Here is a 68,751-nt window from a genome sequence, read left to right on the forward strand (position 1 = left end):
CCAATCTAAATTCTTCAGTTCCTGCCTAATATTGTTATAATTAGCTTTCCCCCAATTTAGCACCTTCACCCGAGGGCTACTCTTATACTTATCCACAAGTACCTTAAAACTTATGGAATTATGGTCACTTTTCCCGAAATACTCCCCCACTGAAACTTCGACCACCTGGCCAGTCTCATTCCCCAATACCATGTCCAGAATGGCCCAATCCCTAGTTGGACTATCTGCATACTGTTTCAAGATGCCCTCCTGGATGCTCCTCACAAATTCCGCCCCATCCAAGCCCCTAGCACTAAGTGAGTCCCAGTCAATATTGGGGAAGTTAAAATCACCCATCACCACAACCCTGTTACCTTTACATCTTTCCAAAATCTGCCTACATATCTGCTCCTCTACCTCCCGCTGGCTGTTGGAGGCCTGTGGTAAACCCCCAACATCGTGACTGCACCCTTCCTATTCCTGAGCTCCACCCATATTGCCTCGCTGCATGACCCCTCTGAGGTGTCCTCCCGCTGTACAGCTGTGATATTCTCCTTAACCGGTAATGCAACTCCCCCACCCCTTTTACATTCCCCTCTATCCCGCCTGAAGCTTCTAAAGCCTGGAACATTTAGCTGCCAATCCTGCCCTTCCCTCAACCAAGTCTCTGTAATAGCAACAACATCATATTTCCAAGTACTAATCCAAGCTCTAAGTTCATCTGCCTTACCTGTTATACTTCTCGCATTGAAACAAATACACTCCAGACCACCAGTCCTGCTGTGCTCAGCAACATCTCCCTGCCTGCTCTTCCTGTTAGTCCTACTGGCCTTATTTACTATGTCCTCCTCATTTACTTCACTCGCTTCACAGGGCGAGAGAGAGAGGAGCGTGGCGAGAATGGAGAGAGAGAGAGGAACACGGCGGGAGCGGAGGTTTGAAAAGCACGCCAAAAACCCAGAGTCGGAGACTGGCGGCAGAGCGAGAGAAGCATAACTGGAGCAGAGCAGGGAAAAGTAGAAAAGTGGCATCAGAGTGACGTCACAATCAATAGTGTGAGCAGGGAAACAGAGCTGCCGGGGTGAGGATGCAGGTAAGCTTTTAATTTAATTTAATTTAAATCGAACATAGCATCAAACATCACAGGCAAGCAGGTAGGTGATTGGTTTGGGAAGAAGCTACCTGTTTGAGTATCTGGTAAGTGATTAAGGTCCATTCTAATCCTAACGTTTAAAATAGTAAAGCTACTAATGGTAAGCTTAATAAAATAAATATATTTTTAAAAAAGGAAAATAAAATAAATAATTGAATAAAATAATGAAGTAGTTAATTCAAACACATTAAGGATGGCTGGACACAGGATGTGTCATAGCTGCAGCGTGTGAGAGCTCCGGGTTGCCAGTGTGATCGAGGGCAAATACGCCTGCAGTAAGTGTCTGCGGCTCGAAAAGCTTTGGCTCAGAGTCATTGAACTGGAGTCCGAGCTGCAGACATTGCAACACATCAGGGAGGGGGAAAGTTACCTGGACAGTTTGTACCACGAGGAGGTCACACCCCTTAGAATAGGGTCTTCTGATTTGGTCAGTGGTCAGCAACAGGAGAGTGTGGCTGCAGCTGAGGCAGGTAAGGGGACCCAGAGGGCAGGAGTGCAGGAGCCTCAGCCTTTGTGATTGTCCAACAGGTTTGAGGTTCTTTCAGCTTGTTTTGATGAGAGTGGGGACTGCAGGGTGGATGAGCAACCTGACCATGGTACAGGAAGCCATTTAAGTGGAGGGAGAAAAAAGAAATGTAGTGGTAGTAGGGGACAGTATAGTTAGGGGGATTGACACTGTTCTCGACAGCAAAGAGCGAGAGTCCAGATGTCTGTGTTGCCTGTTCGGGACATCTGCTCAGGGCTGGAGAGGAACTTCCAGTGGGAGGGGAAGGATCCAGTCGTCGTAGTCCATGTAGGTACCAACGACATAGGCAGGACAAGGAAAGAGGTTCTGCAGAGTCAGTATGAGGAACTTGGCACCAACTTAAGAAGCAGAACCTCAAAGATAATAATCTGCAGATTATTACCTGAGCCACGTGCAAATTGGCATCGGGCAAATAAGATTAAAGAAATTAATGCATGGCTCAAAGACTGGTGTGGTAGAAGTGGGTTCCGGTTCGTGGGGCGCTGGCACCTGTATTCGGAAAGTGGTGGCTGTACCGTTGGGATGGTCTACACCTGAACCGTGCTCGGGCCAGTGTTCCAGCGAGCTGTATAACTTAGGAAGTAGAGAGGGTTTTAAACTGAATAGTGGGGGCAAGGGATCAAATTTGGGAAGGTACAGTAAATCAAGGAGTAGAGACAAGGCAAGAGCGAAAGGTATTAATATGGGAAATGATAAACTGTGACAGGAAGGGACAGAGCAGACAAATCTAAGAGTAAATCAACAGATAAGGCTAGAGGTTACAAAAATAATAAAAGGACAAAACTAAAGGCTCTGTCTCCGAATGCAAGTAGCATTCGAAACTGAGAGCACAAATAGAAATAAGTGCGATCTGATAGCCATTACAGAGACATGGCTGTAGGAAGACATGGATTGGGACCTAAATATTGAAGGGTGTATGGCATTTAGGAAGGACAGGAAACTAGGAAAAGGTGGAGGGCTAGCTCTGTTAATTAATGATGGTATTAGCGCAATAGAGAGGGATGACGTAAGTTCCGGAGACCAGGATGTAGAAGCAGTTTGGGTAGAGATGAAAATTCTTAAAGGCAGGAAGTCACTTGTGGGAGTCGTGTACAGGCCACCTAACATTAACCACACTATAGGACAGGGTATAAAGGAAGAAATAATGGCAGCTTGTCAGAAAGGTACAGCGATAATTATGGGGGATTTTAACCTACATGTAGACTGGAAAAATCAGATGGGCAGAGGTAGCCTAAATGAGGAGTACATAGAATGTTTTTGAGATAATTTCTTGGAACAATCCATTCTGGAGCCAACCAGAGAGCAGGCTCTGCTGGACCTGGTATTGTGCAACGAGATAGGATTAATTAATGACCTCATAGTTAAGGCACCCCTAGGTAGCAGCGATCATAATATGATTGAATTTTACATTCCGTTTAAAGGAGAGAAGAGTGGGTCCAAGACCAGTATTTTAAACTTAAATAAGGGCAATTATGATGGCCTGAAAGCGGAGCCAGCTAAAGTCAACTGGCAAATCAGGTTAAGAGATGCAGTGGCAGACATTCAAGGGGATATTTCAGAATACTTTAGGTCAAGTCGGCATAAGGAGGGCGGAAGTGTTGGGTATTCTAAAAGGCATTAAGGTGGACAAGTCCCCAGGTCCGGATGGGATCTATCCCAGGTTACTGAGGGAAGCGAGAGAGGAAATAGCTGGGGCCTTAACAGATATCTTTGCAGCATCCTTAAGCACGGGTGAGGTCCCGGAGGACTGGAGAATTGCTAATGTTGTCCCCTTGTTTAAGAAGGGTAGCAGGGAAAATCCAGGTAATTATAGACCGGTGAGCCTGACATCAGTGGTAGGGAAGCTGCTGGAGAAGATACTGAGGGATAGGATCTATTCCCATTTGGAAGAAAATGGGCTTATCAGTGATAGGCAACATGGTTTTGTGCAGGGAAGGTCATGTCTTACCAACTTAATAGAATTCTTTGAGGAAGTGACAAAGTTGATTGATGAGGGAAGGGCTGTAGATGTCATATGCATGGACTTCAGTAAGGCGTTCGATAAGGTTCCCCATGGTAGGCTGATGGAGAAAGTGAAGTCACATGGGGTCCGGGGTGTACTAGCTAGATGGATAAAGAACTGGCTGGGCAACAGGAGACAGAGAGTAGCAGTGGAAGGGAGTTTCTCAAAATGGAGACGTGTGACCAGTGGTGTTCCACAGGGATCCGTGCTGGGACCACTGTTGTTTGTGATATACATAAATGATTTGGAGGAAAGTATAGGTGGTCTGATTAGCAAGTTTGCAGGCGACACTAAGATTGGTGGAGTAGCAGATAGTGAAGGGGACTGTCAGAGAATACAGCAGAATATAAATAGATTGGAGAGTTGGGCAGAGAAATGGCAGATGGAGTTCAATCAGGGCAAATGCGAGGTGATGCATTTTGGAAGATCCAATTCAAGAGTGAATTATACAGTAAATAGAAAAGTCCTGGGGAAAATTGATGTACAGAGAGATTTGGGTGTTCAGGTCCATTGTTCCCTGAAGGTGGCAACGCAGGTCAATAGAGTGGTCAAGAAGGCATACGGCATGCTTTCCTTCATCGGACGGGGTATTGAGTACAAGAGTTGGCAGGTCATGTTACAGTTGTATAAGACTTTGGTTCGGCCACATTTGGAATACTGCGTGCAGTTCTGGTCGCCACATTACCAAAAGGATGTAGATGCTTTGGAGAGGGTGCAGAGGAGGTTCACCAGGATGTTGCCTGGTATGGAGGGCGCTAGCTATGAAGAGAGGTTGAGCAGATTAGGATTATTTTCATTAGCAAGACGGAGGTTGAAGGGGGACCTGATTGAGGTGTACAAAATCATGAGAGGTATAGACAGGGTGGATAGCAAGAAGCTTTTTCCCAGAGTGGGGGATTCAATTACTAGGGGTCACGAGTTCAAAGTGAGAGGGGAAAAGTATAGGGGGGATATGCGTGGAAAGTTCTTTACGCAGAGGGTGGTGGGTGCCTGGAACGCGTTGCCAGCGGAGGTGGTAGACGCAGGCACAATAGCATCTTTTAAGATGTATCTAGACAGATACATGAATGGGCAGGAAGCAAAGAGATACAGACCCTTAGAAAATAGGCGACATGTTTAGATAGAGGATCTGGATCGGCGCAGGCTTGGAGGGCCGAAGGGCCTGTTCCTGTGCTGTAATTTTCTTTGTTCTTTGTAATACACAGAATAGATACATTTCAACGAGAAAGAAAAATTCCAAGGGTGGAACCTGCCATTCATGGTTAACTAAGACAGTTAAAGATAGTATCAAACTTAAAGAAGGAGCCTATAATCGCACAAAGATGGGAGGTAGGTCAGAAGATTGGACAGAATTTAAAAAACAGCAAAGAATGACTAAAAGATTGATGAGGAAGGTAAAATTAGAGTAGGAGAGAAAGCCAGCTAGAAATATAAAGACAGTAAGAGTTTCTATAGATTTTTGAAAAGAAGAGTTAACAAAGTGAGCGTTGGTCCAATAGAAAGTGAGTCTGGGGAATTAATAATGGATAATAAGGAGATGGCAGATGAACTGAACAGATAGTTTGCATTGGTCTTCACCATTGAGGATACAAGTAACATTCCAGTATTAGCTGTAAGTCAAGAAATGGAAGGGAGGGAGGAACTCAAGAAAATTACAATCACCAGGGAAGTAGGACTGAACAAATTGTTGGAGCTGCGGGCTGACAAGTCCCCGGGTCCTGATGGACTTCATCCTAGGATGTTAAAAGAAGTGGCTAGTGAGATAGTTGATGCGTTTGTTTTAATTTTCCAAGATTTCCTTGATACAGGGAAGGTTCAGTTAGATTGGAAAATAGAGAATGTAACTCCTTTATTCAAAAAGGGAGGGAAACAGGAAACTACAGGCCAGTTAGCTTAACATCTGTCTTAGGGAAAATGTTAGAAGCTATTATGAAAGACGGTATAGCAGGGCATTTAGAAAAATTCAAGTTAATCGGGCGGAGTCAACATGGTCTTGTGAAAGGGAAATCATGTTTAACCTTTATTGGAGTTCTTTGAGGGAGTTACTGTGCTGTGGATAAAGGGGAACCGGTGGATGTATTGTACTTAGATTTCCAAAAGGCATTTGATAAGGTGCCACATCAAAGGTTATTGCAGAAAATAAAAGCTTGTGGTGTAGGGGATAACATATTGGCATGAATAGAAGATTGGCTAGCTAACAGGAAACAGTCGGCATAAATGGGTCATTTTCTGATTGGGAAGATGTAACGAGTGGTGTGCCACAGGGATCTGTGCTGGAGCCTCAACTTTTTACAATTTATATAAATGACTTCGATGAAGGGACCGAAGGTATGGTTGCTAAATTAGCTGAAAACACAAAGAAAGGTCAGAAAGTTACTTGTGAAGAGGACATAAGGGGGCTACAAAGGGATATAGATAGGTTAGGTGAGTGGGCAAAGACTTGGCAAATGGAGTATAGTGTGGGAAAGTGGGAAATTGTCCACTTTGGCAGGAAGAATAATCAAGAAGCATATTATCTAAATGGTGAGAGATTGCAGAGCTCTGAGATGTAGAGGCATCTGGGTGTCCTAGTGCATGAATCGCAAAAGGTTAGTATACAGGTACAGCAAGTAATTAGGAAAGCTGATGGAATGTTATCGTTTATTGCGAGGGGAATTGAATACAAAAGTAGGGAGGTTATGCTTCAGCTATACAGGGCATTGGTGAGACCATATCTAGAGTACTATGTACAGTACTGGTCTCTTTATTTAAGGAAGATGTAAATGCTTTGGAGCCAGTACAGAAAAGGTTTAATAGACTAAGAGTAATGGGCAGGCTGTCTTATGAGGAAAGGTTGGACAGGCTAGGCTTGTATCTGCTGAAATTTGGAAGAGTAAGAGGCGACCTGATTGAAACATATAAGATTATGAGGGGGTCTTGACAGGGTGGATGTGGAAATGAAGTTTCCCCTTGTGGGGGAATATAGAACTGGGGGTCACTGTTTAAAAAAATAAGTGCTTGCCCATTTAAGACCGAGATGAGGACAAACTTTTTCTCTGAGGGTTGTGGGTCTTTGGAACTCTCTTCCTCAAAAGGCGGTGGGAGCAGAGTCTTTGAATATTTTTAAGGCAGCGATCGATAGATTCTTGATAAGCAAGTGGGTGGAAGGTTGTCGAGAATAGGTGAAAATGTGGAGTAATCAGTTCAGCCATGAACTTATTGAATGGTGGAGCAGGCTCGAAGGGCTGAGTGGCCTACTCCTGCTCTTAATTCGTATGTGCGAGTACTGGAGACGCTTTTGCAACGGGTGAGAGTTGGCGGAGCGCAGGGGAGGAATGGAGCCTGCAGGTGGGCGGGGAGGGTTCAGAAAACCCTGAATAAGAACCTCCAGGTCCCGCGTTTGCAACTTCAGGCTTTTTCCCAGGAACAGGCTCTGGTAAAGGGCCGCCTTTTGGTTGAGTGGGGAGCAGAAAGGATACCGCTCACGCAGGTGCAATTTTCCCAGAGCCCATTCACTGTTGCCGGGACTGTTTTGCGGAGGCGCAGATGGTCTGCGTGTGCGTGGTGGCATCTTCACGCTGCGGCAATTGCTTGGTGACGTCCTCCCACTCACCGGGTATTTCCTCAGTGGCAGTATTTTTGAAAGTCTGTGTTTGCTGACAATGCAATCACGACGTGGTGCTGTACTAGCATATGCGCCATTGCTGCCTGTTCCACTGGAACATCACTGTCTGCGACTTTGAGGCAGCTGCCAGGATCAAAGATGGCGCTGCTCAATTTATCACAGAAAAACAACTTCAACCCATGGCAGCACACAGCGGACATGTTTGATACTTGGAGAAAGTTATGAGGTTAAAGTCTCATCACCTCTGACAGTGCTGCACACCCTCCGTAATTCAGTCAGGTTTCAGTGTCATCCCTAAAATAAAAGCAAAATACTGCAGATGCTGGAAATACTCAGTAGGTCTGGCAGCATCTGTGACAAAAGAAGCAAAGTTAACGTTTCAGGTCAGTGACCTTTCATCAGAACTGCGAGTACCGGACAGCGGGAGGGGGGAGTGAGAGTGTTTTCCTGTGCATGTGCCAGTTAGTCCTGGCAAGGCAAGACGTGGGCTGTGCATGCGCAGCATCTCAGAGCAGGAGACTGTTTGCGCATGTGAGCAGCTTGGAGCACTCTGATGATGTCAGCGGGCTGCTGTGTTGTCAGGAGTCACTTTGTTTTTGAAACACCTGACCTCAGGGCTTCTGATATCTTTCCAGCTGCAGGAGGTTTTAAATTTGAAAACCGTGAAGTAGTTTAGAGGTGAGGAATTTTGAACATTTATCTCCAATTTAGAACTTTTAGTGCTATGCTGTGTTATCTGTGAGGGGTTCCACCGTTCTGGGGCTGATGTGTTCCTTTGCTGTGGATCTAAGTCCATGTCCATCCATCGCTGTGTTTCACCTCTGCCCTCCCTAATTGCCTCTCTGCCATTGTCTAACTTCCTCTTCCACTAATAATGGCTTTATTTTAGAGGTGTTTGATATTTTACTGTTACTTCCCCCGAGCATGCGCTGCAGGATTACCAGCTTTATCTTCCCACATCTTTCATGGTCAGGAATTGTTTTTCCTGCTCTATAGTCAATTTCTCTTCCACTTCTGAGCTTGTATTGACCATCAAATTCTGCACCATTTTTATTCCCTGTAATTAATTCTGCACACCCTGAAATACTAACTCTGTTTCTTTCTCCACAGATGCTGCCTGACTTGCTGAGTATTTCCATCACTTTCTCTCTTTACTTCATATTTCCAGCATCTGCAGTATTTTGCTTTTGTTTTATTGCAGGCGTTGCTCACTGAACCGAGTCCAGTGATGCAGACGGACCAGTTGAGAGCTGATTTATATCAGGGTGGGTGTTGGATGTAGGTTTTTTTTGCTGCATCACTTTGAGCTGGAGAGGAGATGGAGGAGAAGCTGCTGGATTTAATCGCAAGTACTTGTGAGCCCAGTCGGGCCCAACAATTTCCATTGTTGGACTTTCTTAGATTAGAGATACAGCGCTGAAACAGGCCCTTCGGCCCACCGAGTCTGTGCCGAACATCAGCCACCCATTTATACTAATCCTACACTAATCCCATATTCCTACCAAACATCCCCACCTGTTCCTATATTTCCCTACCACCTACCTATACTAGTGACAATTTATAATGGCCAATTTACCTACCAACCTGCAAGTCTTTTGGCTTGTGGGAGGAAACCGGAGCACCCGGAGAAAACCCACGCAGACACAGGGAGAACTTGCAAACTCCACACAGGCAGTACCAGGAAGGGTGGTCGATTCTGGGGGAGATTAGGTTGCTAAAGAAACATTGTCTGTACAATGATTTCGGAACAAATATTTCTGTAGAGGCTTTTAATCCATTTTACAGATACAGATTTTTTCACTTCATTCTCAGGAAATGGGTGTCACTAACCAGACCAGTATATATTGTGAATTACCGGTTGCCCGTCAAGAAGCTGATGATGGGCCGCTTTCTTGACCCGTTCTAGTTCATGTGGTGAAGATGCTCCCACAATGCTGTTAGGTAAGGAGTTTCAGGATTTTTACTCAGTGATGATGAAGGGATGACGATAAAGGTCCAAATCAACAACAACAACTTGTATTTATGTAGTACCTTTAACATCATAAAACGTTCCAAGACATTTCACAGAAGCGTTATAAAACAAAATTTGACACAAAGCCACAGAACGAACAAGTAGAGCAGATGACCAAAAGCTTTGTTGAAGAGGTAGGTTTAAAGTAGCATCTTTAAGGAGTAAAAAGAGATAGAGAGGCGGTGAGGTTTAGAGATGGAAGCAGCAGAGGCAGTTTTACATTGGTTTAGTGGAACTTCCTGGCCTTTGTACACAACGTCACTAATTATAAAGTCCAGATTCCATTTATACTTTATTAACTGATTTGGTAACCTGTCCTGCCACCCTCAAAGATTTGTGCACAAATAACCAGGCCAGATACAATATGTTACGAGGGGAGGTGAAGAGGAAAATAAGACTGGCAAAGAGAGACTGGCAGTCGACATAAAAAGGAATCCAAAGATCTTCTGCCGGCACGTAAACAGTAAGCAAGTAGTAAATGGAGGAGTAGGGACCATTAGGGACAGAGAGAGTAATCTCGGAACATAGGGACAGGAGTAGGCTATTCAGCCCATCAAGCCTGCCCAGCTATTCCGTATGATCGTGGCTGATCATCCACTTCAATGCTTTTTCCCCGGACTATCCTCGTATCCCTTTATGTTATTGGTATTTAGAAATCTGTCAATCTTTACAGTCAATGACTGAGCTTCCACAGCCCTCTGGGGTAGAGAATTTCAAAGATTCACAACCCTCTGAGTAAAGAAATTTCTCCTTATCTCTGTCCAAAGTGGTTTCCCCCTTATTTTGAAATTGTGTCCCCTAGTTCTAGACTCCCCAACCAGGGGAAATGTCTTGGCTCCATCTACCGTGTCTATCTAAGTATTTTGTAGGTTTCAATGAGATCACCTCTCATTCTTCAAAACTCTAGAGAATACAGACCCAGTTTCCCCAATCTCTCTTCATAGGACAGTCCCGCCATCCCGGGAACAAGTCTGGTGAACCTTCATTGCGCTCCCTCTATGGCAATAATATCCTTCCGCAGGTAAGGGGACTAAAAGTGCACACAGTTCTCCAAGTGTGGTGTAACCAAGGTTCTATACAATTGAAGTAAGACTTCACTACTCCTGTACTCAAATCCTGTTGTGATAAAGGCTGACATGCCATTAATTGCTTGCTGCATCTACTGTGTTACGACCAGGTGAGAAAGGTGTTTAGGGGTCTGTTGTCTTCACCTCATCTTATTGTCACAGCGTATTATTTTTAAACACACTATGTTTTGAGCTCCCCCTTTGTGAATCTTTGTTCACAGCTTTCGAATTATAAGGCAAAGAAATGACCATAAACAGGCTTTCTTCAGTTTAAAGGAGAAAAGTGACATTTATTAAACCTTTAAACTTAAACTCTAATATGGTTAATGCCTACGGATATACGACACGCCCACGCTAGCCTGCACACGTGATACACATGTGCAAATAGGGACAGAAAGGAGCAGAAGAAAAATAAAATGAAGAGGTTTGAGGCAGTCTCAAAAAGGGGTGGGGGGGGTTTCTTGTTACTGTTTTTGTGTTTCCAGCTCGCCATACAGTCCTTGATTGTAGACAGCTCTTACTTTCTGTTGGGGCCCAGTATTATTCTTAAACCTTATTCACTGGAGGACACTTTTCTTTCTTGGGGTTCATATGTTTTCAATGGTTTCCGAAGCTGGTGAGAGTGAGATGAGAGCAGACAGGAGAGAGGTCTTCTCAGTCCAGGAGAAAAGTGCTTTCTGAGTTCAAAATTCTGTTGGAAGCTCAAATTCAAAGAACTCCAACAGTCAGTCAGTCATGTGACTTAAACTGGTCTGACCACTTCTGTGTATTGGGGAAGCAAGAGACTGGGTCCCTTTGTTCCAACACTGTCTGTTACTATGCAAATGTCTTTCCAGTCAGGGGCTTGCAGTTTTACGTTTTAATGTTCATGTGGCGAAATCATGTGTGCCTCAGTCCTGGCAGGTGGGGGGTTTGCCTGGCAAGTGACTTATTGACAAGGACACCCAGGTCCCTTTTGTACATCTACACTTTCTAATTTCTTACTATTTAATAAATACTCTGTCCATCTGTTCCTCCTACCAAAGTGGATAACCTCACATTTTTCCACATTATATTCCATCTGCCATGTTCTTGCCCACTCACTAAGTCTGTCCATATGCTTAGAGGCACAGGGCCATGCTAATATACTTAATGAGTACTTTCTATCGGCACTTACTGAAGAAGAGGCTGTGAGATAAAATATCAGTAGAAGCAGAGATGTAGAGGTAATGAATGGGGTGAAAATTGATAGGCAGGATGTACTGGAAAGGCTGGCTACACTTAGTGGATAAGTCGCCTGGTCCAAATGGTTTGCATCCCAGGTTGCTCAAGGAAGTGTGAGTGGAGATTGTGGAAGAATGACATAATCTTCCAATCTTCTTCAGATATAAGGGAGGTGCCAGAGGAGTGGAAAATGGCAAATGTGACATCCTTGTAGAAGAAAGGGTGGAAGGACATTCCTCGTAACTACAGGCCAGTCAGTTTAACATCAGTAGTGGGTAATGTTTTAGAGACAAGAAGCAGGGAAAAAATAAACTTGCAGAGTTTTAGGTTAATTAAGGATAGCCAGCATGAATTTGTAAAAGGCGGATCACATTTGACTAATCTAATTGAATCTCTTGATGAAGTAACAGAGAAAGTTGATGAAGGGAATGCAGTGAATGTTGCTTATATGGATTTTCAGAAAGGATCTGACAAAGTACGAAATAAAAAGCTGGTTAACAAAATTGAGGCTCATGGAATAAGAGGCTCCGTGTCAGTTTGGATTTTAAAAAATGGTTTAAGGACAAACGGCAAGTTGTGGTAAATAGCTGTTTTTTGGACTGGAGAATGGTAGCCAGTTGTGTTGCCCAAGGGTCAATGCTAGACCACTGTTTTTTTTTCACACATAAATAAATGACTTGGACATTGGAATACAGAGTAAAATTTCAAAATTTACAGGTGATAAACTTGGAGGTTTGGCAAACTGAGGATGATACCAGTTGACTACAACAGGACACAAATAGGCTAGCAGAATGAGCAGACAAGTGGCAGATGGCATTTCATACAGAGAAGTGTGAGGTGATGCACTTTGGCAGAAGGAATTGGGAAAGGTCATATATACTCAATAGAAGGGTTCTAATGAGTGTACAGGGACAGAGGGACCTGTGGGTTCATATGCATAGATCTTTGAGGCTACATATTAAGAGAGTATTTAGCAAAGCATATGGGATCTTGGGCTTCAGTTCTGCTCAAACTTTATAAAGCTCTGGTTTGACCCCAACTGGAGTATTGCATCCAGTCCTGGTCACATTTTAGGAAGAATGTGAAGGTCTTTAGGGGGTGTAGAGGAGCTTTTTTTTTAATTATTCGTTTTTATGGGATGTGGGGCATCGCTGGCAATGCCATCATTTGCCCATCCCTAACTGCCCTTGAGAAGGTGGTCTTGAACTGTTGCAGTCCATCTGGTGCACCCACAGTGCTGTTATAGAGTTAGTTCCAGAATTTTGTTCCAGTGACAGTAAAAGAACAGCAATTTCCAAGTCAGGATGGTGTGTGGCTTGGAAGGGATCTTGCAGATGGTGGTGTTCCATGCATCTGCTGCCCTTGTCCTTCGAGGTGGAAGAGGTCACTGGTTTAGGAGGTGTGGTGAGTTGCTGCAGTGTATCTTGTAGATGGTACACGCTGTAGCCACTGTGCGTCAGTGCCGGAGGGAGTGAATGTTTAAGTTGGTGGATGGGGTGTCAATCAAGCAGGCTGCTTTGTCCTGGATGGTGTCAAGCTCCCTGAGTGTTGTTGGAGCTGCACTCTTCCAGGCAAGTGGAGAGTATTCCATCACACTTCTGAAGGAGGGAGACCGTGTTGTTGTGGTAATGTTTCTGGACTAGTAATCTAGAGGCCCAGGATAATGCCCTGAGGACACGGGTTAAAAGGGATAAATGGGATTTTTTTTTCAGGTTGGCAAGCTGTAACCAGCAGAGTGCCACAGTGATCAGTGCTGGGGCCTCAACTATTTGCAATCTATATCAATGACTTGAATGAAAGGACCGAGTGTATGGTAGCATAATTTGCCAATGACACCAAGATAGGAAAGAAAGTAAGTTGTCAAGAGGAGGTAAAGAGTCTACAAAGGGATATAGGTAGGTTAAGTGAGTGGGCAGAAATTTTGGCAGCTGGATTATAATGTGGGGAAATGTGAACTTTGGCAGGAAGAATAGAATGGACAGAGATTACTGAACTCTGTGTACAGAGGGATCCGGGTGGCCTGGTACATGAATCACAAAATGTTAGTACGCAGGTACAGCAAGTGGTTAGGAAGGTAAATGGAATGTTGGGGTTTATTGCAAGGGGAACGGGATCTAAAAGTAGGGAAGTTGTACTGTAGCTTGGTGAGAACACATCTGGAGTACTGTGTTCAGTTTTGGTCTCCTTATTTGATAAAGGATATAATTGTTTTAGAAACAGTTCAGAGAAGATTCAGTCGACTCATTCCTGGGATGAAGTGCTTACCTTAAGAAAAGTTGTACAGGTTGGGCAAATACCCATTGAAGTTTAGAAGAATGAGAAGTGATCTTATTGAAGCAAGTACGATCTAGAGGTGCTTGATAGAGTGGATCCTGAGAGGATGTTTGCCCCTTGTGGGGGAGACAAGAACTAGGGGACACAGTTTAAGAATAAGAGGTCTCCTTTTTAAGACACAGCTGAAGATAAATTTTTTCTCTGAGGGTCGTTAGTCTGTGGAATTCTTTTCCCCAAAAAGCAGTGGAGGCTGAGTCACAGAATTTATTCAACATAAGAACTCTGAGCAGGAGTAGGCAATTCAGCCCCTCGAGCCTGCTCCGCCATTCAACACCATCATGACAGATCTTATCTCGGCCTCAACCTCACTTTCCTGCCCGTTCTCCATAACCCTTCAACCCATTACTAATTAAAAATCTGTCTATTTCCACCTTAAATTTACTCAATGTCCCGGCATCCAGGTATCCACCACACTCTGGGGTAGTGAATTCCACAGACTCAGGACCCTTTGAGAGAAGTAATTTCTCCTCATCTCTGTTTTAAATCTGCTACCCTTTATCCTAAAACTATGACCCCTCATTCTAGATTGCCCAACAAGAGGAAACATCCTCTCTACGTCTACTTTGTCAATCCCCTTAATCATCTTATATACCTCAATTAGATCTCCTCTAATTCTTCTAAACTTTAGAAAGTAAAGGCCTAAACTGCTCAATTTCTGTCAAGACAAACCCCTTATCTCTGGAATCAATCTAGTGAACCTCCTCTGAACTGCCTCCAATGCAACTACATCCCTCCTCAAGTAAGGGGACCAAAACTGTACGCAGTACTCCAGTGCGGTCTCACTAATGCCTTGTATAGTTGCAGCAACACTTACCTACTTTTATACTCTATGCCTTTAGCAATAAATGCCAGAATTCCATTTGCATTCCTTATTACCTGCTATACCTGCCAACTAGTTTCCTGCGATTCATGCACGAGGACACCCAGATCCCTCTGCATCGAAGCACTCTGAAGTTGCTCTCCATTTAAATAATTTGCCTTTCTATTCTTCCGACCAAAATGGATAACTTCACACTTATCCACATTAAAATCCAACTGCCAAATTTTGGCCCATTCACCTAACCTATCCATATCCATTTGTAAATTTCTTTATTGCAACTTACTATCCCACCTATTTTAGTGTCATCTGCAAATTTGGCTATCGTACCTTCTATCCTTGCATCCAAGTCATTTATATAGATTGTAAATACTTGAGGCCCGAGGACCGAACCCTGTGGCACCCCACTAGTTACATCTTGTCAACCAGAACAAGACCCATTGTTGGTTAGCCAATCCTCTATCCAAGCTAATAAATTGCTCCAACCCCATGTGATCTTACCTTGTGTATTAACCTTTTGTGCGGCACTTATCAAATGCCTTCTGGAAGTCCAGATATACTAAATCTACAGGATCCCCATTATCCACTTTGCTTGTTACATCTTCGAAGAACTCCAGCAAATTAGTCAAACACGATTTACCCTTCATAAAACCATGCTGACTCTGATGGATTGAGTTTTGACTTTCGAAATGTCCTGTTATTACTTCCTTAATAATGGATTCTAACAATTTCCCAACGACAGATGTTAAACTAACTGGTCTATAGTTTCCTACTTTCTGCCTCCCCTTTGCAGCCTTGTGGTTGATTGTGGGCAAGAAAACTGTAGACTGCAGGAAGATGTCAATGGACAAAGTGACTTCTGACAACGCAGACCATGCACAGTGTGATTGTGGAGGTCATCAGTGCGTGCAAACATTTGCCAGCCTGCCAGTATGAATGTGCGCATGATGTCACTGTACAATGATGTTCTCACCCCTCAATAGCCATCTCCATTCACCCAAACAGTACCCTGCTCCTCCCACTGTCCCTGCTTCAATTGTCGCTTCACCCCACTCGATCTCCGCTAAGTCACTGCCTTCCCTCAGGCGCTCGTTCCGACCTCGATGCTTTCTCCACACCCGCCCTCATCGGCCACTCCCCCAGCTGCTCACTCCAGTCCTCACCACTGCGATGATTGGATTTCCTTTGCTATGCATTGGAGAAGAAACATAGATCTGGCTAATATTTTCTCTGCCAACTTGAGGAATGGAATGGACATCAACCCTTGGCATCAAAAAGGAGAATTTATTCTCCATTGAAGCCCACTGTACAATTGCTTCTCCATTATAGTTAATGTCTCCACTGCCCCACATTGTGTGGTGGATATTAAAGTCTCCGAGATGGATTGATGGATGTCGACGAGGAGGGAACAGTGGGTCACGTCACTGTACGAGTGGTGGTTTGTAAACATTGGAGATTGTTCACTCTCCTACGTGTATTGTTGTGGTGAAAACCCCAGCAATACTGGGTCTGCTTCAGTTCAGTGCAGCCTTTGATGCTTGGTTTGATTTAACAGATCTGGTCTATTGGGAGGGTCATTGCAACCAATTAGATGAAAACCTGTAATATGTCCTCTTGTGTCGAACTAGTGGATGTGTTCGATGTGTGTTTCTTGAAGAACCAGGACATCAACCCTGAGCTTCTGGAGTAAACAACAACAACTGATATTTATATAGCGCCTTTAACAGAACAAAACATCCCAAGGTGCTTCACAGGAGCATTATAAATAAACTCTGACACAGATCCACATAAGGAGATATTAGGTCAGATGACCAAAAGCTTTTAATGAGTGTCATAAAGGAGGAAAGTGAGGTAGCGAGGTGGAGAGGTGTTGGCAGGGTAACCTTTGGAGATATTGACATTTTGTGTGAGAGATGCCTTCGATGCTAAGTTGACAGATTCAGGTGGTTGGCCCTACATTTAGTTTTTTATGGTCCTGAAGAGGACTCTTTCATTTGCTTGATTTGCTGCTCTCACCAGGAGGTTGATTTAACAAGTTCAGTGTCCTTTCAGATGATGTTAGTTGTGATCTAAGATGACGGAACAGGGTGAGCCGCGAGAACGCTGTCACCATCCACCGGAGAACAGCCTCAGACCCAGTCATGGTGACTGCTGCCACCTTCTCCATCGCTGGAAGATTAAAGCATCTCCATCATGGGACTGCGGAGCTCCTGAACAGACCCTGGAGAACATGGTCAAACATAGTCCTCAGAGGAGATTCACAGGCAGCCTACACCATATCCACACTGTTACACCGGAAGCTTTGGCCTGGATTTCTGACTCAGATATTGATATTTAATGTGGTTTTTTTCCTTCTACTGTATTTTTTTTTAATTTCCAAAATATACTTTATTCAGATTCCCTCCCCAAACCCCATTTTGGAAAGCACGTCCATCATGTAGGTGTGCGATATCCCGTCAAAAGCCTTCTCCTGGTCCAGCCTGATGAGGCAGGTGTCCACCCTCCTGTCCCTTACATAGTCCCGTATCCCTGAGTAGCGCGAGACTATCGGAGATCTTCCTGCTGGGTGCAGTACAGGTCTGATCAGGGTGGATCACCAACTCCAGAGCAGACTTGATTCGACTGGCTATGACTTTGGACAGAATCTTGTAGTCAACATTAAGCAGTGAGATGGGCCGCCAATTTCTGATTTCTGCCCTCTCCCCCTTCTGCTTGTAAATGAGGGTGATGGTGCCTTTCCTCATGGATTCTGACATGCTACCGGCCAGGAGCATACTCTCGTATACTTCCAGCAGGTCCGGGCCGACCCAGTCCCACAGGGCCGAGTACAACTCGACCAGTAAGCCGTTGCTTCCGGGAGTTTTACTTGTCTCGAAGGACTCTACGGCCTTTGTCAGCTCGTCCAGAGTTAGCGGCTTGTCCAGTCTCTCCCTCGTGCTATCATCTAAGACCTCTGATAGATGATGGGAAGGACTGGGAGGCTCTGCTGTCTGTGGGCTTCGCGTCATACAGCCCAGCATAAAAGGATTTGCTGATCCTTAGTATGTTGGACTGCGAAGACGTTACCGAGCCATCCTCGTCCTTCAGGCTTCTGATCACAGAGCTCTCTCTGTACCTTTTGGAAGAAGTAACGCGAGCACGTCTCATCCCGCTCAATGGAGCGGACTCCGGACCGGAAGATGATCTTGGAGGCCTCCTTGGCAAAGAGCGAGGCCTGCTGGCTCTTCACCTCTTGGAGGTCCTCCTTGACCTCGACCCCCATCGACTGCAGCCGGAGCAGATTTTGCATACTTTTTTGGAGTCGGGACATTTCCCTCCCTCTCTCTCTCTCGCCATCTGAACACCTTTGTGGGTAAAGAACCTCTTGATGTTCTCCTTAATCGCTTCCCACCTGTGAACTGGAGACTCAAAGAGGGGTTTCACGGCCCTCCAACCTTTGTAATCCCTTTTGAGTTCCTCAACGTTCTCTGGGGTCAGCAGTGTAACATTGAGCTTCCACGTCCCTCTGCCAACCCGCTGGTCGTCCTGTAAGTGACAGTCGGCCAGTAAGCGGCAGTGGTCGGAGAAGAACACCGGCTTGACGTCGGTGGATCCGACCGTGACAGCACGGGACACAAACAGGAAGTCAATCCTGGAACGGACAGACCCGTCCAATCTTGACCATGTGTATCTGCGCTGCGCTCCGTCTGCAGGTTTGCTGAAGCCGTCGTGCAGTTTGGCATCTTTAACTGTTTCTATTAGGAATCTGGACGTAGCGTCCAGTTTGCTGTCGTCTCTGCCAGATCATCCAGCCGCATCGATGATGCAGTTGAAGTCACCGCCTAGGATGACCGGCCTGGACATCGCCAGCAGCAGTGGGAGCTGCTGGAAGACGGTCAGCGACTCGCTGCATTGTACCGGGGCGTACACATTGATCAACCGGAGAGGAGCGTTGTTGTACATTACGTCTGCTACGAGGAGGCGACCGCCCACCACCTCCTTAACTTCGGAGATGTTGAAGTTACCTCCCCACGGCAGAATACCCAGGCCGGAGGAACGGCAATCATTACCCCCTGACCAGATCGATGGCCCGTGGGACCACCCTCGCGACCACTGCCTGTAGGTGCTGAGGTGTGGTATTCCACACTCCTGCAGAAACAGTAGGTCGGCTTTGACCTTGGCAAGGTAATCCAAGGTTGAAACACATCGTGTAGTGGATTTAATGCTACGCACATTAATGGAAGCAATCCTTACACCCATTTTTTTAAAGTTAGTTGTTGCTTCCCATACCATTTGTCCTTGCTAGTCCCAGTCCTTCGGGATGTTCCTGCATACCCATAGTGTGCGCAAGCTGTTTCACATTCGTTGGGCTCAGAAACCCCTCCTGATTTTTCATGCAGGGTTTGTTCCGCTGGGGTGACATCGGGGGAGTCTTGTAGGCAGCAAGGATTGGGTTGTCCTCTGCTGCTTCCCTCTGTTCCTCCTCGAAAACATCACTGCTCCCGGCTTCCCGGAACTGAGGTGCGCCAGACGTGTCTTTGCTCTCGGTGTCCCGGAGCTGAGACTCGTTGGCCACGTCGTTACGTGTGGCGCTTTGGGGTTGGGGCACGCCGGGCCCATCACAGCTTCCAGTACCCAGGGGCTGGGATGCTTTATCTTCCATCTCCTTCGAGTTTTGCCACCTCTTTTGAAGGGGCTGTCGTTCCAGTGTTCCCCCGTCCAGTGAAGAGGAGCTGTTGCAGTCTGATTCAGAAGGTAGCCTCCTCTTGCCACTGGTTTGGGTGGTGGCCTGTTCCGCTTTGGGATGTTTTTTCTTTGTGGTTTTCCTCTGGACCACTTGCCACTGACCTGTTTGTCCATCTGCTGCTTCCTCCTCCATTGATTCTTTCTGTGGAGGAGGGGTTTCCGGGTGCAGGGTAGGTGCTGGGTCGTTGGTTTCCGCTGCCTCCCCTTTCTTCTCAGGTAGAAGTTCCTCACTGCGGAGAGGGTTGCTTGTCTCCTTTGCAGCACCAGACGCCTTCGTCGAACCTTCTCCCGGCCTTTCCTTGGACCTTGCCGCCTGAGCATAACTGAGGCAGCGTTTGGGGCAGGTTTTGTAGAGGTGGCCTGCCGCACCGCACAAGTTGCAACACTTAGTCTGCCTTCCTCCTTGCAGTTCTTGCAAACAACTGTGCTGTAGTTGGCTGCCGCGTGACCAGATTTGCCACAGGTGCGGCAAACTCTGGGCTGCCCAGCGTAGACCAAGAAGCCTCGACTTCCCCCGATAGCGAAGCTGGAGGGAGGGTGGATGATGGCTCCACTGGGATCAACCTTCAAGGTCACCTTGACCTGCCGCTTGCTGGTCCAAATCCCAAAGGGGTCCTTGACATCAGTGCTGCTGCTGGCCACCTCGACGTACCTGGCGAGAAAGGTGAGTACATCCACCACCGGAACATGGGGGTTGCAGAGGTGAATCGTCACCACCCGGTCCCGTTGTGACGGAAGCGTGAAGAGCGGCTCCGCTGTGAGGATCGACAGTGGCTCCCGGTCCCCTTTCTCCTTGAACGCCTTCAGGAACTTGATGCATCCCGCCACGTTCCGGAACGTCACGTCAAAGTATCCACTGCTGGGGAAATCCTGCAGGCAGAAGATGTCTGTAGCTTGAAATCCACAGCAATCAATGAGGATTTTCTTGATGAAGAAGGTGCATCTCCTTCCTTGTCCTTCATGACCACCCGAACGGTGTTCCGCACTCCTTGGCCTGAAGCTCGAAGATTGGTTATAGCCATTTTACTCAAAGCCTACCCAGGATCAAAAATCAATGATCATGGTCTCTCCTCTGCCAAGTAAGTACTGATAAGAACAGATACTACACTTGATCTTAGCCAAAAGGCTGAAAGAATAAGAAGAAACCTCAAGCTTGTTTCGTTTGAGTTCACGGCTTGTGGGTGTCATAGACTGAACTGCAGGGTCTCACTTTACACTCATCTGGAGTTCCTTTGAACCACCCCTGTGTAGAACTCTCATGTATAAGATTTGAAATCTGTTATTTTCTGTATCATTTCACTCTTTTCAGGTCTGATTTAGTAAAACACCTCCACACGTACTGTGTATGAGAGCCTTTGAAATGTTCTGATCTTAGTAATTGTTATTGCTAATTTTGATCTTGTTGATTTAATCTCTTGTTACTAACATACCATCCAGTATTTCTTTAATCAAGAGAATTGTTTCAAACTCTTCCTTTATCAGCTCTTTAGCTCCTCCATTGACCCCTATCAATAATCCTTGGTTCGGGTTAGGGTGTTAGGCTTAGTGTTTGGGACTAGTGGTTATTGGTTAGGGTTGGGGTTAGTGGCTGAGATTGGGGTTAGTGGTTATTGGTTAGGAATTCGGGTTAGAGATTATTGGTTGGGTTTGGGTTTAGTGGTTGTAGGTAGTTAATAGGATGTTAGGTTTAGGAATTAGTGATGAGGGTTTGAAACAACTGTAAACACCACCAGTGTCAGTTGACACGGTTTTTTCATTTCACGTTTTTTATGGTCATGCTGATGAGTCACAAAACAACCTCATTAATTTTTCAGTCAAGGAACTTTCTTTCTGGCCCGAGCCCAATTTCTTTCCTTCCTTTCACATCTCTACATTTCCCACAGAAAAAGACATCAGGGACATTATACTTGATGATGCACTGGTTACATCCAATCATAGGCTTTCTGATTCCAGATTTGATACAGTGTGAGTCCTGTCTGGATTTTGTGCCTCTGCGTGAGTCCTGCCTGGATTTTGTGCCTCTGCGTGAGTCCTGCCTGGATTTTGTGCCTCTGCGTGAGTCCTGCCTGGATTTTGTGCCTCTGCGTGAGTCCTGCCTGGATTTGGTGCCTCTGTGTTTGTGCTTGGGATGTGAGCGTTGCTGCCAAGGCCAAAATTTGTTGGACAACCCTAATGATGTCAAAGGCAATCACTGTCACCTCAACTCTGGAATTCAGTTCTTTTGTCATGTTTAGACCAAGGCTGTAAATGAGGTCTGGAGCCAAGTATCCCTTGCGGAAATCAAACTTAGCATCATGAGGAGGCTGTTGTTGAGTAAGTACAGCTTAATAGCACTGTCAACAATGTCTTCCATCACTTTACTGATCGAGAGTAGACTGAAATGGCAATAATTAGCAGGATTGGATTTGTTCTGCTTTTTGTGAACATATACCTGGGTAATTTTCTCGACTGTTGGGTAGATGCCAGTGATATGGTTATACTGGAACTGCTTAGCTAGGGTTGCGGCTAGTTCTGGAGCTCAAGTCCTCAGTACTGTAGCCAGGATGTTGTCAAGTATGTAGCCTTTGCTACATTCAGTGAGTTCAGCTAATTTTTGATATCATGTAGTGTGTATTTCCTCCTGTCTGATATAAACCAACCCCACAGTCACTGACACCAAATACCTCCTGTCTGATATAAACCCAACCCCAGTCACTGACACCAATCTCCTGTCTCGTTTAAATGGGTGAGACAGATATAGGATTGAAGTAAAAGTTTATAATTTTATTCAATACTAATTCCTCATGCGAGTCCTGAATTCAGTAAAGATCACAGACAGCGGTTCTTAAAGTGACACAACAGGCCCGAGAATGCAATCATCTGAATTCCAGAATATTAAACTCCAGCCCAGTTTTCGGAGTTATTAACATCAGCAAAAAATAAAACCAACTGTCAGAATGAACATGTTCATTCTGAACCTAATTAACATCAGCTAAAACAGCAGAATCCAACTGCTGCAGTCACTTGTGAACTCGCTTGTTTTTCTGCAGGTGCGATGACACAATTAATCCCTTCCCACAGACAGAGCACATGAACTTCTCCGCAGAGTGAACTCACAGGTGTGTCAGCAAGCTGGATGATCGAGTGAATCCCTTCCCACACTCGGAGCATGTGACTGTCTTCTCCCCAGTGTGACTACGCTGATGGGCTAGAAGCTGCTTTGTGCTTTTAAAGCATTTCTAACAGAGCATTCAAAAGGCCTCTCCCTAGTATGAACTCACTGGTGTGCCAGAAGCTCAGAAGACTGAATGAATCTCTTCCCACACACTGAGCAGGTGAACGCTCTCTCTCCGGTGTGAACTTGCTGGTGTCTCAGAAAGTTGGCTAATTGAGCGAATCCTTTCCCACAGGCAGAGCAGAAGAACGGCCTTTCCCCAGTGTGAACTCTGCGTTGCATCAAAAGGCTGGATTTCTGAATGAATTCGTCCCCACAAATGGAACAGCTGAATGGTTTCTCCCCAGTGTGGATGTATTTCTAGCTCAGACGGGTAATTGAATCCCTTTCCACAGTGCCCACATTTCCACAGTTTCTCCATGATGCAGGTGCCATTGTGTCTCTCCAGCTTGGATGATCAGTTGAAGCCTCGTCCACACACACAACACGTGTACAGTTTTTCCCCCCTGTAAGTGGTGCAATGTTTTTCAGGCTTTATAACTAGTTAAAACATTCACCTTCCACATTCAAAAACCAATCATATCCAGGTCCTGATTCAGTGCTGTATACAGCACTGAAACAGGCCCCTTCGGCCCACCGAGTCTGTGCCAACCATCAACCACCCATTTATACTAATCCTACATTAATCCCCTATTCCCTACCACATCCCCACAATTCTCCTACCTACACTAGGGGCTATTTACAATGGCCAATTTACCCATCAACCTGCAAGGCTTTGGCTGTGGGAGGAAACCGGATGATGAATCAAGTGGCTCTGTCAGATCTTCTTGTGATGTTTGGTTTGAGTTTCCTGTTTGGAAATCTTCCCTTCTAAGGCCCTTTTAAAGGAGTTTACAAAAGCCATCACTGTCAGTCCAGGATAGAAATTCACAACATTTTCTCCTGCTTCCTAGCCCAGGATGGCCGCGCATGCGCCCTGCTGCACATTGCTCCCTATAAAGATGGCAGCCGTTAACCCAGGCCTGTCACCGGGCAAAGCCCTGCAACTGCCACCCTGCTCAGTGCAAATTCGATAGTTACTTATTCGGAGTTTCAGGCTGACTCTGTAAATCGGATAATGTTCCCAGTTTTATATTGGGGCCTGGGGCGGCACTCGGTGTGTGTGAACCCCGCGTTGCCCAGGTTTTATTAACCTACTCCTTCCAGCCTGCTCCTCCCTGTTCCATTCCATTTCCCATCTCCCAGAAGCACTACAGGGTTCGCCTTGTCCTCACCTTCCACCCCACCAGCCTCCACATTCAACGCATCATTCTCCAACATTTCCCCCACCTCCAGTGTGATGCCACCACCAAACACATCTTCCCCTCCCCTTTCAGCATGCTGGTGGGAACATTCCCTCTGCGACAGCCTGGTCCAAACCTCTATCACATTCCACACCCACTTCCCTTTCAATGCAAGCACAGGAGATGTAACACCTGTCCTTTCACTCCTCCTTTCTCACTGTCCAAGACCCCAAACACGCACTCATTGTGATTCAGCTTGTGTTTGTACTTATACTTGTATTTCTTTCAATTTACTACACTGTATTTACTGCTCACAATGCGATTTCTTCTGCACAGGAGGGACTAAATGCAGATTGGGTGACCGCTTTGTGGGACAGCTCCATTCAGTCCGCAAGCATGACCCTGAGCTTCCAGTCGCCTGTCATCTGAATTCTCTGTTCCACTCCCATTCTGCCCTCGGCCTCCTACACTTCCTAATAAAGCAACAGAAGCTCATCTTTCAATCTGGCACTTCAGTCTTCCAGACTCAACACTGAGTTCAACAGTTTCAGACCATTTCTGTTACACTTCAATGGGGTGTAAACAATAACTGCAGAACTCACCAGCACCTTCAGGAGAGACAGTGAGAAACCCCTGTGGCCAGAGTCTGCAAATCCTCCCCTTCTAAGACCCTGTAAAAGTTTATAAAAGCTATCACTGTAATTACAGGATAGAAATTCTGAACAGACAATTCTAGTTTCTATTAAATGTTTTTTCCTCTCTTCGCCGAAAGTTGTAAATCCCTGTCCCACATACTCTCCTTGCTCCCTGTGCTGAAATCCAAACCTATGGCACCATTTCTTTCCTCCAGTCAGTTTTCTTCCTCCCTCTACTCTGGCTGGGTTCAGTTCTCCAGCCCGTGTGCAGAGTGAGAATCAAATCAACGAGTCAATGATTTTCTCCCCTGGTCACGGGGAGCCTGACGCCCCGCCCACTGTGTCGTCACCAAGATGGTCGCGCCTGCGCTCTGCTCCCTGCTCAAACAAGATGGGGGACAATTCTGGGAAAAGGTCCTGGTGCTGAAAACGCGGAAACCAGAGGTTCTCATTCGGGGCTTGCGGCCTACTCCAGCTGTTTCTGAAGCCTTGCCGTCCATCCACTAGCTCTATTTCTCCCCTGCGCCCCGCCGACACTCTCCCGTTGCAAAACCGTCTCTGCAGAAGTGACACTGCGCATGCTCCAAATACAGGCCAGCACCGCGCCTACGTAATGGTCTGCGTATGGCGCTTGGTTGGTGACGTCATCCCACTCACCATGTAGTTCCTCAGTGGCGGGATTTTTGAAACCTCTGGCTCCAGGGTTTCTGAGATCTTTCCGGCTGCAGCTCCAGCAGGAGGTTTTAAATTTGAAAATAATGAATTCGTTTCAGTGGTGATTATTTTTGAACATTTATCTACAATTTGAACTTTTAGTTGTGTGCTGTGCTATCTTTGGTTCCATGGCTCTGGGGCTGATGTGCTCCTTTGCTGTGGATCTGAATCCATGTCCATCCATTGCTGTTTAACCTCTGCCCTCCCCGATCACCTCCCTGCTATTGTCTAACTTCCTCTCCCTCTAATAATGGCTGTACTTTAGCCGTGTTTGTTATTTTACTGTTACTTCCGCCAACCATGACTAAGTGAGGTTTCTACTGCTGCCCATCGTCCTGACCATGCACTGCTGAATTACCAGCTTTATCTTCCCACAGTAGGGAATTGTTCCTGCCCTATCGTCCATTTCTCTTCCACTTCTGAACTTATATTGACCATCAAATTCTGTACCATTTTTATTCCCCATAATTCATTCTGCACACCCTGAAACATTAACTCTGTCTCTCTCCACATTTGCTGCTTATTTATTTTGTAGCATTTTTCTCTTTATTTCAGATATACAGCATCTACCGTATTTTGTTTTTGTTTTATTTGCAGCTGTTGCTCCCAGAGCCGAGTTTAGAAACACAAACGGACCAATTAGGAACCAGTTTGTATCGAGTGTGTGCCAATCCCTAGCCTCCTGTGCAAGTCTTTTTGTAACATCAGTTTGAGCTGGAATAAGGATGGAGGAGAAGCTGCTGGGTTTAACCCAGAGTACAGTTGGGCTCAAAGATTTGTCAATGTGGGACTGTCAACGGTGGTAGTTCTGATGAAGGGTCACTGACCTGAAACGTTAACTCTACTTCTCTCTCCACAGATGCTGCCAGACCTGCTGAGTATTTCCAGCATTTCTTGTTGTATTTTGCTTTTATTATATTAGATTCTAGGGAGATTAGGTTGCGAAACAGATATTGTCCATACACTGTAAAGATAATTATTTTAGGGACAAATATTTCTGTAGAGGCTTCTAATCCATTTTACATATGCAGATTTTTTTTACTTCATTCTTGGGATATCGACGTCACGATCATTAGATCAAAGGAAGTGGCTTATAAGATTGCCAGAAAAAGTGGTAAGCCCGAGGACTGGGAGTAATTTAGAATCCTGCAAAGGATGACCAAGAAACTGAGGGAAAAGAGAGCAAGAGAGAAACATAAAGGCAAACTGCAAAAGCTTCTTAAGATATGTGAAAAGGAAAGTTTAGCAAGAACAAATGTGGTTCCATTACAGGCAGAGAGAGAAGAATTTATAATGGAGAATAGGGAAATGGTGGAGAAACTAAACCATTACTCACAGAAATACTAGGGAAACAAGGGACTTGTGAAAATGAGGAACTGAAAGAAATTAGTATTAATAAAGAGGTAGAACTCAAAAATTAACTGAATTGCAGGTTGATAAATCCCCTGGACCAGATGAGCTACATCCCAGAGTGTTGAAGGAGGTGGCTATAGAGATAGTGGTTGTATTGGTTATCTTTCAAAACTCTATAGATTCTGGAAAAGTTCCTGCAGACTAGAAAGTAGCAAATGTAACCCCACTATTTAAAAAAGGAGGGAGAGAGAAAACAGGAAACTGCAGACCACTTAGTTTGATTTCAGTAGTAGGGAAAATGTTAGAAGCTATTATAAAGGATGTGATAACTAGAAACTTAGAAAATAATGATATGATTGGGCAGAGTCAACATGGATTTATGAGAGGGAAATCATGTTTGACAAACCTGTTGGAGTTCTTTAAGGATGTTATTTGTAGCATAGATAAAGGAGAACCAGTGGATGTGGTGTATTTGGATTTTCAGAAGGCTTTTGATAAGGTCCCACACAGGAGGTTAGTAAACAAAATTAGAGCACATGGGATTGGGGTAAAATACTACTATGGTTAACAGACAGAAAGCAGAGAGTAGAAATAAACGGGTTATTCTCAGGATGACAAGCTGTTACCAGTTGGGTACCGCAAGGATCAGCTGTTCTCAATCTATATAAGTGATTTGGTTGTGGGGACCAAATGTCATATTTCCAAATTTGCTGAGGACACAAAACTATTAGTTGTGAGGCGGTTGCAAGGAGGCTTCAAGTGGATTTGGACAGGCTAAGTGAATGGGCAAGAACATGGCAAATGGAGTATAACGTGAATAAGTCTGAGGTGATCCACTTTGGTAGAAAAAAACAGAACAACAGAGTATTTCTTAAATGGTGGTAGGTTGTGAAGTGTTGCTGTCCAAAGGGATCTGGGCATCCTTGTTCACTAAAAGTTAGTATGCAGATGCAGCAAACAATTAGGAAGGTCAATGGTATGTTGGCCTTCATTGCAAGAGGTTTTGAGTACAGGAGTACGGATAGAAACATAGAAAATAGGAGCAGGAGTAGGCCCTTCGAGCCTGCTCCGCCATTCATTATGATCATGGCTGATCATCCAACTCAGTAACCTGTTCCCGCTTTCCCCCAATATCCTTTGATCCCTATAGAATTGCTCCAATTGTATAGAGCCTTGGTAAGATCGCACCTGGAGTATTGTGTACAGTTTTGGTCTCCTTATCTTAGGAAGGATATACTTGACATAGAGGGAGTGCAGCGGAGGTTCACCAGACTAATCCCTGGGACGGCGGGATTGTCTTATGAGGAGAGATTGCAGAGACTGGGCCTGTATTCTCTAGAGTTTCGAAGAATGAGAGGTGATCTCATTGAAACTTACAAAATTCTTTCAGGACCGTGTGGATGTAAATAAGATGCTTTCCCTGGCTGGTTAGTCTAGAACCAGGAGACATAGTCGCAAAATAAGGGGTAAGCCATTTAGGGATTTCTTCACTCAGAGGGTGGTGAATCTTTGGAATTCTCTACCCCAGAAGGCTGTGGAAGCTCAATCATTGAGCATGTTTAAGACAGAAATTGATAGGTATCTGGATACTAATGATATCAAGAGATACGGGGATAGCGTGGGAAAGTGGTTTTGAGGTAGATGATCAGCCATGATGTTTGAACGGGGGGGGGGGGGGGGGGGAGCAGGCTCGATGGGCTGAATGGCCTACTCCTGCTCCTATTTCCTATGTTCCCACAAGAAATGTCCTTGAGTTTCCAAATGGAACAGGATGTACACTCCACGGGACTGAGATGCCCCATGAGACTATTATTGACTTAATCAAAATAAACTGAAGATTTAAATAAAGACTTGTCAGCTGCTTCCTTTGTACTGATGCCACTTTATTTTATAGGGAGTTAACATCAATGTTTTACTGAATGCTTATTACCTATATATCCAATTTTAATTTACTGAAAAATTCAGAACCCTTTATTGTCACTATCCCTTGTTATTTCACTTTATCCCTAGATCTGATTAATTCAACACTGACTGTAATTATATAAGTTATCAAATTGGCTTTAGTTTTATGCCAATTAATAGATCGAGTCTTACTCTATAGTTGATTAATGTGGAGACCAGATCTGCACACAGTTCACTTGCTGTGGGGGGGGGGGTCTAACTAGTGTTTTGTACAGTTCCAGCATAATCCCTCTGCTTTTATCCTATGAACGAATTTTTAAAAAGCATATGAATGTCACTGGTTACGCCTGCATTTATTGCACATCCCTAATTGCCCTTGAGAAACAGAGTGGCTTGCTAGGCCATTTCAGAGGGCAGATAAAAGTGAACCACACTGCTGTGGATCTGGAGTCACACGTAGGCCACATATCATTATTATATTCTATGTTTCTATTAATCACCTGATAGATTTCCTTCCCTAAAAAGTTATAACATTAGTGAAAATCAGTTTTTACAACATTCGACAATGGTTTCATGGTCACCATTAGACTAGCTTTTTAATTTCCAGATTTATGAATTGAATTCAAATTTTACCATCTGCTGTGGTGGGATTCAAACCCATGTCCCCTGAGCATTAGTCTGGACCTCTGGATTACTATTCCAGTGACGTTACCACTTCCACTATTAAAGGAAAGTACCCCATACGCCTTCTTGACCACAGGGATCTACGGACATGCACTCCAAGGTCTCTCTATTCCTCTACACTTTCCAGGATCCGACCATTCACTGTGCATTCTCTTTCCTTACTTGCTCTCCCCAAATGCATTATCTCACACTTCTCTGGGTTAAATTCTATTTGCCAATTTACTGTCCATCTGATATCTTCCTGCAGTCTACAGTTTTCTTCCTCACTGGTCAACCACGCAACCAATTTTTGTATCATCTGCAACCTTCTTAATCATGGCCCTCTACAGAAGTCCAAATCATTGATATATACCAGGAAAAGCAAGCGGCCTAGCGTGGAGCCCTTAGGAAACCCAACTGGAAACTGGTTTCTGGTCATTATTCAGCCCTGGATGTGGTTAACAGCAGCAATAATAGCAGAATCCAGTTCCTGCAGTCACTTGTGAACTTGCTGGTGTCTTAGCAGATGATTTGAATTAGAAAATCCCTTCCCACACTGACAGCAGGTGAACGGCCTCTCGCCAGTGTGAACTCGCTGGTGTGCCGACAGATTACTTTTGCTTTTAAATCTCTTCTCACAGTCAGAACACTCAAAAGGTCTCTTATCAGTGTGGACAAGTTGATGTACAGTGAGGTGGGATGTCGTTGTGAATCCCTTCCCACACACTGAGCAGATGAATGGTCTCTCCCCTGTGTGAACTCGCTGGTGTATCAGAAGGTTGGATAATCGAGTGAATTCCTTACCACACTCAGTGCAGGTGAACGGTCTCTCCCCTGTGAGAACTTGCTGGTGTATCAGAAGGTTGGATAATCGAAAGAATCCCTTCCCACAGTCAGAGCAGGTGAACGGCCTCTCCCCAATGTGAGTACGTTGGTGTTGCAGCAGCTCATTTTTACTTTTAAATCTTTTCTCACAGTCAGAACATTCAAAAGGTCTCTTATCTGTGTGAACAAGTTGGTGTCTTAGGAGGTTGGACGACTGAGCGAATCCCTTTTCACACACGGAGCAGGTGAATGGCTTCTCCCCAGTGTGAACTCGCTGGTGTGTCAGCAGGTTGGATAGTTTACTGAATCCCTTCGTACAAATGGAGCAGGTGAACGGCCTCTCCCCAGTGTGAGTACGTTGGTGTTTCAGCAGCTCATTTTTACTTTTAAATCTCTTTTCACAGTCAGAACATTTAAAGGGTCTCTTATCTGTGTGAACAAGTTGGTGGTGAGTGAGGTGGGATGACCGAGCGAATCCCTTCCCACATGTGGAGCAGGTGAACGGCCTCTCCCCAGTGTGACTGCGTTGATGCATTTCCAGCCGAGACGGGTAATTGAATCCCTTTCCGCAGTCCCTACACTTCCATGGTTTCTCCATGGTGCGGGTGTCCTTGTGCCTCTGCAGGTTGGATGATCAGTTGAAGCCTCAGCCACACACAGAACACGTGTACAATTTCTCCCCGCTGTGAATAGTGGGGTGTTTTTCAGGATGTGTAACTGGTTAAAGCTCGTTCCACAGTCAGTGCACTGGAACACTCTCACTCGGGTGAGTCTCTCTCAGTGCTTTTCCAGTCACATTGATGTTTGAAATCTTTTCCCACAAACAAGTATTTCTCCTTCTATATTCAGTGACCACTGACATTCAGACACCGATGAACCGAGTGATCCTCTCAGATCTTGATGTGATGTTTCCTTTGAGTTTACCCGTCTGCAAATCCTCCCCTTATAAAAACCTGTGAAAGGAGTTTACAAAAGTCATCACTCTAAGTAGGAACATCAGAACAGCAGGAGGCCATTCAGCCCATTCTGGCATTCAATTAGATTATGGCTGATCTGAATCTTAACTCCATCTACCCGCCTTGGTTCTGGAGCCCTTAGTAATTTTGTCTAACAAAAATTTAATGAACACAGTATTGAAATTTTCAATTGACCCAGAGCCGCTCCAGCTTTTTTGGTGGGGAGAGTTCCAGATTTCCACGGCTTCCTGACATCACCACTGAACAGCCGAGCTCTAATTTTCTGGTTATGTCCCCTTGTTGTGAATTCCCTCCCCAGAGGAAATAGTTTCTCTACATCTGTCCCATCAATGCCTTTAATCATCTTAAACACCTCTATTAGATCACTCCATAATCTTCTGTATTCAGGAGAATATAACCCTAGTTAATGAAACCTGCCCTCATAATTTAAAAAAGTCATCACTGTAAGTACAGGATAGCAATTCAAAACAGACGGTTCGATTTTTTCTGGAACATTCTTTCCCCTTTCCCTCTCCTAAGCTTTAAATCACATAATCCCACACACTCTCCCTCCTTGCCACATCCTCACTGTTTGAAATCTAGATTCATCACAGGCTCCTATTTTCGTCCCTTTCTCTCCTGAAGGTGCTGTGTGATGGTGAGGTTCAGTCCCAGTCACTGCTTGCCCTCCAGCACCTTATCAAGGGTAATACTGAGCTTGTGAGCCTATACAGTGAGCGTCAGAATTCGACCTTGGGATTTTACAAAGTCGTAAAGCATCCCAAGGCACATGACAAGCGCATTGTGAGTCAAAGATTGACACAGAGCAAAAGAGTCTAATCTTTGTGTCAAGGCAATGGAAGGGACGGTCATTAGCAGTGGAGTGAAATAGGCACCAGGGGCCAGAATTGGAGGAATGCAGAGATCTTGGAGCAGTCAGACTGGAGGAGGTTACTGAGATAGGGAAGGCAAAGCCATGGAGCGATTTGAACAGGAGGAGGGAAATTTTAAAGACTGAAACCACCAGAATGTGATTCACTACAAATAAGAAGAATGTTATCTTCATGACTGCAAGTGCAGGGCATGTGAATTGTCCATCTGAATCAACAAGTTGATGCATAATGAGGGGGGAATCAATCTCTGTATTTTTTAACAAACAGCGACATGGGATGAAGGAAACCTTTAAACACCTGTTCCTCTTGACACTGAAGTGTCTGAAACTCAGAATAGGAAAACAAAATATTGACAAATGTTAAACTGTTTTGTTGACAAAAGAAATCTTGGTTTAAGTTGGTAAAGATAAATTGTTTAACAGGGGTTCATATTGACTCACCTGCCTGGCCAGCTCAGTTTCAAGTCCTCAAACTCCACGACTGGTTACAGAACACACTCCTCCCTTGGCTCTCTGGCCTCTGAGTTCTCTTCCTGTTGGTTTTGAAGGCAATCAATCGCTGCTAAGTTCAGGGGCTCAGAGGAAGAAAAAATTAGACCATTAATCTATGTTGGTAAATACAACTGCAGAAACCTGATTCAATTTGTACACTAAATCATTCATAAATCAAATCAAATGTTGCAAATGATATAATCATAGAAAATTTAAGCACAGAAAGAGGGCACTTGGCCCATCGTGTCTGTGCCGGCCGAAAAACAATCCACCAATTTTAATCCCACCTTCCTGCATTTGGTCCATAGCCCTGCAGATTACAGCACTTGAGGTGCATATCCAAACTCCCTTTAGAATTAGTTGAGGGTTTCTGCCTCAACTACCCTTTCAGGCAGCGAGTTTCAAACCCCCACCACCCTCTGGGTGAAAAAGTATTTCCTCCTTTCCGCTCTAATTTTTCTATCAATCACTTTAAATCTATGACCTCTCTGCTAAGTGGAATAGACCCTTCACCTCCACTCTATCCAGGCCCCCCAAAATTTTGTACATCTCAATCAGATCTCCCCTCAGCCTTCTCTGTTCCAAGGAGAACAACCCCAGCCTATCCAATCTTTCCTCATAGCTGCATTTTTCCAGTCCTGGCAACATCCTCGTAAATCTCCTCTGTATCATTGCTGGTGCAATTACATCCTTTCTGTAATGAGGTGACCAGAACTGCACACACCACTCAAGTTGTGGCCTAACCAATGAGTTATACGGTTCCAGCATAACCTCCCTGCTCTTGTATTCTATACCTCAGCTATTATCGAACTGTCCTGCTACCTTCAGGGATCTGTGGACATTCACTCTAAGGTCCCTCACTTTCTCTACACTTCTCAGTATTTTCCCATTAATCTTGAATTCCTTTGCCTTGTTTGACGTCCCCAAACAAAGCAAAGGAGTACACGATAATCTTGCACAACGCCGGTAGGTAATGGGAGTTAGTAATATCCACTTTTTTAGACCAATTGATTTTTCAATGATTATGGCCTTGAACTTGCCCTCCAGTCTGTTGAACACAAATGGCGGAATATCGTACCCAGAATGCTCCGCACGCCAGAATACGTCATAGCTCCATCACTGGGGCAGCAATGCGCAGGCGCGGTAACGCTCCGCCCCCGGAGTCCGTCGATCTGCGCGGAGCATGCGCTGTGTGGCTGCAGGGTGTTGACCGAGGTCGAGTTGGTCTAAGCGGCATCTACTCTCAGGACCCAAATCAGAGCCGCGGGACTCGGTAGACGTGCGGCAAGGGCCCCGGGGCAGGGAGAGAAACCATTAAGCCGATGGTGCAGCGCCTCCCCCAACCTACCCGCTGCTCCCCGGTTTCTTCTCCCGTTTCCACCGAGTCTGACTCGCAACAAAGGACAAGACGAAGGCCACCCACAATGCCCCGCGCCTGGCCTTGGGAAGCATGCGCACTCCCAGCGGACGGGGAAAGCGCTATGGGTAGACCGGTTTCTGGGTCACAGGGAATTGTGGGAGCAGCAGCCGCCATTGGTCAGCAGGCTGATGGAAAGCAAACAAACGTTGACTGTTACTCTGTCCACAGATACTGCTCGACTTATTTCCAGTTTTTTCTCTTTTTATTTTTGTTATCTTTTATGTTATTATCTTTGGAATCCTCTACCCAGTGATTTGTGGATGATCCATCGTTGAGCATATTTAATGCTGAAATAGATAGATTTATGCTAAACTGGAATGGAGATGGAGGAGTAGTAGTTTGTTCTAATCCCAAGTACTTCTGAGCTCAGTGGGGCCCAACGATTTCAAATGTTCGGCCTGTCAAGGGCAGTATATACAAGGGAACATTCGGTTTGTTAAAAAGGTACTGTCCGTTGTGTAAAAGAGTATTGTTTTAGGCATAAGTATTTATGTAGATACTTTAATCCATTTTACATATACAGATCTTTAAAAATAATTCTTGGGATGTGGGTTTTTAATGACAATCTGACAGCTTTCAGTCATTTTTTTTCGAGTGCCAGCCCCACAAATTTCCATTTCATTAAGGTCCATTTCACATTTGTGTTTCTGTTCTCTCTCACACACCCTCTTTCCTGCTTTAAATTCATTTTACAGGATATTTCATGGGGCAGATGGGAAACTCAAATTAAACAGCACATCAAGATCCAACAGAGTCACTCAATTCATCATGACATTAATATCATTGGCCTTTGAATATGCAAAAATAAATGTTTATTTAATCTGTCTGTGGAAAAAGATTAAAAACATCAGCGTGACTGGAAAAGCACTGAGGCGCACACAGCTGAGTGAGAGTGTTTCAGTGTATTGACTATGGAAACAACTTTAACCACTTTTACAGCCTGAAAAAATTGTACATTTTCATCTTGGAGAATCTGTACTTGTGTTAGAATCATAGAAAGTTTAAGGCACAGAAAGGGGCCACTTGGCCCATCGTATCTGTGCCAGCCGAAAAACGACCCACCTATTCTAATCCCACCTTCCAGCATTTGGTCTGTACCCCTGCAGCATACGGCACTTGAGGTGCATATTCAGACTCCTTTTGAATCAGTTGAGGGTTTCTGCCTCAACTACCCTTTCAGGCAGAGAATTCCAGACCATCACCACCCTCTGGGTTTATATTTATATAAAAAGTATTTTCTCATCTCTGCTCTAATTTTTCTACCAATCACTTTAAATCTATGCCCCCTCATCACTGATCTCTCTGCTCAGGTAAATAGGCCCTTCAACTCCACAGTTCCAGCATAACCTCCCTGCTCTTGTATTCAATACCTCGGCTAAGAAAGGAAAGGATTCCATATGCCTTCTTAACCACCTTATAGACATGTCCTGCTACCTTCAGGGATCTGTGGACATTCACTCCAAGGTTCCCCACTTCCTCTACACCTCTCAGTATTTTCCCATTAGTTCTGTATTCCTTTGCCTTGTTTGACCTCCCCAAATGCATCACTTAACACTTCCCCAAGTTGAATTACATTTGTCACTTTTCTGCCCATCTGACCACACCATCAATATCTTCTTGCAGCCTACAGCTATCCTCCTCACTATCTACCACATGGCCAATCTTTGTGTCATCCACAAACGTCTTGATCATGCCCCCAACATTTACGTCCAAATCGTTAAAATACACCACAAAAAGCAGGGGACCCAGTACTGAGCCCCGTGGAACGCCACTGGAAACAGCCCTCCAGTCGCTAAAACAGCCAGCAACAATTACCCTTTGTTTCCTGCCACTGAGCCAATTCTGTATCCACCTTGCTGCATTTCCCTGGATCCCATGGGATTTTTTTTTTTTTAAAACTAGTCTGCCATGTGGGACCTTGTCAAAGCCTTGCTAAAATCCATGTAGACCGCATCAACTGCGCTACCCTCATCAATCTTGTTACTTTTCAGAAAAACTTGATGAAGTTGGTCAAACAGGATTTTCCTCTAACAAATCTATGCTGACTCTCCTTGATTAACCTGTACCATTCTAAGTGACAGTTTATCCTGTCTCTCAGAATAGATGCTAATAAATTGCCCACTACTGAGGTTAGACTGACTGGCCTGTAATTATTTGGTCTATCCTTCGCTCCCTTTTTAAATAGAGGTACAATTCTTCAATCCTCTGGCACCATACCTTTATCCAGCAAGGACTGGAAAATGATGGTCAGACCCTCTCTGTTACTTCTTCTCTTGCTTCTTTTAACAGCCTAGGGTACATTTCATCTGGCCCTTGTGATTTATCAACTTTCAAGGATGCTAATCCCAGGTTGATAGGTAAATTGGCCATTAGCAATTGCCCCTAGTGTGGTAGGGAAATATAGGGACAGGTGGGGATGTGGTAGGAATATGGAATTAGTGTAGGATTAGTATAAATGGGTGGTTGATGGTCGGCACAGACTCGGTGGACCGAAGGGCCTGTTTCAGTGCTTTATCTCTAAACTAAACTAAACTAAACACGTCCTCCTTAACTACAATATTTGCATCGTCCCCCTCTTTTGTGAAGACACATCAAGGTATTCATTAAGAACCATACCAATATCTTCCGCTCCTACACATAGGTTGCCTTTTTGGACTTTTATGGGCCCTACTCTCTCCTTAGTTATCCTCTTACTCTTAATGTATTGATAAAACATCTTTGAGTTCACCTTGATTTTGATTGCCAATAGTCTTTCATGCCCTCTCTTTGCTTTCTTAATTTCCTTTTTGATTTCACCCCTCCACTTTCTATACTCCTCTCGGTTTTCTGCAGTATTGAATTCACGATGTCGGACATAAACTTTCCTTTTCTGCCTTATCTTACCCTGTAGGCTCCTTGACATCCATGAGGCTCTAGATTTGGCCGCCTCACCCTTTTTCTTTGTGGGAACATGTTTACCCTGAACCCCTTGAATCTCCCCTTTGAATGCCTCCCACTGTTCTGACACGGATTTACCTTCAAGTAGCTGTTTCCAGTCCACTTTCACTAAATCACTCCTCAGCTTAGCAAAATTGGCCTTGCCCTAATTGAGAACTGTAACTCCTGTTCTTGTCCTTTCCATAATTACATTAAAACTGACTAAATTATAATCACTACCGCCAAAATGCTCTCCCACTGCCACTCCTTCCACCTGCCCATCTTCATTCCTAAACCTAAGTCTAAAACTGCACCCTCTTGTTGGACTTGCTACATACTGGACACAAAGTTCTCCTGAATGCACCTCAAAAATTCTGCTCCCTCAATTCCTTTCACACTAAAACTATCCCAGTTAATATTGGGGTAATTAAAATGCCCTATTACTGCCCTATTGTTCTTATACTTCTGAGAGATTTTTTGCCTCCATATCTACTCTTCTATCTCCTACTGACTGTTTGGGGGTCTACAGTTCACTCCCAGCAGTGTGATTGCCCCTTTTTTGTTCCTTAGCTCAATCCATATGGCCTCATTTGATGAACCTTCCAACATATCATCCCTCCTCACAGCTGTAAAAGTTTCCTTGACATAAATTGCCACTGCCCCTCCTTTCTTATCCCCCTCCCTATCGTGTCTGAAAACCCTGTAACCAGGAACATTAAGCTGCCATTCCTGTCCCTCCTCAAGCCATGTTTCTGTAATAGCTGTGATATCACACTGCCGCGTGTCCATCTGTGCCCTCAGCGCATCTGCTTTATTTGCTATACTCTGTGCATTGAAATAAATAACCTTGAGCACTGCCAAACTCTTTCTTTTATTATCTTCTAACCTTTATTTCCTCTGTCTTCCAGATTCATCCATTAATTTTCCACCTTCCATTTTAATTTCTGATTTTGTCCCAGCTGAGTCTACCCTCACGTCCCCATCCCCCTGACAAACTAGTTTAAACCCTCCCCAACAACACTAGCAAAATGTCCCGCAAGGACTCTCAGTCCCGGCTCTGTATAAGTGCAACCCATCTGGTCTGTATAGCCCTCATCTCCCCCAGAGCCCGTCCCAGGAATCTGAAGCCCTCCTTCCTGCACTATCTTTTCAGCCACACATTCATCTGTCTTATCCTTATATTTTTATACTCACTTGTGTGAGACATTGGGAGTAATCCGGAGACTACTACTTTTGAGGCCCTGCTTGCTAATTTCTTACCTAGCTCCCTAAAGTCTGACTGCAAGACCCATCCTTCTTTCTACCTATGTCGTTGGTTCCGATGTGGACCACGACTGCTGGCTGTTCACCCTCCCCATTCAGGATGATCTGCAGCCATTCAGTGACATCCTTGACCCTGGCACCAGGGCGGCAACACAGCATCCTGGATTCACAGAAACTCCTGTTTGTTTCCCGACTATCGAATCACCTATCACTATGGCTCTTCCAGTCTTCCCTGTACCCCCCTGTACAGCTGAGCCACCGTGGTGCCATGTACTTGGCTCTGGCTGCACTCCCCAGGTGAAGCATCACTTTCCTCAGTGTTCAGAACTGAATACCTGTTGCAGAGTGAGTTGCACACAGGGGTCTCCTGCACTACCTGCCTAATTCTTTTTGGCTGTGGTCACCCATTCCCTCTCTCCCTGCATACTCTTAAGCTGTGGGGTGACCACATCTATAAACTTGCTATCCACTTAACTTTCATCCTCATAAATGCAGTGTCGCCAGCTGCCACTCAAGTTCCAAATCCCAGAACTCAAGCTGCTTTAATTAACAACACGTCCTGCACAAATGGTTCTCCAGGATACGAGAAGCATCCTGGAGCTCCCACCTAGCACAGGAGGTGCACTCTCAAGGTTGAAGCAACACTGCCATTCTTTTATTTATTAGTTGACCCTTTGCTACTGCTTAAAAAAAAACTTACCAATACTACAACAGCTTAGAATTATTAATAAAATCTTACTAGTACGGATAAATCCCACTAAAAATCAATACAGTTCACTAGTTAAAATAAACCTTTCTCAAAAAAACGCAGCTACTCACTTGTTCCTTATTATTAAGCTATTTACACACAGGAGCAGGAGTGTACTAACCCAACTATTCAGAGTTATTCCCTAACAACAGTTACTCACCAACAAATCACCTTGCAGCTTTCCTGTGACATCACCGCTCACGTTGTTTTCAAACTCCGGTGTGCCTGGACTCCTCTCCGCTGCTCTCCCGGAAGGTAAGTCCTCTCGGCCGTGATTCTCGGGCTGTATTTATCCGCAGTGTTCCTCCCACAGGTCCGCTCCTGTACGCTGCTCTCCTGGAAGATAAGTGTTCAGTGTTTGGAAAAGATTTCGGCTGATCATCCAACCTGGAGAAACACAAGGACAACTGAATCATGGAGAGACCATGGAAATGTGAGGACTGTGGGAAGAGATTCGATTACCCATCCAAACTGGAAACACATTGGTGCAGTCACACTAGGGAAAAGCCGTTCACCTGCTCCACGTGTGCGAAGGGATTCACTCTATTGTCCAACCTCCAAACACACCAGCAATTTCACACAGGGCACAGAGACCATTCACCTGCACTGAACGTGGCAAGGGTTTCACTACTTTATCTATCTTGGTGAAACACCAGCATATTCACTCAGATCAGAAACCTTTTAAATGTTCTGACTGTGAGAAGAGCTTTAAAAGCAGAAATGAACTGCTGACACACCAACACAGTCGCACTGGGGAGAGGCAGTTTACCTGCTCCGTGTGTGGGAATGGATTCTGAGACACCAGCAGGTTCACACAGGGGAGAGACCATTCAGCTGCTCAGCGTGTTGGAAGGGATTCATGAATTCATCTGAGCTTCTGAGACACCAGCCAGTTTACACTAGAGTGAGGCCCTTCACATGCTTCATGTGTGGCAAGGGATTCACTCGATCATTCACCCTGCTGAAACACCAGAGATTTCACATGTGACTGCATGGGTTGGATTCTGCTGTTTTTACTGCTGTTAATCACAGCCTGGACTGAATCATATTCATTCTGTCAGTTATTTGAACATACAAACAGAAGTAGCCCACTCAGTCCCTCAGGTCTGTTCCACCATTCACTGAGATTGTGGCTAATCTGTGACCTATACCCTAATTTGCACCATAACCCTAAACACCTTTCTCTTGACCTTGGGATCCAGGGAAGACGGAGGCTTCACAAACTCCGAGTGTGGCTTAGGCCCAATCTGAAAACCGTGATTATTCAGAAGAGAGAGGGGAATCAGTGAGTGTAGAACTTAACCCTACCAGAGGCAGCACCTTCAGCAGAGGAGAGAGGGGGGAATCAGTGAGTGTAGAAGTAAACCCAGCCACAGTCAACAGCTTAAGCAGAGGAGAGGGGGGGGGGGGGGGAACCAGTGGGTGGAGAGCTGAATCCAGCCAGTGTCAGCACCTTCAGGGGAGGAGAGGTACATTTTTGAGAAAGCTTTACTCTGTACCTGACCTATGAGGGTTTAATGGGACAGTGTAAAGGGAGCTTTACTTTGTATCTAACCTGTGCAGTACCTGCCCTAGGAGGGTTTAATAGTACAGTGTAAAAGGAGCTTTACTTTGTATCTAACCTGCGCAGTACCTGTCCTGGGAGTGTTTGATGGGGACAGTATAGAGGGAGCTTTACTCCATATCTAACACATGGTACAACTGATTAGAGACGGCCTAAAGCAGGCACTCAGTGCTCAGAATGCCTCATTCCCCATCTCTGACATCCATCAAATTGATGAGAACAACATTTAACCCAAAGATAAGAGAAGCCCATCATCAGTTTTATGGGTAACGGTAACATGGTTGTCATGTTCCTGGACTAGTAATCCAGAGGCCCGGGATAGTGCTCTGGAGAAGAGTTTAAATCCCACCAATGTGGTTGACTCTGAACTGCCCTTTGAAATAACCTAGCAAGTTGCAGGCAGCTCATCACCACCAGCTCAAGGGCAATTAGGGATGGGCAATAAAATTCTCGCCAGGCACAGATCCAGAGGGACTATGAGTGTCCCGAACATTTTTGCACAGTCTGCTTGATATTTCATCCCTGGGTCTGAGTCTTTTGGTGATGATTGAATTTGATGTCCTCTAGTTACTGACTCACTGACTAGTGGAAATAGTTTTTCCTCATTTACCTGATGAAGTTTTGAACTCCTCCCTCAGATCTCCAGTGACCCTTTGTTCTAATGAAAAGAGCCCCAGTTTCTCTAATCTCTCCTGATAACTAAAACCTCTCTTCCCTGGTATCATCTCAGTGAATCTCTTCTGCACCCTCTCCATGGCCTTGACATCCTTCCTGGTGTAAGATGTCCAAAACCTGACCCAGTATTCAAACTGCAGTCTAACCAATGATTTGTACAGGTTTACATGACCTCTGCCCTTTTGCACTCAACACCCCTAATTATAAAACCGAGTGCTTTTTAACCACTTTATCAACTTGTCTACCCTGTTTTAAAGATTTGTGTATCTGAACTGCTTGTAGGGTTTAGAGATATTAACATAACATGTTTAAAATACATTGACAGAAAATGTCTGATAGAATGTGTATTCTGGAAAAGAGAAGTTTAGTCTGAGTTAGAAACTCAAACAGCCTCCTCACTGCAGACAGGTCACCATGGCAACACTGATAAGACATTCCATTCCAAAGAATCGACTCATTGGAAACTAATCAGATCAGGGTTTGTCTGTTATTAACCACAACATAAACTTAAACCAGAGTGAGGAATAGATTAGATTATAATGTGTGATGTTTGTACCTATTATTGTGAAACTATAAGAAATAACAGAATTAACAGTGAGCAGGGTAGTTTAGAGATAATGAGAAAATTACTGAAGAAAAGTAACTGCTGGGAACCAGGGAATGTGTCCTTGTAAATCACAGATTAGAGAAATTCCAGCTGTCTTTTCCTCACTTCCTGCCAAAACCCAGCACAGAAGACAATGCAGATTCAAGTGCCAGAGCTGGGTATAACAGTGAGGTGATACTGCTGTAAGGGGGCAATCGGGACTGGAGACACTGGAGATCAAGCTCAGGGCACCCGAGGTTCCAACCAGCGGGCTGACCTTGTGTAAGTGACTGTGTACACGCAGACTTCTGTGTTTACTCTGATTGACAGATCAATATAAGATACGGTAGAGGACAGAGAATCTGCTCAGCTTATATTTCTTAATTTATTAAACTTGCTGACACTCGACTCTGAAATCAGATTTGAAAGTGGATTTTATAATTTATCAGATAATTAAAATCAGTGCTCAGTTAATCAATCAGATCTAGGGGATGAAGTTAAAAATTAAATAATAGGGGATAGTTAAACCAAGAAGTCAGAATTTTTCAGTAAACTAAAACTTAAGGTTTTTACATAATAAAAGTAAAGTAAAAACATTTTAGTTAACCCCCCCTACAAAATAAACTGATGTCAGCACGGGGAAAGCAGCTGATTGGTGAGCAGCTGGGGAGACTTTTTTTTTATTTATGTTGGTCTAATAAATGGAGGCACTGCAGGGCAGCTCAGACTCGTGGAGTGCACATCCTGCTCCATGTGGGAACTCCAGGATCTTCTCATCTCCTTTTCAGGAAGTGCCGTCAGCTGCTGCAGCTCGAGCTCTGGGTTTCAGAGCCTGAGCAGCAATTGACGTCACTGTGGTACTTCCGTGAGACTGAGAGTTTTGTGGATATAGATGTGGTCACTCCGCAGCTTAAATGTATGCAGGCAGAGAGGGAATGGATGACCGCCAGATGGTCAAGAAGGACCAAGCAAGTAGTGCAGGAGTCCCGAGAGTATCCCGCTCACAAACCAGTAATCCATTCTGAATAATGGTGAGAGTGATGGTTCCTCTGAAATGTGCAGCCAGATTTTAATCATTGGCACCACGGCTGGGTCAGCTGTACAGGGGGGCAGGAGGAAGATTGGAAAAGCAATAGTGATAGGAGATTCGATAGTCAGGGGAATGGACAGGCATTTCTATGGCTGTAGATGCGAATACAGGTTGGTATGTTGCTTCCCTAGTGCCAGGGTCAAGGATGTCACTGAGCAGCTGCAGAGCACCTGAGGGAGAGGGGGTTGGGGGGATGGTGAACAGCTAGCAGTCGTAGTCCATATTGGTACTAAGAACATAGGTAGAAAGACAGGTGAGGTTCTCCAGGCAGAATTTAGGGAGCTCGGAAAGAAACTAGCAAGCAGGACCTCAAAAGTAGTAATCTCCAGATCACTCCCAGTTCTTCTTCTTCTTCTTCTTTCGCCTCCTTGTCTCGAGAGACAATGGGTAAGCGCCTAGAGGTGGTCAGTGGTTTGTGGAGCAGCGTCTGGAGTGGCTATAAAGGCCAATTCTCGAGTAACAGGCTCTTCCACAGGTGCTGCAGAAAAATTTGATTGTCGCCGCTGTTACACAGTTGGCTCTCCCCTTGCACTTTTGTCTTTTATCCTGCCAATTGCTAAGTCTCTTCGACTCACCACACTTTAGCCCCGCCTTTATGGCTGCCCGCCAGCTCTGGCGAACGCTGGCAACTGACTCCCACGACTTGTGATCAATGTCACAGGACTTCATGTTGCGTTTGCAGACGTCTTTCAAGCGGAGACATGGATGGCCGGTGGATCTGATACCAGTGGCGAGCTCGCTGTACAATGTGTCTTTGGGGATCCTGCCATCTTCCATGCGGCTCACATGGCCAAGCCATCTCAAGCGCCGCTGACTCAGTAGTGTGTATAAGCTGGGGATGTTGGCCGCCTCAAGTACTTCTGTGTTGGAGATACGGTCCTGCCACCTGATGCCAAGTATTCTCCGGAGGCAGCGAAGATGGAATGAATTGAGACGTCGCTCTTGGCTGACATACGTTGTCCAGGCCTCGCTGCCATAGAGCAAGATACTGAGGACACAGGCCTGATACACTCGGACTTTTGTGTTCCGTGTCAGTGCGCCATTTTCCCGCACTCTCTTAGCCGGTCTGGACATAGCAGTGGAAGCCTTTCCCATGCGCTTGTTGATTTCTGTATCTAGAGACAGGTTACTGGTGATAGTTGAGCCTAGGTACGTGAACTCTTGAACCACTTCCAGAGCGTGGTCGCCAATATTGATGGATGGAGCATTTCTGACGTCCTGCCCCATGATGTTCGCTTTCTTGAGGCTGATGGTTAGGCCAAATTCATTACAGGCAGCCGCAAACCTGTCGATGAGACTCTGCAGGCACTCTTAGGTGTGAGATGTTAAAGCAGCATCATCAGCAAAGAGGAGTTCCCTGATGAGGACTTTCCGTACTTTGGACTTCGCTCTTAGACGTGCAAGGTTGAACAACCTGCCCCCTGATCGTGTGTGGAGGAAAATTCCTTCTTCAGAAGACTTGAACGCATGTGAAAGCAGCAGGGAGAAGAAAATCCCAAAAAACGTGAAAATAAGTATAGAAATAGGAGTGGCTGGACAGATGGTGCAGGAGGGAGGGCTTTAGGTTCTTGGAACATTGGGATCACAGTTTATTTATTTAGAGATACAGCACTGAAACAGGCCCTTCGGCCCACCGAGTCTGTGCCAAGAACCACCCATTTATACTAACCCAACAGTAATCCCATATTCCCTACCACCTACCTACACTGGGGCCAATTTACCATCACCTGCAAACCTTTGGCGGTGGGAGGAAACCGGAGCACCCGGCGAAAACCTACGCGGTCACAGGGAGAACTTGCAAACTCCGCACAGGCAGTACCCAGAATTGAACCCAGGACCCTGGAGCTGTGAGGCTGCGGTGCTAACCACTGCGCCAATGTGCCACTCTGGGGGAGCTGGGACCTGTACAGGGTGGACACATTGCACCCAAACAGAGCAGGTCCGGCAGCATCTGTGGAGAGAGAAGCAGAGTTAACGTTTCAGTCTGTGACCCTTCATCAGAACTGGCAAATGTTAGAAATGGAATAGGTTTTAAGCAAATAAAGCGGGGGTGGGGCAAGAGATAACAAAGGTGATGGTCTTGATAAGACAGAGGGTCACAGAGAACAACTGTGCTCCATGACTTTCTTATCTCAGTTCTGATGAAAAGTCACTGACCTGAAACGTTAACTCTGCTTCTTTCTCCACAGATGCTGGCAGACCTGCTGAGTATTTCCAGCATTTCTTGTTTTTATTTCAGATTTCCAGTATTTTCCTTTCCTTTTAGGGATAAAGCTATCTTAGATCTCGTATTGTATAATGAAGCAGGGTTAATAAGCAATGATATAGTAAAAGATCCACTGGGAAATAGTGATCAGAATACAATTAAATTTCATGTTAAGTTTGAAAGTGACACATTTCAATCACAAACTACAATCTTAGACTTAAAGCCAATTACGAAGGTACGAGAGGAGAACTGACTAAGGTTAATTGGGTAAATAGACTGGAAGTTATGGCGATAAATGAACAGTCGGAAACATTTCAAAAGGGTTCAACAAAAGTACATTCCATTCAAAAATAAAAACCGTCAAGAAAGACCCATCCGTGGCTCACTCAGGAAGTTAAGGAGAGAATGAGACTAAAAGAAGAGACTTACAATGTTGCAAAAAATAGTAGCAAGTCTGAGGATTGGAGTGATTTAGAAACCAGCGAAGGGTCACTAAAAAGATGATAAAAAGGGAAAAACTAGAATGAGAGTAAACTAGCCAACAATATTAGAACAGATTGTAAGAGCTTTTACAAGTACATAAAAAGGAAGAGAGTAGCTGAAGTGGATGTTGGTCCCTTAGAGGCACAGACAGGAGAAATCATCATGGGGAATGAGGAAATGGCGTAGGCATTGAACACTAATGCATCTACTACCTCATTAGCCACTTCTTTTAAGACCCTCGGATGAAGCCCACCAGGACCTGGGGACTTGTCAGTCCACAGCTCCATCAGTTTGCTCAGTATCGTTTCTCTGGTGATTGTAATTTCACCAGGTTCCTCTCTTCCTTCCACCTCCTGATTTACAGCTATTACTGAAATGTTTTTTGTATCCTCTATGTTCATTTCATCTGCCATTTCCTTATTATCAGCTATTAACTCCCCATTCTCACTCTCTAGAGGACCAACAGTCACTTTACTTACTCTTTTCCTTTTTAAATACCTGCAGAAACTCTTGCTATCCGTTTTTACATTTCTAGCTAACTTCCTCTCATACTCTAATTTCTTTCTCCTGATTTACCTATTGTCACTCTCTGCCGTTCTTTATATTCTGACCAATCATCTGACCTGCCACTCATCTTTGCGCAATTATATGCCTTTTTCTTTAAGTTTGATGCTATCCTTAACTTCTTTAGTTAACCAGAGAAGGTGGGTTCTCCCCTTAGAATTTTTCTTTATAGCAGGAATATACTTATCCTGAGTATTCTGAAATTTCCCCTTGAATGTCTGCCACTACTTCTCTATTCATCTATCTCCTAGCCTTGTAATCCAGTTCACTTCAGCTAGCTCAGCTTTCATGCTGACATAGTTGCCCTCATTTATGTTTTAAATACTAGTCTTACTCATTCTTCTTTCAAACTGGATGTAAAATTCAATCATATTGTGGTCGCTGCTACCTAGAGGTGCCTTTACTCTGAGGTCATGAATTAATCCTGTTATATCAGACAGAAGGAGGTTGGTGTCAGGGACTGTGCAGCTGGTTTATAACTTTCGGCCTTTTGGCTAAGATCAAGTGTAGTATCTGTTCTTATCAGTGCTTATTTGATTGAGAAGAGACCATGATCATTGCCTTTTGATCCTGGGGAAGCTTTGAGTAAAATGGCTATAACCAATTTTCGAGCTTCGGGCCAGGGAGTGCGCAACACCGTTCGGGTGGTCGTGAAGGACAAGGAAGGAGATGCACCGGTCGATCGCACCTTCTTCATCAAGAAAATTCTCTTCGATTGCTGCGGATTTCAAGCGACGGACGTCTTCTGCCTGCAGGATTTCCCCAGCAGTGGATACTTCGACGTGACGTTCCGGAACGTGGCGGGATGCATCAAGTTCCTGAAGGCGTTCAAGGAGAAAGGGGACCGGGCGCCACTGTCGATCCTCACAGCGGAGCCGCTCTTCACGCTTCCGTCACAACGGGACCGGGTGGTGACGATTCACCTCTACAACCCCCATGTTCCGGTGGTGGATGTACTCACCTTTCTCGCCAGGTACGTCGAGGTGGCCGGCAGCAGCACTGATGTCAAGGACCCCTTTGGGATCTGGACCAGCAAGCGGCAGGTCAAGGTGACCTTGAAGGTAGATCCCAGTGGAGCCATCATCCACCCTCCCTCCAGCTTCGCTATCGGGGGAGGTCGAGGCTTCTTGGTCTACGCTGGGCAGCCCAGAGTTTGCCGCACCTGTGGCAAATCTGGTCACATGGCAGCCAACTGCAGCACGGTTGTTTGCAAGAACTGCAAGGAGGAAGGCCATCAGACCAAGGACTGTAAGCAGACTAAGTGTTGCAACTTGTGCGGTGCGGCAGGCCATCTCTACAAGACCTGCCCCAAACGTTGTCTCAGCTATGCTCAGGCGGCAAGGTCCAAGGAATGGCTGGGCGAAGGTTCGACGAAGGCGTCCGCTGTTCGAAAGGAGACCAGCAACCTTCTCCGCAGTGAGGAACTTCAACCTGAGAAGGAAGGGGAGGCGGCTGAAACCAACGACCCAGCACCTACCCAGCGCCCGGAAACCCCTCCTCCACAGACAGAATCAATGGAGGAGGAGGCAGCAGATGGACAAACAGATCAGTGGCAAGTGGTCCAGAGGAAAACCACAAAGAAAAAACATCCCAAAGCCACCACCCAAACCAGTGGCAAGAGGAGGCTCTCTTCTGAATCAGACTGCAACAACTCCTCTTCACTGGACGGGGAAATGCTGGAACGACAGCCCCTTCAAAAGAGGCGGCAGAACTCCGAGATGGATGATAAGGCATCCCAGCCCCCGGGCACTGGAAGCTGTGATGGGCCCGGCATGCCCCAACCCCAATGCACCACACGTAACGACGTGGCCAACGCATCTCAGCTCCGGGACACCGGGAGCAAAGACACGTCTGGCGCACCTGAGCTCCGGGAGACCGGGAGCTGTGATGTTTTCGAGGAGGAACAGATGGAAGCAGCTGAGGACAACCCAATCCTCTCTGCCTACAAGACCCCCCCGATGTCACCCGAGCGGCACAAACCCTGCATGAAAAATCAGGAGGGGTTTCTGAGCCCAACCAACGTGAAACTGCTTGCGCATACGATGGGTATGCAGGAACATCCCGAAGGGGAAGGACTGGGACTAGCGAGGACAAATGGTATGGGAAGCAACAACTAATTTTTAGTAAAAAATGGGTGTAAGAATTGCTTCCATTAATGTGCGTAGCATTAAATCGACTACGCGATGTGTTTCAACCTTGGATTACCTTGCCAAGGTCAAAGCCGACCTACTGTTTCTGCAGGAGTGTGGAATACCACACCTCAGCACCTGCAGGCAGTGGTCGCGATGGTGGTCCCACGGGCCATCGATCTGGTCGGGGGGTAATGACTGCCGTTCCTCCGGCCTGGGTATTCTGCTGCGGGGAGGTAACTTCACCATCTCCGAAGTTAAGGAGGTGGTGGGCGGCCGCCTCCTCGTAGCAGACGTGATGTACAACAACGCTCCGCTCCGGTTGATCAACGTGTACGCCCCGGTACAACGCAGCGAGCGGCTGACCGTCTTCCAGCAGCTCCCACTGCTGCTGGCGACGTCCAGGCCGGTCATCCTAGGCGGTGACTTAAACTGCATCATCGATGCGGCTGGACGATCCGGCAGTGACGACAGCAAACTGGACGCTACGTCCAGATTCCTAGTAGAAACAGTTAAGGATGCCAAACTGCACGACGTCTTCAGCAAACCTGCAGACGGAGCGCAGCGCAGATACACATGGTCAAGATCGGACGGGTCTGCCCGTTCCAGGATTGACTTCCTGTTTGTGTCCCGTGCTGTCACGGTCGGATCCACCGACGTCAAGCCGGTGTTCTTCTCCGACCACTGCCTCTTACTGGCCGACTGTCACTTACAGGACGACCAGCGGGTTGGCAGAGGGACGTGGAAGCTCAATGCGACACTGCTAACCCCAGAGAACGTTGAGGAACTCAAAAGGGATTACAAAGGTTGGAGGACCGTGAAACCCCTCTTTGAGTCTCCAGTTCACTGGTGGGAAGCGATCAAGGAGAACATCAAGAGGTTCTTTATCCACAAAGGTGTTCAGAGGGTGAGAGAGAGACAGAGGGAACTGTCCCGACTCCAGAAAATTATGCAAAATCTACTCCGGTTGCAGTCAATGGGGGTCGAGGTCAAGGAGGACCTCCAAGAGGTGAAGAGCCAGCAGGCCTCGCTCTTTGCCAAGGAGGCCTCCAAGATCATCTTCCGGTCCAGAGTCCGCTCCATCGAGCAGGATGAGACGTGCTCGCGTTACTTCTTCCAAAAGGTACACAGAGAGAGCTCTGTTATCAGCAGCCTGAAGGAAGAAGATGGCTCGGTAACGTCTTCGCAGTCCGACATACTAAGGATCAGCAAATCCTTTTATGCTGGGTTGTATGACGCGAAGCCCACAGACAGCAGAGCCTCCCAGTCCTTCCTGTCATCTATCACAGAGGTCCTAGATGACAGCAGGAGGGAGGGACTGGACAAGCCGCTAACTCTGGATGAGCTGACAAAGGCCGTCGAGTCTTTCGAGGCGAGTAAAACTCCCGGGAGCGACGGCTTACCGGTCGAGTTGTACTCGTCCCTGTGGGACTGGGTCGGCCCGGACCTGCTGGAAGTATACGAGAGTATGCTCCTGGCCGGTAGCATGTCAGAATCCATGAGAAAAGGCATCATCACCCTCATTTACAAGCAGAAGGGGGAGAGGGCAGAAATCAGAAATTGGCGGCCCATCTCACTGCTTAATGTTGATTACAAGATTCTGTCCAAAGTCATAGCCAGTCGAGTCAAGTCTGCTCTGGAATTGGTGATTCACCCCGATCAGACCTGTACTGTACCCGGCAGGAAGATCTCTGATAGTCTCGCGCTACTCAGGGATACGATCGCCTACGTACGGGACAGGAGGGTGGACACCTGCCTCATCAGTCTGGACCAGGAGAAGGCTTTTGACAGGATATCGCACACCTACATGATGGACGTGCTTTCCAAAATGGGGTTTGGGGAGGGAATCTGCAATTGGATCCAACTGCTCTACACAAACATCAGTAGCGCAGTGTCAATCAACGGGTGGGAATCTGAAAGTTTCCCGATCAAATCTGGAGTCAGACAGGGCTGTCCTCTGTCCCCGGTCTTGTTTGTTTGCTGTATTGAACCCTTTGCTGAGTCTATTAGGAAGGATGCGAGCATAAGAGGGGTGACAATCCCAGGCAGCGGAGGCACTCAGGTCAAAACCTCCCTGTACATGGATGACGTCGCCGTCTTCTGCTCGGATCCGCTGTCCGTGCGCAGACTGATGAGCATCTGCGACCAGTTCGAACTGGCCTCGGGAGCCAAAGTTAACCACGGCAAGAGCGAGGCCATGTTCTTTGGGAACTGGGCTGACCGATCCTTTGTCCCCTTCACCGTCAGGTCAGATTACCTGAAGGTGCTGGGGATATGGTTCGGAAGTGCCGGGGCGTGCACCAAAACATGGGAGGAGCGAGTAGCCAAGGTACGACAAAAGTTGGGCATGTGGGGGCAGCGATCTCTCTCCATTGTGGGTAAGAACCTGGTCATCAGGTGCGAGGCGCTCACGTTGTTGCTCTACGTGGCGCAGGTCTGGCCCATACCCCACTCCTGCGCCGTGGCAGTCACCCGAGCCATTTTCCGCTTCGTCTGGGGATCTAAAATGGACCGGGTCCGGAGGGACACGATGTTCAAATCTCTGGACAAGGACAGGAAAAATGTACCCAACGTGGCCCTCATCCTGATGACCACCTTCGTGTGCGGCTGCATCAAGCTATGTGTAGATCCCCAGTACGCAAACTCCAAGTGTCACTACGTGCTGAGGTTCTATCTGTCCCCGGTGTTGCGAAGGATGGGCCTGGTCACATTGCCGCGGAACGCACCATGCAGTTGGGCGGCGCCGTACCACCTATCCTTCGTGGAGCAGTTTCTGCGGAAAAACACCTTTGACCACCGGTCCATCAGGCAGTGGTCTGCACGGAATGTCCTCAAGGCCCTACGGGAAAAGGAAACGGTGGATCCTGTCGGATGGTTCCCCGAGCAGACCGTCAAAGTCATTTGGCGGAATGCCTCATCACCAGAACTTTCAAACAAGCACCAAGACGTAGCTTGGCTGGTGGTGAGAAGGGCCCTCCCCGTCAGATCCTTCATGCACACCCGAAGTCTCGCCCCCTCCGCACAGTGCCCCCGCGTTGGCTGTGGTGGGAAAGAGACGGTCGCCCACCTCCTCCTGGAATGTGCCTTTGCAAAGCAGGTGTGGAAAGAGATGCAGTGGTTTTTGTCAAGGTTCATCCCAAGCAGCTCTGTAACACAGGAGTCTGTGCTCTACGGGCTGTTCCCAGGGACGCACACCGAGACAAACATCAACTGCTGCTGGAGGACTATCAATTCGGTGAAAGACGCCCTTTGGTCTGCCCGAAACTTGCTGGTCTTCCAGCGCAAAGAGTTGTCCACCACCGAATGTTGCAGACTGGCACATTCCAAGGTCCAGGACTACGTGCTGAGGGACGCACTAAAGCTTGGGGCAGCCGCAGCAAAGGCTCAATGGGGAAAGACCACAGTGTAAGGTTCCCCCACCAAGCTGGACTGAGGGGCTGGAACCATGGGAAGCCCCTCGAACTGTATCGTTAATATTCTCAATTGCTGTAAATGTAAAACTGTAATTGACATGACAATTGTGAAACGGAAGGTCATGACATTATTGAAAGAAACTGATCTCTTTTGCAATGTTTGTATTTTTTCGTGCTGTTTGGAAACTGTTTGGCAATGTAATTTTTACAGATTTTTATGAATAAAGTATATTTTTGAAAAAAAAAATAAATAACTTTCGGCCTTTTGGCTAAGATCAAGTGTAGTATCTGTTCTTATCAGTGCTTATTTGATTGAGAAGAGACCATGATCATTGCCTTTTGATCCTGGGGAAGCTTTGAGTAAAATGGCTATAACCAATTTTCGAGCTTCGGGCCAGGGAGTGCGCAACACCGTTCGGGTGGTCGTGAAGGACAAGGAAGGAGATGCACCGGTCGATCGCACCTTCTTCATCAAGAAAATTCTATTCGATTGCTGCGGATTTCAAGCGACGGACGTCTTCTGCCTGCAGGATTTCCCCAGCAGTGGATACTTCGACGTGACGTTCCGGAACGTGGCGGGATGTATCAAGCTCCTGAAGGCGTTCAAGGAGAAAGGGAACCGGGCGCCACTGTCGATCCTCACAGCGGAGCCGCTCTTCACGCTTCCGTCACAACGGGACCGGGTGGTGACGATTCACCTCTACAACCCCCATGTTCCGGTGGTGGATGTACTCACCTTTCTCGCCAGGTCCGTCGAGGTGGCCGGCAGCAGCACTGATGTCAAGGACCCCTTTGGCATCTGGACCAGCAAGCGGCAGGTCAAGGTGACCTTGAAGGTAGATCCCAGTGGAGCCATCATCCACCCTCCCTCCAGCTTCGCTATCGGGGGAAGTCGAGGCTTCTTGGTCTACGTTGGGCAGCCCAGAGTTTGCCGCACCTGTGGCAAATCTGGTCACATGGCAGCCAACTGCAGCGCAGTTGTTTGCAAGAACTGCAAGGAGGAAGGCCATCAGACCAAGGACTGTAAGCAGACTAAGTGTTGCAACTTGTGCGGTGCGGCAGGCCATCTCTACAAGACTTGTCCAAAACGTTGCCTCAGCTATGCTCAGGCGGCAAGGTCCAAGGAAAGGCCGGGAGAAGGTTCGACGAAGGCGTCCGCTGTTCAAAAGGAGACCAGCAACCTTCTCCGCAGTGAGGAACTTCAACCTGAGAAGGAAGGGGAGGCGGCTGAAACCAACGACCCAGCACCGACCCAGCGCCCAGAAACCCCTCCTCCACAGACAGAATCAATGGAGGAGGAGGCAGCAGATGGACAAACAGGTCAGTGGCAAGTGGTCCAGAGGAAAACCACAAAGAAAAAACATCCCAAAGCCACCACCCAAACCAGTGGCAAGAGGAGGCTCTCTTCTGAATCAGACTGCAACAACTCCTCTTCACTGGACGGGGAAATGCTGGAACGACAGCCCCTTCAAAAGAGGCGGCAGAACTCCGAGATGGATGATAAAGCATCCCAGCCCCCGGGCACTGGAAGCTGTGATGGGCCCAGCGTGCCCCAACCCCAATGCCCCACACGTAACGAAGTGGCCAACGCATCTCAGCTCTGCGACACCGGGAGCAGAGACACGTCTGGCGCACCTGAGCTCCGGGAGACCGGGAGCTGTGATGTTTTCGAGGAGGAACAGATGGAAGCAGCTCAGGACAACCCAATCCTCTCTGCCTACAAGACCCCCCCGATGTCACCCGAGCGGCACAAACCCTGCATGAAAAATCAGGAGGGGTTTCTGAGCCCAACCAACGTGAAACTGCTTGCGCATACGATGGGTATGCAGGAACATCCCGAAGGGGAAGGACTGGGACTAGCGAGGACAAATGGTATGGGAAGCAACAACTAATTTTTAGTAAAAAATGGGTGTAAGAATTGCTTCCATTAATGTGCGTAGCATTAAATCTACTACGCGATGTGTTTCAACCTTGGATTACCTTGCCAAGGTCAAAGCTGACCTACTGTTTCTGCAGGAGTGTGGAATACCACACCTCAGCACCTACAGGCAGTGGTCGCGATGGTGGTCCCACGGGCCATCGATCTGGTCAGGGGGTAATGATTTCCGTTCCTCCGGCCTGGGTATTCTGCTGCGGGGAGGTAACTTCACCATCTCCGAAGTTAAGGAGGTGGTGGGCGGCCGCCTCCTCGTAGCAGACGTGATGTACAACAACGCTCCGCTCCGGTTGATCAACGTGTACGCCCCAGTACAACGCAGCGAGCGGCTGACCGTCTTCCAGCAGCTCCCACTGCTGCTGCCGACGTCCAGGCCGGTCATCCTAGGCGGTGACTTCAACTGCATCATCGATGCGGCTGGACGATCCGGCAGTGACGACAGCAAACTGGACGCTACGTCCAGATTCCTAGTAGAAACAGTTAAGGATGCCAAACTGCACGACGTCTTCAGCAAACCTGCAGACGGAGCGCAGCGCAGATACACATGGTCAAGATCGGACGGGTCTGCCCGTTCCAGGATTGACTTCCTGTTTGTGTCCCGTGCTGTCACGGTCGGATCCACCGACGTCAAGCCGGTGTTCTTCTCCGACCACTGCCTCTTACTGGCCGACTGTCACTTACAGGACGACCAGCGGGTTGGCAGAGGGACGTGGAAGCTCAATGCGACACTGCTGACCCCAGAGAACGTTGAGGAACTCAAAAGGGATTACAATGGTTGGAGGACCGTGAAACCCCTCTTTGAGTCTCCAGTTCACTGGTGGGAAGCGATCAAGGAGAACATCAAGAGGTTCTTTATCCACAAAGGTGTTCAGAGGGTGAGAGAGAGACAGAGGGAACTGTCCCGACTCCAGAAAATTATGCAAAATCTACTCCGGTTGCAGTCAATGGGGGTCGAGGTCAAGGAGGACCTCCAAGAGGTGAAGAGCCAGCAGGCCTCGCTCTTTGCCAAGGAGGCCTCCAAGATCATCTTCCGGTCCAGAGTCCGCTCCATCGAGCAGGATGAGACGTGCTCGCGTTACTTCTTCCAAAAGGTACAGAGAGAGCTCTGTTATCAGCAGCCTGAAGGAAGAAGATGGCTCGGTAACGTCTTCGCAGTCCGACATACTAAGGATCAGCAAATCCTTTTATGCTGGGCTGTATGACGCGAAGCCCACAGACAGCAGAGCCTCCCAGTCCTTCCTGTCATCTATCACAGAGGTCCTAGATGACAGCAGGAGGGAGAGACTGGACAAGCCGCTAATTCTGGACGAGCTGACAAAGGCCGTCGAGTCTTTCGAGACGAGTAAAACCCCCGGGAGCGACGGCTTACCGGTCGAGTTGTACTCGGCCCTGTGGGACTGGGTCGGCCCGGACCTGCTGGAAGTATACGAGAGTATGCTCCTGGCCGGCAGCATGTCAGAGACCATGAGAAAAGGCATCATCACCCTCATTTACAAGCAGAAGGGGGAGAGGGCAGAAATCAGAAATTGGCGGCCCATCTCACTGCTTAATGTTGATTACAAGATTCTGTCCAAAGTCATAGCCAGTCGAGTCAAGTCTGCTCTGGAGTTGCTGATTCACCCTGATCAGACCTGCACTGTACCCGGCAGGAAGATCTCTGATAGTCTCGCACTACTCAGGGATACGATCGCCTACGTACGGGACAGGAGGGTGGACACCTGCCTCATCAGCCTGGACCAGGAGAAGGCTTTTGACAGGATATCGCACACCTACATGATGGACGTGCTTTCCAAAATGGGGTTTGGGGAGGGAATCTGCAATTGGATCCAACTGCTCTACACAAACATCAGTAGCGCAGTCTCAATCAACGGGTGGGAATCTGAAAGTTTCCCGATCAAATCTGGAGTCAGACAGGGCTGTCCTCTGTCCCCGGTCTTGTTTGTTTGCTGTATTGAACCCTTTGCTGAGTCTATTAGGAAGGATGCGAGCATAAGAGGGGTGACAATCCCAGGCAGCGGAGGCACTCAGGTCAAAACCTCCCTGTACATGGATGACGTCGCCGTCTTCTGCTCGGATCCGCTGTCCGTGCGCAGACTGATGAGCATCTGCGACCAGTTCGAACTGGCCTCGGGAGCCAAAGTTAACCACGGCAAGAGCGAGGCCATGTTCTTTGGGAACTGGGCTGACCGATCCTTTGTCCCCTTCACCGTCAGGTCAGATTACCTGAAGGTGCTGGGGATATGGTTCGGAAGTGCCGGGGCGTGCACCAAAACATGGGAGGAGCGAGTAGCCAAGGTACGACAAAAGTTGGGCATGTGGGGGCAGCGATCTCTCTCCATTGTGGGTAAGAACCTGGTCATCAGGTGCGAGGCGCTCACGTTGTTGCTCTACGTGGCGCAGGTCTGGCCCATACCCCACTCCTGCGCCGTGGCAGTCACCCGAGCCATTTTCCGCTTCGTCTGGGGATCTAAAATGGACCGGGTCCGGAGGGACACGATGTTCAAATCTCTGGACATGGGCGGGAAAAATGTACCCAACGTGGCCCTCATCCTGCTGACCACCTTCGTGTGCGGCTGCATCAAGCTATGTGTAGATCCCCAGTACGCAAACTCCAAGTGTCACTACGTGCTGAGGTTCTATCTGTCCCCGGTGTTGCGAAGGATGGGCCTGGTCACATTGCCGCGGAACGCACCGTGCAGTTGGGCGGCGCCGTACCACCTATCCTTCGTGGAGCAGTTTCTGCGGAAAAACACCTTTGACCACCGGTCCATCAGGCAGTGGTCTGCACGGAATGTCCTCAAGGCCCTACGGGAAAAGGAAACGGTGGATCCTGTCGGATGGTTCCCCGAGCAGATCGTCAAAGTCATTTGGCGGAATGCCTCATCACCAGAACTTTCAAACAAGCACCAAGACGTAGCTTGGTTGGTGGTGAGAAGGGCCCTCCCCGTCAGATCCTTCATGCACACCCGAAGTCTCGCCCCCTCCGCACAGTGCCCCCGCGTTGGCTGTGGTGGGGAAGAGACGGTCGCCCACCTCCTCCTGGAATGTGCCTTTGCAAAGCAGGTGTGGAAAGAGATGCAGTGGTTTTTGTCAAGGTTCATCCCAAGCAGCTCTGTAACACAGGAGTCTGTGCTCTACGGGCTGTTCCCAGGGACGCACACCGAGACAAACATCAACTGCTGCTGGAGGACTATCAATTCGGTGAAAGACGCCCTTTGGTCTGCCCGAAACTTGCTGGTCTTCCAGCGCAAAGAGTTGTCCACCACCGAATGTTGCAGACTGGCACATTCCAAGGTCCAGGACTACGTGCTGAGGGACGCACTAAAGCTTGGGGCAGCCGCAGCAAAGGCTCAATGGGGAAAGACCACAGTGTAAGGTTCCCCCACCAAGCTAGACTGCGGGGCTGGATCCATGGGAAACCCCTCGAACTGTATCGTTAATATTCTCAATTGCTGTAAATGTAAAACTGTAATTGACATGACAATTGTGAAACGGAAGGGTTGGGAAGAAACTCATGACAGTATTGAAGGAAACTGATCTCCCTTGCAATGTTTGTATTTTTTGGTGCTGTTTGGAAACTGTTTGGCAATGTAATTTTTACAGATTTTTATGAATAAAGTATATTTTGGAAATAATAAAAAAAAAGTATCTGTTCTGCTGTAAATGTAAAACTGTAATTGACATGACAATTGTGAAACGGAAGGGTTGGGAAGAAACTCATGACAGTATTGAAGGAAACTGATCTCCCTTGCAATGTTTGTATTTTTTGGTGCTGTTTGGAAACTGTTTGGCAATGTAATTTTTACAGATTTTTATGAATAAAGTATATTTTGGAAATAAAAAAAAATAAAAAAATAACTTTCAGCGGAAAATTGGTGTCAGCGACAATGGGGTTGGCTTATATCAGACAGAAAGAGATTAGTGTCAGTGACTGTGGGGTTGGTTTATATCAGACCAGATAAACTAGTCAGTATTGAAGAGATGGAGAGAACCTGTCCAGTGAACCATGGAGCAGCCAGGTTAACGGCAGTGATTGGAATGATAATGATATCTGTACTCAAAGAAGTGATAGAAAAAGATCTAGAAACTGAAAATATAATAATGAACAGCACAGATTTCAAAAGGGAAGGTGATGCTTGACCAAACTTATTGAATTTTTTGAAGAAGTAACCAAAAGAGTAGACAAGGGTAATGCAGTAGATGTAATATACCAGGATTTTCAATAGGCTTTTCATAAGTTTCCTCTTGGTTACTCTTTACTAAGGTCAGAGCATGTGGAGTCAGTGACCAGGCAGCAGAATGGACAGCAAGCTGGCTACGAACCAGAAAAGAGAGAGTAGTGGTTAAAGGTATTTTCTCAGACTGATGGAAGGTGGGGAGTGGTGTTTCACAGTGATCGGTGCTGGAATCACTGTTGTTTACCATTTACATAAACCATTTGGAGTTGTGATCAGAAAAAACAATTCCAAAATTTGCAGACAACACCAAATTGGGGGATGTGGTTAATACTGACGAAGACTGTGATAGCATCCTTGTAGAATTATTCAGTTGTGTTCAGTAAATAGCCTCATCTTTTAATTTGCTTTCTTGCCTGATTTTTAAAACATTCTTTTGTGGGATATGAGCGTCGCTGACTCGGCCAGCATTTACTGCCCATCTCTAATTGCCCTTGAGAAGGTGGTGGTGAGCTGCCTTCTTGAACCCACTGCAGTCCGTGTGGTGTAAGTACACCCACAGTGCTGTTAGTTCCAGGATTTTGACCCAAGATCGGCGATATAGTTCCAAGTCAGGATAGCGTGTGGCTTGGAGGGAAACGTGCACAAAAGCTAGGAGCAGGAATAGGCCATTCGGCCCCTCGAGTCTGCTTTGCCATTCATTAAGATCATGGCTGATCTGATTGTGGCATTAACTCCACTTTCCTGCCTGCAGAAAACTCCTGACTCCTTTGTCAATCAAAAATCTGTCCAACTTCACCTTGAATATATTCAATGACCCAGCCTCCACTGCTGTCTGGGGAAGAGAATTCCAAATCTAACGACCTGCTGAGAGAAAAAATTGCTCCTCATCTCAGACTTAAATCAGAGACTCCTAGTTCTAGACTCCCCCACAAGAGGAAATATCCTCCCGGCATCGACCCTGTCAAGTCCCCTCAGGATCTTATGTGTTTCAATAAGATCACGTCTCATTCTTCTGAACTCCAATGAACTCAGCCCTTCCTCGTATAACAATCCCTCATCCCAGTACTCAGCCGACTGAACCTTCGCTGAATGGCTTCCACTGCAATTATGTCCTTCCTCTGGTACAGGCTCACTAAGGATCTGCACAGCTGAGGCAGCATTTTGAGCAGCAAATACAGTATACAGTAAATTGAAAGATTTGAATTGAACAAATGAATTGCTGCTTCACCTGGAAGGAATGTTTGGATAGTGAGGAGAGAGGAGGTAAAAGGGCAGGTATTACACCTCCTGTGATTGTATGGGAAGGTGCGTTGGAAGCGAACGAGGTATTAGGGTGATGGAGGATTGGACCTCTGCACTTGCTTAAAACCTATTACATCTCGCTTTTCACTGAAAGAAGGTCACTGACCTGAAACGTTAACTCTGTTTCTCTCGACACAGATGCTGAGTACTTCCGGCACTTTCTGTTCTCATTTCGGAGTTCCAGCATCCGCAGGATTTGGCTCTTATTATTTTAAATGGGTTTACTTTAAATAAGTTAAGACTTACTTTAAGTCGGTAGACTCAACTGTCTTTGTGGAATATCCATCAGAATCATTTTCTGTGCTGTAACCATTCTGCGAAAGTCACACCAGAGGAGCCCCGTGCGCAGGCGCGGGACTGGACGGCATCGTGAGCATGCGCAGTGTCACTTTGATCAGAGCTGTGCGAGTGCTGGAGACGCTTTCGCAGCGGGTGAGAGTCGGCGGGGTGCAGGAGAGGAATGGGGCCGGCGGGTGGATGGGGAGGCTTCAGAAACATCTGGTTCCGGCCGCAAACCCCGAATAGGAACCTCCATGTCCAGCGTTTGTAGCTTTAGGGCGATTTCCCGGGAACAGGCTGCATGTTAACGGCCACCATCTTGGTTGAGCGGGGTGCAGAGCGCATGCGTGGCCATCTTGGTGACGACACAGAGTGGGCGGGGCTTCAGGGTCCCAGTGACTGGAAAAGAAAATCATTGATATAAAAACAAGAAATGCTTGAAAAACTCAGCAGGTCTGGCAGCATCTGTGGGGAGAGAAGCAGAGTTAATGTTTCAGGTCAATGACCCTTCATCAGAACTGGCAAATGTTAGAAATGTAAAAGATTTTAAGCAAGTAAAGCGGGGGTGGGGCAAGAGATAACAAAGGAGAAGGTGTAAATAGCTGACCAGAAGGTCATGGAGCAAAGGCAAACAATATGTTAATGGTGTGTTGAAAGACAAAGCATTAGTACAAACAGGGTGTTAATGGACTGGAAATTAAACAGCCTCAAGCACAAACATGAAAAAGAAACACAGTGGAAGGCACAGTAGAAACAAACTGAACAAACTAAAGTAAACACAAAAAAGAAAAAATAACTAAAAATAAAAGTTAAATGGGGGGTAATAAAACAAGAAATGCTGGAAATCGTCAGCAGGTCTGGCAACATCTGTGGAGAGAAAAGCCGAGTTAACTTTTCAGGTCAGTGACCCTTCATATCCGGCAAATATTAGAAATGTGAAAGGTTATAAGCAAGTAAAGTGGAGGTGGGGCAAGAGATAACAAAGGAGGTGTAGTTAGGACAAGGTCACAGAATAGATAATCAGAAGGTCATGGAGCAAAGGCAAACAATATGTTAATGGTGTGTTGAAAGACAAAGCATTAGTACAAGTAGGGTGTTAACAGATGGAAAATTGAACAGCTGCAAGTACAAACATGAAAAAAAACAGTGGGTAAGCAAACTGAACAAACTAAGATGAAATACAACAAACACAAAAAAAATAAAAAGGAAAAAGTAACGAAAAATAAAAGTAAAATGGGGGGCTGTCATGCTCTGAAATTATTAAACTCAGTGTTCAGTCCGGCAGGCTGTAGTGTGCCTAATCGGTAGATGAGATGCTGTTCCTCGAGCTCGCGTTGATGTTCACTGGAATACTGCAGCAATCCCAGGACAGAGATGTGAGCATGAGAGCAGTAGGGAGTGTTGAAATGGCAAGCAACCAGAAGCTCAGGGTCATATTTTCGGACAGAGCAGAGGTGTTCCACAAAGTGGTCACCTAGTCTGTGTTTGGTCTCCCCAATATAGAGGAGACCACATTGCGAGCAGCGAATACAGTATACTACATTGAAAGAAGTACAAGTAAATCGCTGCTTCACCTGAAAGGAGTTTTGGGACCTTAGATAGTGAGAAGAGAGGAGGGAAATGGGGAGATATTACACCTCCTGCGATTGCAGGGGAGGTGCCATGGAAGGGGATGATGTTGTGGAGGTAATGGAGGAGTGGATGAGGGTGTCGCACAGGGAACGATCCCTTCGGAATGCTGACGGGGAAGGGAGGGGAAGATGTGTTTGGTAGTGGCATCATGCTGGAGGTGGCGAAAATGGCAGAGGATGATCCTTTGGCTATGGAGGCTGATGGGGTGGAAAGTGAGGACAAGGGGAACCCTGTTGTGGTTCTGGGAGGGAGGAGAAGGGGTGAGGCTAGAGGTGCAGGAAATGGGCCGGACACGGTTGAGGGCCCTGTCAACCACAGCGCGGGAAATCCTCAGTTGAGGAAAAAGGAAGACATATCAGAAGCGCTGTTGTGGAAGGTAGCATCATCAGAGCAGATGCGTCGGAGACGGAGAAATTGGGAGAATAGAATGGAGTCCTTACAGGAGGCGGGGTGTGAAGAAGTGCAGTTGGGGTAGCTGTGGGAGTAGGTGGGCTTATAATGAATATTAGTAGATAGCCTAGCCCCAGAGATGGAGACAGAGAAATCAATGGTAGTGTCGGAGATAGACCATGTAAAGGAGAGAGAAGGGTGGAAATTGGAAACAAAGTTGATAAAGTTTTCCAGTTCCGGGCAGAAGCAAGAAACGGCACCGACACAGTCATCAATGTACCAGAAAAAGAGTTGAGGGAGGGGGCCTGAGTAGGACTGGAACAAGGAAAGTTTGACATATCCCACAAAAAGACAGGCATAACTAGGGCCCATGTGGGTACCCATAGCAACACCTATTACTTGAAGGAAGTGAGTGGAGTTGAATGAGAAGTTGTTCAATGTGAGAACAAGTTCAGCCAGGTGGAGGAGGGTTGTGGTGGATGGGGACTGGGTTGGGCCTCTGCTCAAGGAAGAAGCGGAGAGCCCTCAAACCATCCTGGTGGGGGATGGAAGTGCAGAGAGACTGGGCGTCCATAGTGAAGAGGAGGTAGTTGGGGCCAGGAAACTGGAAATTGTTAAAATGACGTAAACATAGAAACGTAGAAAATAGGAGCAGGAGTAAGCCATTTGGCCCTTCAAACCTGCTCCGCCATTCATTATGATCATGGCTAATCATCCAACTCAGTCGCCTGTTCTGGCTTTCGCCCCATATCCTTTGATTCCTTTAGACCGAAGAGCTATATCTAACTCCTTTTTGAAAGCATTCGATGTTTTAACCTCAACTGCTTTCTGTGGTACAGAATTCCACAGGATCACCACTCTCTGGGTGAAGAGATTTCTCCTCATCTCAGTCCTGAAAGGTTTACCCCGTATCCTTAGACTATGACCCCTGGTTCTGGACTCCCCCACCATCGGGAACATCCTTCCTGCATCTACCCTGTCAAGTCCTGTTCGAATTTTATAGGTTTCTATGAGATCCCCCCTCACTCTTCTGAACTCCAGTGAATATAATCCTAACCGACTCAATCTCTCCTCATACGTCAGTCCCACCATCCCAGGAATCAGTCAAGTATGATGCCAAGTATTCTCTGGAGGCAGCGAAGATGGAATGAATTGAGACATCGCTCTTGGCTGACATATGTTGCCCAGGCCTCGCTGCCATAGAGCAAGGTACTGAGGACGCAGGCTTGATACACTCGGACTTTTGTGTTCCGTGTCAGTGCGCCATTTTCCCACACTCTCTTGGCCAGTCTGGACATAGCAGTGGAAGCCTTTCCCATGCGCTTGTTGATTTCTGTATCTAGAGACAGGTTACTGGTGATAGTTGAGCCTAGGTACGTGAACTCTTGAACCACTTCCAGAGCGTGGTCGCCAATATTGACGGATGGACCATTTCTGACGTCCTGTTCCATGATGTTCGTTTTCTTGAGGCTGATGGTTAGGCCAAATTCATTGCAGGCAGCCGCAAACCTGTCGATGAGACTCTGCAGGCACTCTTCAGTGTGAGATGTTAAAGCAGCATCGTCAGCAAAGAGGAGTTCCCTGATGAGGACTTTCCGTACTTTGGACTTTGCTCTTAGACGGGCAAGGTTGAACAACCTGCCCCCTGATCTTGTGTGGAGGAAAATTCTTTCTTCAGAAGACTTGAATGCATGTGAAAGCAGCAGGGAGAAGAAAATCCCAAAGAGTGTGGGTGCGAGAACACAGCCCTGTTTCACGCCACTCAGGATAGGAAAGGGGTCTGATGAGGTGCCGCCATGTTGAATTGTGCCTTTCATATTGTCATGGAATGAGGTGATGATACTTAGTAGCTTTGGTGGACATCCAATCTTTTCTAGTAGTCTGAAGAGACCACGTCTGCTGACGAGGTCAAAGGCTTTGGTGAGATCAATGAAAGCAATGTTGAGGGGCATCTTGTTCACGGCATTTCTCCTGTATCTGACGAAGGGAGAACAGCATGTCAACGGTCGATCTCTCTGCACGAAAGCCACACTGTGCCTCAGGGTAGACGCGCTCGGCCAGCTTCTGGAGCCTGTTTAGAGCGAATCGAGCAAAGACTTTCCCCACTATGCTGAGCAGGGAGATTCCACGGTAGTTGTTGCAGTCACCGCGGTCACCTTTGTTTTTATAGTGGGTGATGATATTGGCATCGCGCATGTCTGTAGGTACTGCTCCCTCGTCCCAGCACAGGCATAGCAGTTCATGTAGTGCTGAGAGTATAGCAGGCTTGGCACTCTTGATTATTTCAGGGGTAATGCTGTCCTTCCCAGGGGCTTTTCCGCTGGCTAGAGAATCAATGGCATCACTGAGTTCCGATTTTGTTGGCTGTATGTCCAGCTCATTCATGACTGATAGAGGCTGGGCTGCATTGAGGGCAGTCTCAGTGACGACATTCTCCCTGGAGTACAGTTCTAGGTAGTGCTCAACCCAGCAGTCCATTTGTTTGCGTTGGTCAGTGATTATGTCCCCTGATTTCGATTTGAGGGGGGCGATCTTCTTGATGGTTGGCCCAAAAGCTCTCTTAATGCCATCATACATTCCTCTGATGTTTCTGGTGTCTGAGGCCAGCTGAATATGACTGCATAGGTGTTGCCAGTAGTCATTTGCGCAGCGCCTGGCTGTTCTTTGTGCAGTGCTTCTGGCTGCTTTAAGTGCTACGGATGTTAACTCGCTGGGGGCTTTCTTGTAGTTCAACAGTGCAGATGTTCCTTTATCGCATGTGTCTCTAATTTCCTGTTTAATGCCATTCCCAACATCACCACTACAGTTTGGGGGTCTATATACAACCCCCACGGATGTTTTTTGCCCCTTAGTGTTTCTCAGCTCTACCCATACAGATTCCACAACTTCAGAGCTAATATCCTTCCTCACTATTGTGTTGATTTCCTCTTTAACCAGCAATGCAACTCCATCACCTTTTGCTTTTTGTCTGTTCATCCTAAATACTGAATATCCCTGGATGTTCATTTCCCATCCCTGGTCACCTTGCAGCCATGTTTCCGTAATCCCGACTATATCATACCTGTTTACATCTATTTGCACGAATAATTCATCCACTTTATTGTGAATGCTCCACGCGTTAAGGCACAAAGCCTTTTTAACATTACGTGTCAAACAAAGAACAAAGAAGATTACAGCACAGGAACAGGCCCTTCGGCCCTCCAAGCCTGCGCCGATCCAGATCCTCTCTCTAAACATGTCGCCTATTTTCTAAGGGTCTGTATCTCTTTGCTTCCTGCCCATTCATGTATCTGTCCAGATACATCTAAAAGACGCTATCGTGCCCGCGTCTACCACCTCCGCTGGCAACGCGTTCCAGGCACCCACCACCCTCTGCGTAAAGAACTTTCCACGCATATCCCCCCTAAACTTTGCCCCTCTCACTTTGAACTCGTGACCCCTAGTAATTGAATCCCCCACTCTGGGAAAAAGCTTCTTGCTATCCACCCTGTCTATACCTCTCATGATTTTGTACACCTCAATCAGGTCCCCCCTCAACCTCCGTCTTTCTAATGAAAATAATCCTAATCTGCTCAACCTCTCTTCATAGCTAGCGCCCTCCATACCAGGCAACATCCTGGTGAACCTCCTCTGCACCCTCTCCAAAGCATCTACATCCTTTTGGTAATGTGGTGATCAGAACTGCAAGCAGTATTCCAAATGTGGCCGAACCAAAGCCTTATACAACTGTAACATGACCTGCCAACCCTTGTACTCAATACCCCGTCCGATGAAGGAAAGCATGCTGTCTGCCTTCTTGACCACTCTATTGACCTGCGTTGCCACCTTCAGGGAACAATGGACCTGAACACCCAAATCTCTCTGTACATCAATTTTCCCCAGGACTTTTCCATTTACTGTATAGTTCACTCTTGAATTGGATCTTCCAAAATGCATCACCTCGCATTTGCTCTGATTGAACTCCATCTGCCATTTCTCTGCCCAACTCTCCAATCTATTCATATTCTGCTGTATTGTCTGACAGTCCCCTTCATTATCTGCTACTCCACCAATCTTAGTGTCATCTGCAAACTTGCTAATCAGACCACCTATACTTTCCTCCAAATCATTTATGTATATCACAAACAACAGTGGTCCCAGCACGGATCCCTGTGGAACACCACTGGTCACACGTCTCCATTTTGAGAAACTCCCTTCCACTGCTACTCTCTGTCTCCTGTTGCCCAGCCAGTTCTTTATCCATCTTGCTAGTACACCCTGGACCCCATGCGACTTCACTTTCTCCATCAGCCTACCATGGGGAACCTTATCAAACGCCTTACTGAAGTCCATGTATATGACATCTACAGCCCTTCCTCTTCCCAATATTTTTTACTTTGTCCCTGTTTGATTCTGGCCCTTGATCTCTCTGCCTATTACTTTTCTTATTCCCCTTTACTGTCTTTTGTTCTTGTCTTTGATCTCCCCCCCCCCCCCCACCCCCCGACTCCTTGCATAGGTTCAAATCCCCCTGCCATTTTCGTTTAAAGCCTCCCCAATCACTCTAGCAAATACTCCCCCTAGGACATCAGACCCGGTCCTGCCCTGGTGTAACCTGTCCAGTTTGTACTGGTCCCACCTCCCCCAGAACGGTCCCAATGCCCCAGGAATCTAAAACCCTCGACCTCACACCATCTCTTCAGCCACATATTCATCCGATATATGGGCGGCACAGTGGTTCGCACTGCAGCCTCACAGCTCCAGCGACCCGGATTCAACTCTGGGTACTGCCTGTGTGGAGTTTGCAAGTTCTCCCTGTGTCTGCGTGGGTTTTCTCCGGGTGCTCCGGTTTCCTCCCACAAGTCAAAAGACTTGCAGATTGGTAGGTAAATTGGCCATTATAAAATTGCCCCTAGTATAGGTAGGTGGTAGGGAAATATAGGGACAGGTGGGGATGTGGTATTAATAAGGGATTAGCGTAGGATTAGTATATATGGGTGGTTGATGGTCGGCACAGACTTGGTGGGCCGAAAGGCATGTTTCAGTGCTGTATCTCTAAACTAAACTAAATACATCCTGCTATTTCTACTCCGACTAGCATATGGCACTGGTAGTAATCCTGAGATCACTACCTTTGAGGTCCTACTTTTCTACTTACTTCTTAGCTCCCTATATTCTGCTTTTAGGACCGCATCCTTTTTTTTTACCTATGTCATTTGTACCAATGTGTACCACGACCACTGGCTGTTCACCCTCCCCCTTCAGAATGTCCTGAAACCGCTCTGAGACATCCTTGACCCTAGCGCCAGGGAGGCAACATATCATCCTGGTGTGAGAGCAAAAGCTCTCTTTTGCAGCCACAGAAATGCCTACCCTGTTCCCCTATCAATTGAATCCCCAATAACTATTGCATTCCCACATTCTTTACTCCTCCCCTGTGCAGCAGAGCCAAACATGGTGCAACAAATTGGGCTGTTGTTGCTTTCCCCTGAGAGGCCATTCCCCCCAACAATATCCAAAGCAGTATATCTGTTTTGCAGGGGAATCGCCACAGGAGATTCCTGCACTGCCTGCCTGGACCTCTTGCTCTGCCTGGTGGTCACCCATTCCCCTCCTGCCTGTGGGGTCTGAGTCTGCGGTGTGACCACCTCTCTATACGTGCTATCCACGATACTCTCTGCCTCGTGGATGCTCCACAGTGTCTCCAGCTGCTGCTCCAGCTCCAAAGCCCAGTCTTCCAGGAGCTGCAGCTGGACACATTTCCTGCACACATGCTGGTCCCGGACACTGGAATTGTTCCCAGCTTCCGACATGGAGCATGTGGAGCACACCACGGCTTTGAGCTCTCCTACCATGACTTAACCCTTTAAATCAAATTAAGCATAGGGTGTCAGAAGAGTCACGGATGTAGGTGGGAAGAAACTGGACCAGCAGAGAAAAGATAGAGTCAAGATAGGAAGAAATAAGTTCAGTGGGGCAGGAACAGGCTGACACAATGGGTCTGCCAGGACAGTCCTATTTGTGGATTTTGGGAAGGCGGTAGAAGCGGGCTGTCTAGGGTTGCGGGACTATGAGGTTGGAAGCTGTAGAGGGAAGATCTTCAGAGGAGATGAGGTCAGTGACAGACTGTGGACAATCGCTTGATGTTTGGTGGTGGGGTCATGGTCCAGGGGGAAGTAAGAAGAAGTGTCTGAGAGTTGGCGCTGAGCCTCTACAAGGTAGAGGTCAGTACGCCATACAACAACAGCACCACCCTTGTCTGCAGGTTTTATGACAATAGAACATAGAACAGTATAGCACAGTACAGGCCCTTCGGCCCACGATGTTGTGCCGAACCTTTAACCTACTCTAAGATCAAACTACCTACCTACCCTTCATTCTACTATCATCCATGTACCTATCCAAGAGTCGCTTAAATGTCCCTAATGTATCTGCTTCCACTACCACCGCTGGCAGTGCATTCCACGCACCCACCACTCTCTGTGTAAAGAACCTACCTCTGACATCTCCCCGAAACCTTCCTCCAATCACCGTAAAATTATGCCCCCTGGTGATAGCCCTTTCCGCCCTGGGAAAAAGTCTCTGACTATCCACTCTATCTATGCCTCTCATCATCTTGCACCCCTCTATCAAGTCACCTCTCATCCTTCTTCACTCCAATGAGAAAAGCCCTAGCTCCCTCAATCTTTCTTCATAAGACATGCCCTCCAGTCCAGGCAGCATCCTGGTAAATCTCCTCTGCACCCAATCTAAAGCTTCCACATCCTTCCTATAATGAGGCGACCAGAACTGAACACAATATTCCAAGTGTGGTCTAACCAGGGCTTTATAGAGCTGCAGCATAACCTCGCGGCTCTTAAACTCAATCCCCCTGTTAATGAAAGCCAACACACCATATGCCTTCTTAACAACCCTATCAACTTGGGTGGCAACTTTGAGCGATCTATGGACATGGACCCCAAGATCCCTCTGTTCCTCCACACTGCCAAGAATCCTGTCTTTAAGCCTGTATTCTGCATTCAAATTCGGCCTTCCAAAATGAATCACTTCACACTTTTCCAGGTTGAACTCCATCTGCCACTTCTCAGCCCAGCTCTGCATCCTGTCAATGTCCCGTTGCAACCTACAACAGCCTTCCACACTATCCACAACTCCAGCAATCTTCTTGTCATTGGCAAACTTGCTAACCCAGCCTTCCACTTCCTCATCCAAGTCTTTTATAAAAATCACAAAGAGCAGAGGTCCCAGAACAGATCCGACAGTGTCGGAGTTAGACCTGAGACTACGGAGTGTGGCAAGTTCAGAGGGGGACAGGTTAGAGTGAGTGAGGGGGGCAGAGAAATTGAGATGACCAATGTCTCGCCGACAATTTTCAATGAAAAGATCAAGAGCGGGTAAGAGGCCAGAGGGAGGGGTCCAGGTAGAGGGAGAATGCTGGAGGTGGGTGAATGGGTCTGCTGATCGGGGGGAGGACTCCTGGTCAAAGAAATGAGCACGGAGGTGGAGGCAATGGAAGAAGAGCTCAACGTCATGCCGAGCATGAAATTCATTGAGGTGGGGGCATAAGGGGATAAAACTGAGTCGTTTTCTGACTACAGAATGTTCAGCGTCAGAGAGGGGGAGGTCAGAGGGTATAGTGAATACACGGCAAGGGGTCAGATCAGAAGGTCAGAGGGAAGTGAAGGGGAAGAAGGATCTGGAGGTGCAT

At 46.7% G+C, this 68,751-nt stretch overlaps 1 protein-coding gene and 3 pseudogenes across 5 annotated transcripts; 2 read left to right on the plus strand and 2 right to left on the minus strand.

Annotated features, from left to right (window-relative positions):
- Positions 1 to 20,428: 20,428 nt before the first annotated feature.
- Positions 20,429 to 20,559, minus strand: LOC137349449 (U2 spliceosomal RNA; annotated as a pseudogene).
- A 1,648-nt stretch (positions 20,560 to 22,207) lies between these two features.
- On the minus strand, positions 22,208 to 59,050 carry LOC137348943 (zinc finger protein 436-like). Of its 5 annotated transcripts, none has more exons than XM_068014177.1 (4): positions 33,369 to 33,698; positions 32,240 to 32,373; positions 29,930 to 30,903; positions 22,208 to 23,081 (listed from the first exon to the last, which is right to left on the minus strand). In XM_068014177.1, exons 3-4 carry the CDS (start codon positions 30,546 to 30,548, stop codon positions 22,936 to 22,938), a joined length of 765 nt encoding a protein of 254 aa, XP_067870278.1. In that variant the 5' UTR covers positions 30,549 to 30,903; positions 32,240 to 32,373; positions 33,369 to 33,698; the 3' UTR covers positions 22,208 to 22,935. The 5 variants fall into 5 exon arrangements, with proteins under 5 accessions (XP_067870278.1, XP_067870276.1, XP_067870275.1 ...); XM_068014175.1 differs by lacking the exons at positions 22,208 to 23,081; positions 33,369 to 33,698 and adding exons at positions 38,798 to 39,024; positions 59,010 to 59,050 and having other exon boundaries at positions 28,265 to 30,903; XM_068014174.1 differs by lacking the exons at positions 22,208 to 23,081; positions 33,369 to 33,698 and adding exons at positions 38,798 to 39,024; positions 58,870 to 59,045 and having other exon boundaries at positions 28,265 to 30,903.
- On the plus strand, positions 46,281 to 46,388 carry LOC137349447 (U2 spliceosomal RNA; annotated as a pseudogene).
- Positions 51,598 to 51,705, plus strand: LOC137349448 (U2 spliceosomal RNA; annotated as a pseudogene).
- Positions 59,051 to 68,751: the final 9,701 nt, after the last annotated feature.

The sequence above is a fragment of the Heterodontus francisci genome, chromosome 34 (assembly GCF_036365525.1).
Source record: "Heterodontus francisci isolate sHetFra1 chromosome 34, sHetFra1.hap1, whole genome shotgun sequence".
Lineage (NCBI taxonomy): Eukaryota > Metazoa > Chordata > Chondrichthyes > Heterodontiformes > Heterodontidae > Heterodontus > Heterodontus francisci.

Excerpts from the sequence above, each read along its gene's own strand:
- LOC137348943 (XM_068014175.1), bottom strand. The coding sequence starts at position 30,548 with ATGGAGAAACCATGGAAGTGTAGGGACTGCGGAAAGGGATTCAATTAC.